The sequence below is a fragment of the Trifolium pratense genome, linkage group LG2 (genome assembly GCF_020283565.1).
Source record: "Trifolium pratense cultivar HEN17-A07 linkage group LG2, ARS_RC_1.1, whole genome shotgun sequence".
NCBI lineage: Eukaryota > Viridiplantae > Streptophyta > Magnoliopsida > Fabales > Fabaceae > Trifolium > Trifolium pratense.
Window position 1 is genome coordinate 50377651 of NC_060060.1, and position 62941 is coordinate 50440591.

Below are 62941 nucleotides of genomic sequence, written 5' to 3' on the forward strand. Positions count from 1 at the left end.
ATAGCATTAGATGTGTTAGGAATGGTGTTCAATACAAATAAACCATCAGCTAGATATCCCTTCCCCACAAAGTTCCCATTTTTAGTTATAACTACTTTATCAGCTTCAAAAACCAATTTTAATCCAGCTCTATTTAGACAACTACCAGAAATTAAGTTCCTACGCAAAGAGGGAACATACAAAACATCACTCAAAGATAATGTTTTTCCAGAAGTAAGTTTAAGGAGAATCTTTCCTTTACCAAGCACTCCAGCTGTAGCTGAATTTCCCATGAAAACACATTCTCCATCAACCGCATCCTCAAACTGGTGAAAATGCTCTTTGTTGGCGCATAAGTGTTTAGAAGCACCGGTATCTAGAATCCAGTCCACCTTGTTGTCCACCAGGTTTGCCTCCACTACCACAGAAGCTATCACTTCTTCATTTTCTGCTAGATGTGCTTGAGGGGCAGATGGAGCAGCAGGCTTCGAGTTATTATATTGTTGTCCCTTCCTCAGTTGGCACTGATAAGCTTTATGACCTGTTCTGCCACAAACATAGCAATCAACCTTTCTTTTCTGAATCTTGTTGTCAGCTTTGTTGATATTAGTGTGTGTTTTCTGTTGTCCATTTTTATGTTGCCCATTTTTCTGGAACCTTTTTTCTTTTCCTTTTGACCTGTTTTGATCAGCAAACTCAACAACATTAACATTAACTGAATTTACAGAATGTAAAACATGCTTATCTTTAAGTCGGTTGGCCTCCTCTGTCTTCATATGGTTTATTAATTCTTGAAGTGACAAGTCTCTCTTCTTGTGTTTCAGTTGGTTGCGGTAGTCACTCCACGAAGGTGGAAATTTTTCTAAGAGCACATTTGCTTGTAATATCTCACACATCTTCATTCCTTCATTTAGTATGTCACCAACTAGATTCTCATACTCATGAATTTGCTCCATGATTGGTTTGTCATCTGACATTTGAAAACGCATCTAGTTTCCTACAACATATTTCTTTCTTCCAGCATCGTCATCGTCGTAACGTTTCAGCAGAGTGTCCCATATTGCCTTTGCAGACTTTTGATTAATGAAAAGATCAAACAGATTATCTGCCATATGAGCAAGCAAATGACCTCTTGCAGTTTTGTTGTCCTTTTCATATTTCTTCTTAGCTTCTTCGTTAGCTTTCTTGGTTTCTGCAGGAAGCGGTGTGACGACAGGGGTAGCAGGAGTAGACGATTCAACAACGTTGACCGCAGCGTTGACATTAGCAGGAGGATCTTCAAATAACACATAATCAACCTCTAAGGCTTCAAACAAAATCAACAATTTTTGAGACCATCTCCTATAATTTGAGCCGTCTAGAGGTTCCATTTTCGACATATCCGGAATGATTCTTGATAGACTTCCAGCCATTTTTGTTTAATACTTAATAAAAAGGAAAATTTTGCTTTCAAATTGTTGGAAAATTTAGAAGTCAGAAGTACAAAACAGAAATGGAAAACACTGATTAGATATTTGTTGTGCCGTGAAAAAAAAACACTTCCTTGAAAGCAAAATTCGGCTAGACCTTGATGCAATCTAGATTGCCGACTGCTCCCCAAGGTTAACACAACGAGCCTATGAACACGTGCACTTGTGGCCTTAGGCTATGGAAATCACAGAACAATTGCCCAGAGTTTAGCAGTAGAATAATTAGAAAAATAAGTGGAATAAAGAGATAGTTTTCTCTGTGTTCTGTCACAAGACCGTGACAGTCTTTTCTAATTGTAAAACAATGAAAAACCGTTTTTCTTTTCTAATTTAAATCAATTGACAGTTAGAAAATTCTAATAAAATGGAGTTATGCAAGCCAATCAAGAGCATTAAAAGGACAAATTTGTTAAAAGAAAAACAATTAGAATTGATTAAAAATCAATTAAGGAAATTGGTCAATAAAAGAAAAGGAATATTTTTACCAATGTGGGACATCACAATGCAACAATATGAAAAACTTCAGTTTGCCATTGTCCAACAATATACACTAACAATGAATTGATTTAAATAATCAGAGTTTTAAGCCATTTAAGCTGGCTCCTATGTATGTAAAAAATCTAGTTGAGAGAAAAATGTCTACCATATTACATCGTAAGTTTTTTGACAGATTAATCATCAATAACAATGGTGAAAACTTTATATTTATATCATGACATTGAAAAATCTCCATTAACTAAAAAAAATTGACTAAATTATCTTATATATCAGAAGACCGAATGAAGTACTACTTAGAAAGTACCAATAACACTTAACTAAAAAAAATCTACACTAACTTTTTCGTTAGATGAAATCTATAGATTTTGATATTTTGAGATTAAGTTCCATGTAAAATGGTGGAATTTACGTGAATTTTACCAAATAGAAAAGTGAATATTTTAAAAAAAGTTTGGTTTAATTCTTTTAATAGAAGATAACTTCTTTTTAAAAAAAAAAAAATTAATCAAGATATTATTGTTGTCTTAAATTATAAAAGAAAATACTAATTAAATAAACTTAACTTTAGGATATTATTGTTGTCTAGAATTTTACCAAATTAACTTATTTTTAGTATATTAGTTTTTTTTTCTTCTTTTGACACAAAGTATATTAGTTAAATAAACAAATATACAAATATTATGTTGGGAAAAGTGTATTAAAAAACTTTTTAGACATTTAAAAATTGTTATTTATGATATAAAATTTCTATTTTATTAAAGAGTATTTTACAACACTTTTTTTTTTACTAAAAATAATGGTATTCAATTATATAGATTCAACATTGCTGCAAATAAAAAGATGAATCTGCAAATAAACTCACAAAATCTAAGTTAATAGCATACAACAGTGATAAGTGATAAAATGCCTATAATAATATGATAAAACCAAATTGACCGAAATGCTCATATTTCTAGATATGCAATATTGGCCTAATTGGCAGTTTATTGAAGCCAATAATATTTTAATATGAATCAATCGAACACCGCAACAAGATGAGAAATCAAATAGCGCCAGAAAAAAAAAATCTTTATAAAAACTATTTATTTAGATTAAAAGAGAGAGAGAAATAAAATATAGATGAATCATTTCAAACCCAAAATTGACCCAAACCTTCACCTTTTCCGGAAGAAAGAAATCTTAAGAGAAAAGGAAGATTTTCTCTCAAAAAAAAGCTAGAGCCCGCTTTTTTATTACGTATGGATAATGTTGATGTAGATAAGATAAACACTATCTCATTCTAAGATATATAATATGGCTGATCTTACAGTTATAAATGTATTTTTTCACAAATGGTACCGAAAAATGGAAATAAAGAATATGAGTTGGATTATGGACCCCATATAAAGGCTCGTGGTGGTGGTGGGGGACATGATCATAAAAGGAATTTTCTGTAGGTCCAATTTGCTTACAAGCAGAAAATAAAGATATAAAGAATGATAGAGTGGTATTGAGTGAGTGATGAACTCTATAAATGATGTATATAGCAAATACATGAATGAATGAATAACTTAATGGTTATGTGACTCATATATAAGCTGCTTTTTATGCCAAAGTTCATCAACAAAGTGTTATAAGCAAATGTGTGGATGTGGAGGAACTAAAACCGCATATTCTCCAATTTTATGGCAATTTTACTTTCAATCATGCGGGGCAAGAAATATCCAAATGTGGCCATGACTGTCTTGTCTCTTGTGTGTAGAATTTCAACTCAATCATATTATTTTTTTTAGAAACTCATCATAATCAGAGCTAAGAATGTATATAGTTTTGTGAACATAACTCGGTAGAGATTTTATATATAATATGTAGAAATGTGTGTTCGAACTTTGGTACAATCACTTATTCACATTAAAATATAAAATTCTAATCGCTAAACTTGAAAGAAGAAGAAAAAAAAGAGTGAAAGGTGTATAAAAATCGGTCCAGTCCATTATAGGCACCAATCCATCCGTCCCACAAATTTTGAACCAGGTTTGGCTCTAACAAAAAAATTAGGTTTTTGGTACACCATCCCTTGATAATTTGGAAGTATTTACTAACAACTAATGAGAACAATCCATATGCTTGTGAAGTAAAAGTTAAAAGTTAGTTGTAGCTACTACATGTGAATCTACTTATATGGCTTATTCACATTGTTTGTTGGATGAATAACTCTGAATTATCGAAGGATAGTGTAGATCTCACAAAAAATTAAGGATAAATAGTTGTCCAAAATTTTGATCCATTAGAGGGGGAAGTCGAGATCGTATTGAACTTCACATCACCTATCATGTTCTATTAGAGTGGATAAGAGAGTTTTTGAGCTTATGAATCATAGCTATGCAAATAAATATGTTTTTTTTTTCAACCATACACTTGAACCTCGTCAATGTGCTCAACGGGACACACTAACACTGCCTAACCATCTTTGTCATTATGACTTTCGACTCATCCACATTGGATCAAGTGCAACAATACAAGTGGACATTTCTAATTCGTGGTTTAATTTGAAAATATTTTGCTTCGAACATGACAGTTGCAAAGAGTAAAATCTGGGAAAAAGAACCGATTAATCGTATGGGAAATACTTCAAGAAGTTATGCGTTGATACCACATATTTATCCAAAGTCTTAAGACATTAGATTTACGAGTCTTTTCACTTATAAAGTATTCAACCTCTATTTTTTCAGATAAGATGAGACTTTACTCAGCTCGCCGTCATAGTTGCCGAAATAAGATACATAATGATATAATATAACACAGTCCCCTTATTTTAATATCAAAATTACATGTATGTATGTATGTGAAACGTATGTGTATTGTTATACAATTAGAGAATATAAAACATATTAAGCAACTTTTTAGTCAGTTAATTATTTTGTAAGCAACTTTTTAGTCAGTTAATTATTTTGTATTGTGGAATATAAAAGAAAGTAATAATGAAACAATGGTACATGCATGTTAACAGTTCCTTTCAATTGCAACGCAATATGGGACCAACTATAACTATAACATTAATTGGTAAATATATCACGTATATGCTATTTTTGCCCATACCATATCTATTAAATCACCGGTCTCATTTTATTATCATTTTTTTCTGTGACTATCATTTTACGAAATAAACAATTATATGGTCCTGATTGACCAATATTAAAAATATAATGAGATCAGATAGGCATACATCATAAAAATACCAAATGACCAAATCAAAAAAAAAAAAAAAAGAGAAAAATATTGAATGGGACTGCTTTAATTTTATATATGCAATTATTTTGAGCACATGTAGTGTAGTTGCATCTAATCTTCATCATTCACTTCTAAACTATGAAGATATATGCCATTATTCCTCTTGCCTTTATTTTTTTCTTTCTTTATTGTCTGAGCAAATTATGTAAATATAGTAATATACATTGCATCTTGCTTCTTTTTGATAATTCCTATATATTGGCAAGCTCTCAAACAGCGACATATTATATTTGTCGTCATGCAATGAAGGCTTCACCACCAAAAATAGTAGTATTAATTTCTATTTGATTTGATAAAATATATCCTAATAATAACTACACTCCATCCTTAGAGTGTATTTGAAAGTTACCGCAAATATTCTTAAGAAATTTGGCTGAGAATACAAGTAGAGTAGGAGACGTTTACTTTTCATACTTCATATTTTATAGACGAAGTAATAAATATCACTGAAACACAAACTGCAAGAGCCCGTTAGTGTTTAACATAACACAAACATAGTATTAAAAAGTTATTAATTATATAAAATTTTAATACAAAATAGCATATTTGACACAAAGACAAAATAGTACTTCCTATTTGTTAAATGTTCGGTTGCTCGGCAAAATATAAACACTACACATAATAGTACATGATAGTTTAAAGTGTTGTACAAAATTTGTTTGGTGGATAAAAAATTATTTTGTTATTTTAGACAATTTGTGCTAATGATGAAAAGTTGTTTCATGGTTCAGTGGGAGACATAAAATTCAGTTTTTGTCCAGTCCCTTAACCCCGGTCTTTCCCGTTCACGGACAATTTTAAAATCAAGCACTACAACTGAAGTTGTCCTCTAGTCCTTATTTGTTAGCAGATGAAAGACGCACCTAAGACTAAAATATTGTATACTCTCGTTACCTCGCCTTATAGTTGCAATTACTCTTATATACGTGCATGCATGTCTTATAACCCTACAATTGTTTTAATAAACAAGGATGACATTGAAAAAAGTAATAAATCGATTTTTGATATTCTAATATGACACGTTGGGTACAAAATTCCATGCATTACAAAAATGAAGAGTTCAACCAACTAAAAATCTAAGTTGAAGATTATGATTGAGAATTCAATCAGAAGATAAATTAAGTTAGATTAAGAGCCGTAAGCTAATGAAATAGGATGTTGATCACATGCATTGCTAAACTTTAAAGGGATGGAATGCAAGGAAGCTTTTAGGATAGTCCTAGAGCTTTTGCTTTTGATTAGCAATAGTCCATATATACAAGGAAATAATCAATTTGTTAATTGAGTAGAATGCAAACCAAATTGCATAAATAGAATATCCAACAAAACACCCAAAGTTTTGTTTAATTTGTAACACTCCTATATTGTGTAAGTGCCTAATCTATCTAAATTATTAATGAAGCCGAACATTGCATGTATAATTATTAACCATTCCACTCGTAATTAACCTATTTTTTTTGGATATCTATAGTCTTTCCCAATCTAAGAATATTAGGTTAAAATGCTTAGACAAAAAACACTCGTGTAACCTTTTACTAGTTTCTTCGAGGGGATGCTTTATAATTCGGGTAAAAAAAATTGTTATTTTAACACAAAAATCTGACATCGTATATCGGACATTGTATGCAATCAAAACCGTATGTTTATGTTTATATATACTATGTTAGAAAGTACGTCCAAAAAATATTTTCGTTTGGGAAATGCGAGGCTCCTTCTTAAACATCATTTTCAAATACGTTTAAAGAATGTAAAAATAAAATAGAAACCAATAGAGGTTGCGGCAGCCTTTGAGGTTGAATTTGGTCAAATGTTCAAGAGGAAAAACTAGCCATCAAGTGGGTCCAAACTATGCCAAGTGTTTATTATGACAAATCAACCAAAAGAACCCAAAATAAACACAAGCTCTGATTAAGACTATTAATAATAAACAAAGAAAATTAAGCTGAACAAATCAGACTATTAAAATATATATTCAATTAGATTTAAAATAATAATAAGTTGTGTATTTGGTCTTTGATGTAAAAAGGTCTATAAATACCACCTTATAGAGAACTCTAACATGCATCATAAACCAAGCAACTTACAATAAACTTGGAGAAAGAAAAGCATACACAAAGAGTTTTGTACTTTGAGAGATTATGGAGAACTTTCCAATTATCAACTTAGAAAAAATCAATGGTGAGGAGAGAAAAGCTACTATGGAGAAAATCAAAGATGCTTGTGAAAACTGGGGATTCTTCGAGGTACCTAATGAACTCGATAAATAAAACTTTTTTTTTTTCGTTTCATATAAATTTCTACATTGGTCTCTAAATCCGTATTCATGTTTGTGTTTTTTTTTTGTAGCTGGTGAATCATGGTATACCTCATGACTTAATGGACACTGTTGAGAGGTTGACAAAAGAACACTACAGAATATGCATGGAACAAAGATTCAAGGAATTGGTGGCCAACAAAGGACTAGAAGCTGTTCAAACTGAGGTCAAAGATATGGACTGGGAGAGTACCTTCCACTTGCGTCACCTACCTGAGTCAAACATTTCAGAGGTCCCTGATCTCAGTGATGAATACAGGTTACACATATCAAATATTTACATTACCTAACATATAAGTTATCACTCTTATCATACACAAATAATTGGCTGAATTTGCAAAACAAAAAGGTCACATATTAATTTCATGTTAATTTTAAACACTGTTTCATGCATTTTTGTTTGTTTCTCCCTTTAACTTCTTTAAGAGTATTATCTACATAATACTAAATGATGATTTTAATACCAACATTACATTACTCCGAGTGAAATTGTACTCAGATCTCTTAAGTAAAGTCTCTGGTTTGAGTCTTATGATAGAAAAACGTGGTTGGAAAAAGAGACTCCACTAAAAGTGGCTAACCGGATCAGGTTCTCCATAGAAATTAGTCATTGGAGAAACCAAGTATTTCGCATCTATGACATACTAACAAAACAAATTATTTCAAAAATAGGAGATGAAACAAAGTATTAATATTTCACAAGCTATAAATTTCAGTTTCATATGAGATTCTAAATTATTCAAGAAATGATGCAGGAAAGCAATGAAGGAATTTGCTTTGAAGCTAGAGAAACTAGCAGAGGAGTTGTTAGACTTATTATGTGAGAATCTTGGACTAGAAAAGGGGTACCTCAAAAAAGCCTTATATGGATCAAAGGGACCAACTTTTGGCACCAAGGTTGCAAACTACCCTCCATGCCCAAAACCAGACCTTGTTAAAGGTCTCCGTGCACACACCGATGCCGGTGGAATCATCCTCCTTTTCCAAGATGACAAAGTCAGTGGCCTTCAGCTTCTCAAAGATGGTAAATGGGTAGATGTTCCTCCCATGCATCATTCCATTGTCATCAACCTTGGTGACCAACTTGAGGTAAAAAAAAAAAAAAACATTTTTTCTTCTAAAAATTCATATTGACATTTTCACAAACATGTAAAATGCAAAAACACATGATTCATGAAAAACATTAATTTTGTTTAACAGGTAATAACAAATGGCAAGTACAAAAGTGTAGAACACCGTGTGATAGCACAAAGTGATGGAACAAGAATGTCCATAGCTTCATTCTACAACCCTGGTAGTGATGCTGTTATTTATCCAGCACCAACATTGATTGAAGAGAATAATGAAGTTTACCCAAAATTTGTTTTTGAAGATTACATGAATCTTTATGCTGGATTAAAGTTTCAAGCCAAAGAACCAAGATTTGAAGCATTTAAGGAATCATCAAATGTTAATCTTGGTCCAATTGCAACAGTTTAATTATGTGTTACTATAAATAAATATCCAATTGCAACAGTTTAATTGTTGTTACTATAAATAAATAAATATAAAAATATGTTAACATGTTTGTTTAAGTGGAAGCAAGCATAGTTAAAAAAGCTTAAAGTCAAGTGCATAAGTTTCTCAAATTAGTATGTAGTTGTTTACTTACTATATAGTGAGTGATGTGATGTGATGTGATTTCTTGTATTATTGTGAAATAGAGGAAAAAGTAATATAAATGTTCAATATAATAATAAATTATATTATTATTCAAGTATAAGAAATAAATATTTATGGGTCATGTCTTTATCTATCTCCTTTCCTTTAATTATTGTGTTGTGGCTGTACATGAATGATGAAGCACAAGTTGGGTTTTGGACCAATAATGTTCATAAGAATAAGTGGCCAATCTTTGAAAGAATGTATGTAGGCCTGAACTTATCAACAGCATAACCAACAAATGGAAAATAAATTTATGCAGGACCACTTTTTTTAGTTGCTGGTCCTATATATAAGAGAAGAGAAATTTATTTGAGCACAAGCTTTAGGCACATAATACATATAGAAATAAAAAAAAAAAAATTGTCATATCAATTCCACTTTAACCATTTTATCTTTATTTTTTAAAAAAACAATTGTGAGTGTGCTTAACACATATAATTTATGCTTGTGCCTATAGTAGACTTTCTCATAATAGAAATTTCATTTTTTAGATTTATTAAGAATCTAATGTATATAGACCATATTATGGATAAAATACATTAAATTCTTAATGAATCTATAAAGTGAACCTTCTCTTATATATAGGACCGGAGAGAGTAAAATGTAAGTTATTGTTTTGGACAAACGTATTTATTGTTAGAGACTAATTAATCGAGTTACAAAATTTTATTTAAGATCGTTATCTCTTAACTCGTGTTTATTCATATGTATTGATCAGAGATCGAATTTACGATATCTAGGCAATTGTGCTAGCTGCATTATGTCGGTAGTATAGTAGCTTAGTACTATACTAGTCTTAAAGAGTATCTTGTCTGAGGTTTGTTAACATGTCAGCACATCGGTTTGCCTCGCGATAAACTACAAACAATTGTTCTCCATTTAGGAAGGTGGGGAAGAGAGCACCTCTTAGAGGAGAGGTTGGAGGAATGCATTTGGTGTAGATCCCAAAGTATAACCATATTAACAACTACCAAAGAATCCATCTCAAAGATGATATTTTTAATATTTATTGTGAAGTCACATACAAACTTAACCATAAACATCTCTAGTCGAACCTCTACAACTATAAGTCGAAATCCTTAAAAAAATGTGATCCATTAACTATTATTTTATATTAATGATCATGAGGTGGAGGTACCTAAGAGACCTCAATACTATGTGTTGTGCACAACTACTAACAAAAAACAAAAACAAAAAAACAAACGATGATGAACACAAAGAAGTTTGATAATGGAGTTTTCCGTAGATACGTCTCCGACTGTCAAATTCGCTACATATCATTCTATTAGATATGAATTAAGATTTCAATGTTACAAACAATATTTATAATAATAATAATATTACGCTCATAATTATGTCTATTTGAAAGATAATGAGAATCTACTTTTGTGTTTATATTCAATATCAGATGAAATATATAAAAGAGGGTGAAAAGAAACTTGACATTAAGAAAGTTAGACCAAGATAGGACCACAACTTATGCTAAAAAAAATCCAAAGTTTCAAGAAATTTTATCATTTTTTTCCTCTTTTTTGTCTTGTTAATTATTTGTGTACTCTACCTCTCTATAATTTGGGATTATTTATTCATCGACCAATAAGAACAAGTCACATGAGTGGATTTGCATGTGGTACTCACAACTAACTTGTAACAAAATTTTATTTCACATGCATATGACTTGTTTTCATTTGTTGACGGGTAAATATTCAAAATTATGAAGGGGTAATTTAGAAATTTTCTTTTTCTAGTAATCTAATGACTAGAAATACTCTAAAATAAGGAGACTATTTCCGGAGAAAGAATAAGAGAAAGAAGGTTTTTGGTCTAGTAACATTTTTTTTGTCTAGTAATCTAATGGCTAAAATAAAATACTCTAAAATAAGAAGAGAAAGAATTAAGGTATTTTTAAAATCGATTTTAGGGTATTTCTAGCCATTAGATTACTAGACCAAAAATATTTTTCTAAATAATAGAAGAACATATAAAGTTCAATTTTAAAATAAAGAGACTATTTCCGCGAGTTTAATAAAATACGAGGACAAAAAATGCAATTATTTTAAAGAAAGTAAATTGGAAGGGAGAAGGAATGAGAACATCAAAAATAAGAAAAACGTTATATCTCATGCTAAAAGTTTCACAAAAGAATCACGATAAATAAATGTAAAGGTATTAGCTTTTCATTTTTACTTTAACCCACACCCATGTTTTTGCGATGAGTTCGTGATAATAGTATTCACTATAAGAGCAATGCTTGGATTGACACAAACTCAAATACAAGATATTTAGGCACACAGACAGAGAAAAAATAAAAATAAAATAAAATAGTCACACAATTATTATTAATTATTCTTTTTATTTTTTAATTTTTTAAAGTTATGTAAGTGTGCCTAAATCAAAATGATTTATAGTTATGCCTATAGAAGTATTTCTCTCACTATAAATAACACAATTCTAAAAATTATTGGAATAAAGGATCCTAAAAACACTAAATTTTAAATTTTATGTATTGTAAAAAAGAAAATTGATGGGTTAAACCCTCTAAAAATAACTAACACATTGTTTTTTTGCAGAGGTTGCCCCTGGATAATTGTTTCCCTACAAGTTTAAGCGTGTGTTTTCTGTAGTGTATTTCCTCCGATCTTAATTATAAAGTGAAAGTGAGAAAAAAAAATGGGACTGAATACATTGATCTTCTTTGATCCAGCTTATAATTAAACTCAAAGTATATTGTAGTTAAGCAACACATGTAAAAATACTCATCCGCAATGCCAATGACTAATATCAACTGAGAAACTAATTAACAGACTGCTTTTAGTAGAATCTCACCTTTTAATCACGTTATTTAATTTCATCCACAAAACCCAAATCCAATAGATTTTTTACACTATCTAAATTCACTTTCACTACCACCAATCGTTAGTTGGTTCAGTGGTGATTGACGCTGAATTTGGTGGGGAGGACCACGGTTCGATCCCCGCAACTGCGATCGGGAGGAGGTTGTAACCACTTGATGCTAGAACTGACTCCCGAACCAGATTAAACTGGTGGTGAAAGCCAAAAAAAAGTAAAAAATTCACTTTCACTCAACCAAGTTATTGGACTCAAGTGGTTAATAAGCTTCACCAAAAAGGACGGATTTCGGGAGGACTCAGATTCGATTCCTGGGTGGAAGAATTTTTTGACCATACTTTACTTACCTCGCGGCCGAACTCTAGACTATTATGATTTTTTTCCTAAGAATTACAGGGTTATAAAAAAAATATAATTCACTTTCACTAAGACAATTTTAATGTATGGCTATGCTATGACAAAATATAAAATATTTTAGTGGATCCTGCAACTTTTTTCCATAAGAAAAATTTAGGGCGAAAGAATGGTGATCCAGTTCAAGGCAGGGTAGATCTTACGGCTCATAGCCGCTTGTTTAATTTAGGCCAAAAATGCATCCTGCAATTCTTGAAGTTTAACATTGTAATACAATATATTGGTAATTTATGTTTTTTTTTTTTTTCAAATTGATTTTTTTAGTTTTTTTATAACCTAATGGTCTTAAAGAGAATTTAAACTTGAGACTTTAAAAGAAAACACACTCCCAAGTCTCAAGTAAATACCATCAGATCAACCGAAGTGGGTTTCAATGAATAAGGTTCGAGAGACCAGCAAAAAGCACAAGTTATAACTAAGATTCCGTAGAAAATTGTATATCACAGAATTGTACACAATTCATATATTAATTATACATACGTAAATAGGTCTTGTACATAAAAAATCTAGTCTACATGCAATTTAGACTCTTGCCTCTTTATTTTATTGTTTTCATGTAGTATCATTCATAGATTCATATGTACCTTATTTCATACAATTTTAGAGTACATGCATTTTTTCTTTAACATTTTAACAGTTTTTCTTAAACTGGTTTAAAACTCACAACTAAAAACAATATTGTCCTTTATTATGAGTTTGGTTATTTTGGTCGTTTGTTGGCAAAGTTTGTGCGCAGCATATTGAGACTACTCTTACCCTTAGCTTTTTCTAAATAAGTTTTTAGTTTTTACATTAAAATCTTGATGTTCTTATCAGTTTGGTTGTATTATTTGTAGTCATATATTTTTTGTTGTTTATATATATATATATATATATATATATATATTTGGAAGAAGAATTTGAGAAATGTTACTTAATATTAGTTAAGGGGAAAATGAGTACGTAATTGAACAAAGGAAAGGGTTGATTATATATTATTCATTCAAGATAGATAATCAATCTCTATGATTGAGTGTTAATTACAATAGTTGCACGACATAGAGAGAAATGAATTTGATAATAAATAAATAAAAAACAACACTCTTAAGTGTATTTGGGTGCAGGCTTGGGCATATCCTTGACGATACCGCAGACAAGTTGGGTCTGAGGAAGGTTGTATTCATCCCTCAAAGAACCTTCCGGTGATAGAACACTAATGTAGAGTTGTTGTCCCAAATAACGGCTCTCAGCATGCTCAGACCTCAAGTTCCACATACCAGCATTGTCGAATGTCAACATTATTGCAGCCCATGATTTAGGGAACACCTGAATTGTGTGTCTGCTGATCGCATCCAAAAGGTTATAGTTCTTTCTTTTCTCTGGGCTCCACTTTCCTGGCTCACCAGCGACAGCGAAGAAAGAGTAACCTCCCAAATTGTAAGACTGGACAACCTTTCCGGGGTTCTCGAAGATGATCTCAATGAAGTTACGGAAAGTCACATTGATGACATTAGGTGCAATGGTGATGGCCCTAAGATCAACTGGGGGTTCATCGGTGGAGATGATGTTGTACTTGAACACCTTATCTTCAACACCGTAGTACTCAGCTAGCTTAAAAGGTGTTTCGCCATCAACGTGGGAAACACCGTTAATAGCATAACGGAGTTTACCGTCAACTTTGCTAGCAGAGTTAACCAACTTAATGGTGCGGGTAATGTTGATCTGACCATAATGGTAAGATCCCTGAGGGTTAGGCCTAGCAGCAGAAGCAGTTAAGTTCCATCGGAAAGAACGGAACTGGTTGAGAGACCAAGCCCAACCCACAGGTGCAGGTGGAAGCACAGGTGAAGCAGGACCCTTACCGTTGGTGTAACGAACAATACCCTTTCCAATCAAACTGTACTTGGTGAAACGAGTGGAGGCAACCATGTAATAGTCCTTTGGCTCTTTATCGGCGGTCACAAGAACAGTGTAGCACTGTCCAACGTGAACGTCGAGGGAGTCATAGTTGTTTTGAACAACATGTGAGCCTTCAGTTTCAACCAACTTCATTGTATGTCCTTGGAACCTGAAGTTAAGTGCGTCCTTAAGACCAACATTACAGATTCTGTATTTATAGGTTTTTCCTGGCTTCATTGTGTACAGTGGCTCATCGCTTCCATCACCCTTAGCGTTTTTACCGTTCATGAGAACAGCGTTGGGCCTTCCAATTGAACGACCACTGTCCAACAACATCTTAAGAGTCTTGTGACTCTTGCCATACCAGTCACCAATGATAACCCAATACTCATCCTCAGGATCAGCATAAGGAACAGGGATCAACAGACGACTGAAGATTCTAAGACCACCGAAACCACCCGCGGCTCTTTGAAGACCGGTGGTAGGATAGTAAAAGTAACTTCCAATTTGATCCTTCACTTGGAAGTGATAGGTATAGTTAGTTCCAGGAAGGATGGGGCATGAAGTACCCGGAGTACCTTCTTGCCATGAATTCTTACGTTGTTGAATACCGTGCCATGTGAAAAGCAATGGCTCATCAATGTTGTTGAACACATTAATGACAATGTTGTTGTTGCTAGTGCTGTTAATTTCAGGTCCTGGGAATTGATTGTTTATAAGAATAACCTGTTGCGGAGACCCAAGAGGAGAAATTGTACCATAGGTAACCTTCCATGTATAGTAAATATAAGGGTCTTCACCATAAACGTTAGTGACGCCCAAGAGGCATAGCATCAAAGCTAACACCATCCCACGACCCATTTTATTTTTTCTTTATTTTATTTATTATTGAAATAAAAAATACTAATAAAGAAAGAGTGTTGTTATCAACCCTATCCTATCTCCTTCTCTTATTGGAAGAAGATAGTTGTTGTTTTTTTTGGGACTCCTTTGCGTCCCTTTTATACTATTGCTTCAACATTTTTTCACCATTGAAACATTTTTGTTTTTTTTTTTCCCCCGAAATTTTCTCCTGTCCATTTCTAATTAATAACATGACCTTTTCTTTCTTGACTTTCTATAATTTACTTTCTATAAATTTCCTTTTCTATTTTTAGATATTTTTGTTCTGGCCATACATTGTTTATGGTCTCTAACGATTTTCAAATGCGCAAAAGAGACAAGTTGTATTGATTTTCTATTGTACACAATTCATTAATGTCACTGCTCCAGTTAGATTACATTTAAAGAGGAGTGCTAGCAACACACTCTTTAACAAACACACTCTAACACACTCTTTTCTATTAGTCAAAATTTATATGGGTCCCATAAAAGTTATATGGGTCCACATTTTTTTATGGGACCCATGTGAATTTCAACCAATAAAAGAGAGTGTGTTGGAGTGTGTTTGTTAAGAGAGTGTGTTGCTAGCATTATTCTACATTTAAATATGTCAATATCGATGACTTCATTTGCTCAAAAGAATGCTAATTAATTAATGCCATTTAAATACACATGTATATACTCTTTTTAGTAAGACTATATTTATTTTTTTACAATAATAAAATCATATTATTTCATTAATCAAAATTGTAGTAATACATGAAGGTATCAAATCGAAAGATTGAGAGCTAGCATAAGATTTTGACGCCATGTCAAGTGAGTGAGCAACAAAATTTGATTGCCACTTTACAAAATTTATCTTAAATTTTATATCATTTCCTATCAATTTGTTACACTCTTTTATTTATTATATGACTCAACTCGAAAAAATCTTCGGAGTTATCATTCATGGCGCTTACCACTAGTAAACAATATAGTTCAATGACCACTCTAGGTAGCTCCAAGTTAAGTACGCAACCAAGTGATGCCCTCTTTCAAAGCCCACGCTTCAGCCTCTGAAGGGGTGGTGTTCCATTAATTAAACTACATAGTTCTTGCTTCCATGAATATACATTGGTCGTTACACTTCATTTCCTCGATGAAGGAGGCTACCAACACTTTGTTACATTGTTGTTACCGTGGCTTGCTACAACAAAAGAAAAAAGTGCCACTAATTTTCATAAGTGGTTTCGCAATGAGGACATAAATTCGTGCACTTCACTCCTTTTCTTTAAAGGTGATCTCTTGTGGGTAATCACTTCCACGCAATTCTCCATAGAAAATTTTTCACCCTTTGTGGTATCTTCAAATTCCAAATTAGCATTCAATTCCCGATATTTTACACTCCTCATTGTTGATTAAAGTATCCATTGCGAACATATGAGCCAACTTGACCGTATAGGTACCTTTTCTATTTCACCTTGTTAAGTGATAATTGTGAATCAAATATCAAAGATAAACACAAAGTGTAAACTAAGTAATTGTAACTAACTTGTAGGCCAAGCTATTGTAAAGTTAGTGTAGCATGGCTTAAGATAAATCCTACATTGTATATATAAGGATCATTACTTGTACTTTAGATTCAATTTTTTCCAATAATGAAGAATCATAATCTTCAATTCTCTCTTTCCCTTTAGATTGTAACATGGTATCAACCGCCTTACCGATCCACCGGAACCGTTTTCTCTCACCATCGTAACCGTTTTTCTTCCGCCGTAACTAACTCTTTTCTTCATCATCTTCTCTGATACAATGGTTCGTCCTCCACCAAATCCCGTTCTTGATAATTCTTCTCCTTACTTTGTTCATCCCGACGATGGCCCTACCTCCGTCGTCGTTACTCCACTTCTCACCGGTTCTAACTAGCACCTAACATTAAACCTATTGGTATTAAGTGGGTTTATAAAATTAAGCATAAGTCTGATGGTACTATTGAGAGATATAAGGCCAGGTTACACACAATCAACATCTGATTACTCCTTATTCACAGTCAGTCAACAAAATAATTTCACTGTTTTGCTTATATATGTTGATGATGTGATATTGGCCGGTACTGATATGCAAGAAATTGATAGAATCAAAGCTATTCTAGATCACAACTTCAAAATCAAAGATTTAGGTGTTGTGAAATCTATATATTATATGTTTAGGAGTTTCTCTCTCTTGATCACTTTTCACATGTGACATCCTCTCATTTATCATAATCTATGTGGCAACCCTTGAGAAGATCTTCAATAGAAATTATGTGTGGTACTCATATAAGGAATGTTCTTTTCTTTGGTGTCATTTTCAATCAAAATTTAATGCTAATTCAAAAATAATCATTCAAAAGGAAACAATTGAATATATACATTTCAATTTTTTTAATGACAATATCAATTTTTATTTCTAATAATTTGATTATTTGATATTTTATTCATTATTATTATTATTACATTATTATTATTATTATTGTTATATTATAATATTTTGGAAACAAGGTCATTTTGTCTCATAATTTGTCAATTAGATAATTGCTATTAAATGACATTTGTAATTTCGATCTTCATTCTACTAATATAAATAGCTGTGATTTGCAACCGATTTCACACACTATATATTGCAATTCAAAATTATACTCTTTGCAATCTTTTATCTCTATTATTTTTTTAGGTGATTTCACTCTCATTTCCTTCAACTTTTTCGTTGTTCTATTTTCTTCTTTCCATGTTTTTTTTTTCAAGTTTAATATTATATAGTATATTTTTGTATTTTGATGCTATCATTTTTTGTGCCTACAAGGAGATAATCTTCTTTTTTTATTTTACCGCAGTAGCCCGTCTTTTTTGTGCCTACAAGGAGATGATCTTCAACTTTTTCGTTGTTCTATTTTCTTATTTTTGAAGATGTTATATGCATTTATATATATATATATATATATATATATATATATATATAAGCTTTGTATTTAAACGATGTTTATGATTAATCATAATTGTACTAATTTTGAGCTAGAATTTTTTATTAGGATTAGGTATTATCAACTGATGTTAGAGTTTTAAATATTTATTTATATTTTATTGTCATTTTTTTAATCATGTTTACTTATTAAAAAACACTTTTTATTCATATTATTTTTTATTGGTGTAAATCATTCTTATAAATGTTTTTTTTTTACTATTATTTATAAATGTTGTACTCTTTTTTTTACTCATTATTTTTTTGTTTGTCTAATTTTTCATGTGATATTTAATAAATATACTGATAAAATAATAGAAACTCCTCGAAGGACTATACTATAGAACGAATATATAAAAAAAAAATAGTAATTTAATTGTTCACAAAAAAAGTTATTCTAAAACTTCATACTTGTCGAGCAGAGAAAATGGTGTGATTGTCTGAAATATAAAAGGAATGAAGTAATTGACTTCATAGATTATTTTTCTATTTTATTTTATTATTTTATTAATTATGGTTTACCTTAAGGTGATTTTTCTAAAAAAAAAAGTTACATAGTGATTTATACCAAACAAAATATTACAATACGGGGGTATTGATTAAAAAAATAATCTACATGGATGTATTAAGCAAAAAATAACTTACACGGAGTGGGACATACATTTGTAAATTTTATTATATAAAAAATATGATAAATATCAATCGAAAGCAAGAAAAGTAACAATGATTTTATATATAAAAAAAGAAACAATTAAAAGTAATAATATCATGTATTACTTTGTTTTTATTTTCCATACATCACTGTAAGATAAACAAATAAAAACAAATAGATAAATTTTTTAAAATTTGCACCATTAACAAATGAGATATGCATAAAAAAAAATTATATAAATTTTTTTTGTGTCAAGCAAATGACAAATAATTCTACCGTTCATTACTCTTAAATAAATAATATTAACATTAAAATCGCCTCATTTTGATTCTCAAATGTGAAATTTTTTCACACGGGGACATGGGATAAAATACTCCAGAAGAAAACAAATGTTTAAAGGAGAAAGATGACGATTAAGAACAAATATATATTAACCGTTAGATTGTTTTTGCTTAATGACCTTTTTTTTATGAAAATAAAAGAACAAATATACGAACATGTGGGTTGGGAACGGGGAGTGGAGTATCACTCTTCGTTCTACCATTTCTCCTTAAAATCTCTAAAATTTGGATCATTTATCATATTTAAATAAATTATTACGTTAAATATAAAATTAATTTTACAAATAATTAAAAAAACCACAAAATATTGAAATTTTAATAATCCATATTTTTCATGTGTTAAAAAAAGATCTATATTTTTCATTGAACATTAACTCGTGCATTTGCACGGGTAAGTTATACTAGTACTTTCTTGGTTTGGAAGTTGCACATACTAAAGAAGGTGTTAGTATATTGCTTAGACTTACTCAATGACTCAGGCTTACTTGGATCCAAACTAGCTTCTACACCTCTGGATCCTTCTATTAAGCTTCATCAGGACAATGGGAAACCATTTGAAGATATCAACTTATATATAAGACTTGTGGGGAAACTGTTATATCTCACTATTAATACTAGACCTGATATAACATATGCAACTCATGAGTTCAAGAAAACATGCATTTACTGGCGGCCAAAAGCCCTCAGTAATGCACAATTTTCGTAAAAAATACATGCATTACTGACGGCCAAGGACCCTCAGCATTTGTCTCGCCGGTAATGGTTACTGACGGCCCAGGACCGTCAATAACGTTACTGACGGCCTGGAGCCCTCAGTAATGCACAACAGTCTGCTCAACATTTATGACGGCCTGCAGCCGCCAATAACGGAATTCGAGGGTGAATTCCTGGCGGCCTGCAGCCGTCGGTAATGCACAATTATTTTCAAAAAAATAATTTAATAATTTAATTATTTAAAAATCAATATTAATAATATTGATTTTTAAATAATTAAATTGTTAAATTATTTTTAAAAAATTCTAGTTTTAATAATTTAATTTTTTTAAAAAAATATACTGCATAATAAATAATTAAAAAATATTAAATATAATTTTATTTTTACAAAAAAATATTAAAATTTAATTAAAAGCATAATATAAATACTTAACATAAGCATAATATAAATACATTTAAATAACAAAGCAAAAATTTTAACTTTAAAAACACTTACCACTTTTTGGATGGAGATATGAAAATGACATTACTTTTTTAAAAATACACAAACTGTTAAAAATTTTCTTTATTAAAAATAATTTTTTAAATATTTCGTTTTTAAAAATAAGAATATAAATATACTGTTTTTTTGAAAAAAAAAATACTTATTTTAAAAAAAATATTACTGTTTTCGAAATAAACAAAATTAAATATATTTTTTTAATTTTTTTTTTACAAAAACAATAATTTTTATACTTAGTGATAAGAAAATATTAGTAACAAATTACAAAGTATTAATTAATAACTATTACTAAGTATACGGTAAAAAAAAACTATCACTAAGTATTATAAATTAAAATTACGTTACTTACTTGGGTGCCGAGTAGATTCTTACTTGGCGCGCTCCTAACCCACGACCACGAGAATAAGACTTGCTAATAAAAATGGTAAACAACAAATATTAGAACGTATACATTTAAATAACAAAGCAAAAATTTTAATTTTGTCAAAATAAAACACAAACACTTACCACTTTTTGGATGAAAATATGAGAGTTAAAAGTATGAAATTTAAGAGAGAAGTTAGAGAAAATTTAGAGAGAGAATGAAAATGTAAAAATGAAGGGAAGTAAAATGAATTTGTGGAAGAGTAATATATAGGAGAAGTGACCGTTGGTGAATTTAAATTTTGAAAAGCATTACTGGCGGCCTGAAGCCGTCAGTAATTCACAACGGTAAGTACATTATTGACGGCCCACCCTCGTCAATACGCATCATTAAATACTGGCGGCCCACCCTCGTCATTAATGTTCAACGGTCTCCTTTAATTACTGACGGCCTGTAGCCGTCGTAATTTCCAAGACCTTTTCTTACATTACTGACGGCCCCTAGCCGTCACTAATGCCCAATCTGACGTTTTTCGTTTTTCAAGGAGGGATAATGCATTACTGACGGATTGTAGCCTTCAGTAACTTAAAAATACATTACTGAGGGCTTTTAGCCCTCAATAAGTTTGGTAAATAATATCATGTTTTCTTGTAGTGTCAACAACTGAGTCAATTCTTGCATAATCCCACTATGACACATTATAAAGCAGCTTGTACAGTCATTAGATACCTCAAACACATCCCTGGTATAGGTCTTGTTTTTCACAGAAATGCAGATATAGAACTACTTGGTTACTTAGATGCAAATTGGGCAGGATGCCTAGACACTAGAAAATCAACAACTGGATATTGTTTCTTCTTAGGCACATCATTAATTTCATGGAAAGCAAAGAAACAGACAACCATATCCAAATCATCATCTGAAGCAGAATATAGAGCATTATCCTCAGCAACATGTGAATTAACTTGGCTCTTGTACTTGTTGAAGGATTTATACATTGAAAGTAACAACCAGTGATATTCTGTGACAATCAAAGTACTTTGCACATAGCCTCTAATCCAGTTTTTCATGAAAGGACTAAACATATTGAAATAGACTATCACATTGTGAGAGAAAAGGTACAAGAAGGGTTAATGAGGCTGCTTCCTATTTCAACACAGGATCAGCTAGCAGATTTCTTGACAAAGGCACTACCTGATCCAAAGTTCAACAATTTCATATCCAAGCTTGGATTGCTTGATATATACCAAGCATCAGCTTGTGGGAGGCTGTTAAGTGATAATTGTGAATCAAATATTAAAGATAACACAAAGTGTAAACTAAGTAATTGTAACTAACTTGTAGGCCAAGCTATTATAAAGTTAGTGTAACATAACTTAAGATAGATCCTACATTGTGTATATAAGGATCATTACTTGTACTTTAGATTCATTCTTTTCCAATAATGAAGAATCATAATCTTCGATTCTCTCTTTCCCTTTAAATTGTAACAAGACTCCTAAATGTCTTCCCCTACTTTCTCATAGTGCCCATTTTCCTTAATTCCTCTTTGTCTCTTACATTCAGTAAGTTGTTAGTTATATTCCAATGCCAATTCATTGCTCTTGCATCATATATGTCCGAAACCAACATATTTCGTACATGGGACCATTTAAATACTCCCTCTATGACAAATATAAGCAAAATTCATATTTTTAGGTTCATTGAATAATTAATATATTTGATCTATAATATAAATCATATACATTAATTATGTAATGTCTCAAAAGGTGAAGTTTGTTTATATTTTGTCATGAAAAAAGTATTAATTATTCTCATTTTTTAGTCATGGTTCCTGGAAAATGTTAATTTTGTTTCCATCCCCAATGCACCATCTAAGTCCCCTCTGACTATTATATGTAGGGATGACAATGGGTGCGGGTTTGATACTACCCAAATACACACCCATATATTTGGGTGCCACCCAAACTCAAATATTGTTCGGGTGGGAAAATGAAACTCACACCCGCACCCGCTGGGTTCGGGGTTTTTTCAATTGTTCTTTGAAGTCAGCATTCTACTTCACAGGTGCTATTGTTCTCTATTTGAATTTTTTTGTTTGTTTTTATCTGAAGCTTAGAAAATGTTGCCTAAGAAATATTTATCTGGTAATGAAAAACAAAAAAAAAATGAAAGGAAGATCTAATAAAATCAAAACAAAACGAAAGGAAGAAACCGCTTCTTATAAATTTTTGAGTAATTTTTTTTTTATATTTTGTACAACTATTATTATGTATTAATACTATTATTATATTAATTGAAAGATTTTTTTTATGTTTGGCCTAAAGCTCGTGAAATATCAGGAATAACATTGGCGACAATTAAAATATGAAAATCTAAAACATTGTGGTTGCATCAAAATAAAGGCAATAAATTTAGAAATTATAAATTTCGAAGACAATCTAACCATAAACATACATAAAAAACTGAAACAAATATTTAAACAGACTATTATTGTACAAAATCACAAAGGGTGAAATTATTCGGGAGAATCCGAACTCAAATCTTAAATAGGACAACTTTTAGTTGGACTTTCCTCTAAGAATAGAAAAATGAACTAACTTGGATTTGGTCATTTCAGCAAAAGAAAAAGAAACTTCTCTCATCTTCTTTTTTCTCCTAAGTTTTTTTTTCCTTTTAATCCGTCTCTTGCTTCTCTTTTTAAAAACAAAGAGACTAATTAACTTTTTTTCTTTTCTGACAAAAACAAGAGACTAACTTATCCCTTGTATTTTTACAATTTGACCGTGTGATTTAACGGTTCACATTGTTATTTAAGAGACGGCTCAACGATGAATATTAGTTCTTGAACTAAATTATTTTAATTTTTGAAAGCCACTAGGTTTATCTAATAGTGAGAGGTTTGGGTAGTATGCTTATAGGCAATGTTTTAAAACCCGGACCGGTGATCGACCCGGTCATGGCACTGGGTCACTGGTTCACTGGTCAGACCGCATGACTATTGACCCGGCTTATATAAAAAATTTAAATATATTAACTTGAATTTCGTAACAATAAAATTTAATAAAAAAAAAATTTCTTCAAACTTTTTTCAATAAAATTTCATATATTTAAAAGAAAAAACTCAAAAGCTTTTCATTTCATCATTATTTATATTTTGATTCACATATCTAACCGTATAATATTATAATTTAGTCAATAAAAATATTATTATATCATAATTTTTAAGTAGAACAACATAATTTATAAGTCCAAAAAAAATAATGCATAATTCAATATATTATATTAAAATAAACAGTGAATATATATTAAATTAAAAATAATAAGGAAAAAAATATCAATGTATTTATTAATACATGTCATGGTGTTTTATAACTAATATACTAGTATTAAATATATTTCAGTTATTTAGAATAACACATAAATGTGAGTGGCCTAGTGGTAGTAGTGATGTTGTTGTATCCAAGTGACCTGAGTTCAACTCCCATATGCAACATATTTAGAATTTTTTTCAAATAATTGATTTCCTCTTCAAACTGGTTCGGTTCATGAGTGCGGGTTAACCCGGTTCCCGGTTCAACCATCAACTCGGCCGGGTCACAGCGGTTTTCGACGGTTTCAAAGCAGAACCGGTTCTGCATGCTAACCGAGCCGGCCACCCCACCGGTTCCCGGTCCGACCGGTCCGGTCCGGTTTTTAAAACTATGCTTATAGGTCTTAGGTTCAATTCCTAATTTATTGTAAACCAAAAATAAAAAATAAATTATCCTGATTTTTTTCGCAATAATTAAAAGATGCATTTTTTTTCTTATAGACTATTTTTTTTTACAATATCTTAGAGACTATTGTTAAACATGAAAGTTAGGAAACGATTTAGCTAAAAGATCTCAACAATGATTTCATTTTTCTTCAAACAATTATGCCAACAAAATAAAAACTCTGTCTCTCGATTATGAGTTCATTAACTCCTTTAAAGAGTGTTAATAGACATTTATTTTTTTTTAGAATTACTAATCTATAAAAAGCATAAGTAAAGACCAAAACATAAAGGTACACATAATATGCAAGTAAATAAGTTGGTTTGATTGATTGAGTGTTTAAAATGAAATATAAAAGTGGTATTTATAGGCATAACACAAAATCATATTGACAAAAAATGCTTCATAGTGGTATCTAATCATGTCTTTTATATTCTAGTTGTGTTGGTTGTCTTTAATTATAATTCGGGAAACAAAACCTTGTGGCTGAATTATTCGTAACACAAAATCATATTAACTACTAATGTTAGCATAAATTCGCGGGAAATGCGTACAAATACAACAATTGTCATATGCAAGTGGCGTCCCATCGCATGAAATGCATACCAAGGCGACAATTGTCGTGTGCAAGTGGCGTTCCCCGTTTCGCCTTACTCCCCATGTTTCATGACCTTTTTATCAATACTTCATACCACATATCTAATCATGTCTCATATATTCTAGTTGTCTTTAATTATAAATCGGAAAATAAAACCTTGTGGCTGAATTATTCGTAACACAAAATCATATTAACTACGAACGCTAGCATAAACTCGCGGGAAATGCGTACGAATACAACAAATGTCATATGCAAGTGGGGCCTCATGTTTCGCATTATCCCCAATTCTCATGTGTTCATAACCTTTTTATGATACTTTATATCACACATCTCTCTGATCATGTCTCATATATTCTAGTCGTGTTAGTTATCTTTAACCATAAATCAGAAAAACAAACCCTTGAAGTCGAATTATTCTTTCCACGTGACCTTAACGAAACTTTGTCATTTCCTGTACCTTTATGAACCTCATTAGAATTAATAAAAATTCAATAAACTTATTTTCTTCAACTTTTAATCCCATCAATAGACCATTTTATTCTAATCTCTAAAAACTTATTTTTAAGTTTTTTTTATTACAATTAATTGAACCCAAAAACAAATGCATATTATTTTAATCTCCCACCACTAAGACCAAATTTAGGGATTTAATTTGAATTTGGTAACATAATTTGAGTTTAATTTGTATACAATGTGTGTAAAAAATTTCTGCACATGCATCCAATGATGTGTTACCACATCATTTAATAAATATGACACATTATATATTTTTAAATATCATACATAATATATTGGTATATTATTAAATACATGTGTAAAATATCTTTACCTTGAAAATGCATATAAATTAAATTCAAATAATGTTTTCGAACTAGACTTGCCTTTTAAAAATGAAATGTAACTTTTTACTATTTGAAAATAGTAAAAATATAATAATAAGAAGAAAAGAAAACAGGGAAATACGCGGTTAGGATTGGACGATCGTTAGGATCAAAAATTGTGACACTTTTCCCCAAATTCCATTTTCTTGTTCTTCATCATCTTTCCGTTACGCTCAACAAACCCTTCCACCATCACCAATTCATGAACTCCACAACGCTTCTTCGTTAATCTTCCTTGGTAAGTTTTCAATTTTCATTCATTCTCTATAATTCACAATTTCTACGTTACATTACAACAATATTATTATTTTTTCTTCTATTTATTTAATAATAATAATTCTTTCTCTTTGCGTGTCAAATTCGATCATCTTGTTTACTACGCGCTTGAATTTTCCTCCGATCTAATTTTTCGGCGCGTGACGTGATTGCGTTTTATCAACTATAATCAACGCTTCTAGATCCTTCTTTTTCATTTTTTTTTTTATAAACCGATTCGCGTTATTTTAATTTTTTGGTGTTCGTCGTGTTTCTTAAACCCTTTGCTGAACAAATTGTTGTTGCTATTTCGATCTTCGTTTATTAAAGGTGATGATTATTGCTTGTTTTTTTATTTATTTTTCATGAATTCCTTTGATATTCTTTCTGATGATTTGATCTATGGTGGTTTTAGGTTTTTAGGTTTTTTTGGGGGTTTTGGGTTTTTAGGTTTTTGGTTTTCTCTCTCTTTGATGATTTGTGATATTATTTCTTAAATGTCTGGAATGGATGTTGGAAGATTGATTATTATACTTGTTAATAGCGAATTAATTAAATTAGTTTTTTTGCTCTCTTGTTAATATGATTGTTAAAGCAATGAAATCATGTTTGTTTTGGGTAATGGTGTGATATTTGATCATTTCTGGATGAATTAGGTATTATTGGTTTGGTGATTAGAAATTTTCAATTCATGGTTTGGGAATTTTTTTGTCGTAGTTTTTGCCTGAACAATGAAGATTTTGGGGTTTAAACCATATAGTTTTAATTGTGTAAATCCTTAATATTCTGTGTTTTCGATTTTGATTTGATGTTGTATTGGCTTGATGTTTCAGGAATCTAGGAGTAAATAAAGTATCTGTGATCTTTGGAGGACGCATTCTAAAGCGAACATTATGGATGAAACAATGGCAGCAAGATATTGGTGTCATGCTTGTTCTCAAATAGTTAGTCCCATAATGGGAATGGAGATGAAATGCCCAGTTTGTCAAGGTGGATTTGTTGAAGAAATGAGCAGTGCCACTGGTATTAGTGACTTGCCAAATATACCAGAACCTGATTTTGGACCGGATCGTTCTCCTTCCCTTTGGGCACCTATCTTGCTAGGCATGATGGGTAATCCGCGGCTTCGTAGAAGAATGAGACGTATAGAGCTTGAAGAAGACTATGATAGTGGTAATCGTGATGATGAAAATAGTGGTGTTGGACATTATGATCGAGAGCTTGAGTCCATCCTTCGAAGGAGGAGAAGAAGCTCAGCTACCATTCAACAATTGCTCCAAGGCATAAGAGCTGGATTGACATCTGAACCACAAGAGAATACTACTGACAGTGATGACCATGTTAGGGAAAGAGAAAGAGAGCATGTAATCTTGATTAACCCTTTTAATCAGACTATTATAGTTCAAGGTTCCTATGATTCAAACCGGGATCAAAATGATAATCCGAACCCCATTGGGTCTCTAGGTGACTATTTTGTAGGGCCTGGTTTGGATCTATTGTTGCAACATTTGTCAGAGAATGACCCTAATAGATATGGAACTCCACCTGCACCGAAGGAAGCCGTTGAAGCTCTACCTACTGTGAAGATCAATGAGAATTTGCAATGTTCTGTCTGTTTGGATGATTTTGAAGTTGGTTCTGAAGCTAAAGAGATGCCATGTAAACATAGGTTTCATAGTGCTTGTATCCTGCCCTGGCTGGAGCTTCATAGTTCTTGTCCAGTTTGCAGGTCTCAATTGCGAGTGGATGAACCTAAGCAAGATTCTGATGTGTCAAGGAATCGCAGAAATCAAAGGGACGATGCAAATATCGGACATGCCAATGCCGATGCTGAAGGAGATAGTGAAGGGAGAAGTCCAAATGGGGGTAGAAGATTCTCGTTTCCGTGGCCTTTCAATGGATTATTTTCTTCATCAGCTTCTAGTTCCAGTTCAAATGGAAATGGTACTCAATCAGAAAGAAACTGAGTATTCTTGCATATCCATTGTACTATTCACGTGCTGCCTTGCTTTTGTACAGAGAAAACTACCGATTAAAAGACGCAACGTTGACATTATCGGTTATGATTTTTTTACCTGACTTTGTTTTTGCTAAATTTCATGCACCAGTGTTGTTATATTTCCTTCAACTTTTACCACCCAACTTGGTTTGTGTATATATATCGTTGGTTGTTTTATTTTCCCGTCTTATGAATTTCTACACTGGTATATATATATTAAGCATTGTTTTCAAATTCTCTACTTGTAAAAGTAATTTTCTTGGTCATGATTCATGACTTCTGAATTATATTGGTGTGCATGAAACTTTGTATTAACTAGTATGAGTAGAAACAGATGGAGTATTAACACGCATAGCCAAAATGTTCTTAACATAATGGAATCCATCTGACCAAATAATCTCTCCAAAATCAAACCTCCCTTGGGATTCCTTTTTCTGCTTAAAGGTCACATAATGAATTTTCTTGTTTAAACCGTGTGAATATATCAAAATCTTGGGCCATACCACAACCTCAGTTCCACTCAGTTCAGATTCTAACAAAATATTATATCACATTTGTTGTTTTGATCAATTAACAGTCCTTTTGATGATTACTGTGTGGAGTTGAGGTTTGAGAGTGTGATTGATGGGTGATTAAGAATGTCATTGGTTATTGTAGTTGCTAAGTGATTGCAGCTTGCTTCTTGAGAGGGAAGATTAACAGTCCTTTTTACATGTTTTGTGAAGCCTAGTTTGCATAGGAAAATAGTGTAATCAATTGGTTTAATGTGGCCAGCACCCATGTCAAAGGGGTCAGTTACTTTCATTGATCTACCAGCAAATGCAATAATACTCTCTATGATTGTGCTCATAGACGTACTTGCTGTTTGTAAAAGAACATATCAAAATTAAAATACTATACTATGTGCCTACAAAAGCTGAGCAGCAGTTAGAATTGTATTATTCATGATTGCACATATATATAATTATATATGTGTGTGGGGTCTCACAAGGACCTACTTTTTTCCTATTTGGTTCAATTGTTCAGATGTTCATTGAGTGTGCACACAACATTATGCAGCATATATACTACTATTAAAGATTACATTCAATCAAGGTTTGATTACTTAGTAAGAAATATTTAGTTAGATTTATGTACAACAACAACAATGGCCAAGCGGGATTGGTTATACGGATCGAATAGTTTTATACTAATGTTCTTTTTTTTTTTTGGTTGAATTTTATACTAATGTTCTATTTGTTATGAATATTATTAGTGGATGTCCTGGCCCATGTAATTGGCCCAATATGTTTACCTATATATAGATACTATGTATCACTATATTGTAACCCTAATCCTAGTGGTGAATAACATACACTATTCTTTCTCTCTTTTCTCTTCTTCTATCCTCTATACTTATATATTATTACTATTACTTATATTTCATAACACGTTATCAGCACGAGCTTACCAACTGAGGTACGCAATTCTTATTCTATTTTTATGAAATCACAAGTAGTTTTTATTTTTGATTATTATATGATTATGAATCGTTTGAACCTTGTATACTTATAAAGATCAAATAATAATAATTAAAATTAAATAAATAAATAAATAAGCATCATTCCTTTATGTATTTAATTGATTCAATGTTGTTTACGCTTCGTGATATCCGACATTTGTATGGTGAAGCATAACACTTTGATCATTAATATTACATAAAATGTTGATCAATTATTTATTTATTTATAATATGTATCTTGGATGTTTGATATTGTTTGAGTTTCGTGACCGACAATAGTCTGGTGAAGCATCATTATGCTTCGTGACCGACACTTGTATGGTGAAACATCGACACTTCGATCATCCAAAAGAACATAAACATATTTAAGAATTCATAATCTTGGTTCCTGAAGAACCTAGAAAGTTAATACATGAATTCCCGAAGAATTCATAATCTTGGTTCCTAAAGAACCTATTCTTAGTTCCTGAAGAACTTAGACATTTAATACATGAATTCCCGAAGAATTCATAATCTTAGTTCCCGAAGAACTTAGAAAAAAATTAATTTTGTTCCTGGAGAACTTACGAAATATCACCATTTATCACCATGCATCCCTAATGGATTGCACATCAAAAAATATTTTTATGTGTTATATAGTTCCTGAAGAACTAATAAAACAACTTCTTTTTCTCTTCAATGAATTCTAGATGAATTCAATATTCATACATCCTTGAAGGATTGTAAATTGATAGTGATTTATTATATAGTTCCTGAAGAACTCAATTGATAAAATTGTAAAATTCAATTGCTAAGTAAATTTCACAAAAGCATGTAGCATGAATCGCACCGTTTTTACGGCCTTACAGATTTAATTTATGAATTCCCGAAGAATTCAAAAGCATAGTTCTTGAAGAACTCAACATTATTCTATGTCAATTCCTGAAGAATTCAAAAGCATAGTTCCTGAAGAACTCATATTATTCTCTATGAATTCCTAAGAATTCAAAAGGGTAGTTCATGAAGAACTCAAGATTATTCCGTGTGAATTCCAAAAGAATTCAATAATTTAGTACACTACTAATACATTCATATGTCATTCATATGTACCGTCAAAAAAAAAAAAATGTCATTCATATGTTAATTTGGTCAATCAATCTCATTGAAAACAATTGAATGTCTTTTATTTCTTTCTTTTATTGTTTTCAATTTATTACATTATCGGTTAATGAAGTATTATGATTGATTCATTTGAAATTAAATGATTTGTTTTGAAAATAAAACTAGTTGATTTGACAAATTTTCAAATATCAATTGAAATATCATATCGTTTAATTTCTTTTGTGATTTCTATTAGCCAAATTTTTGTAATTGTGATACTACCTATTAATATTAACCTTTTTAAATCATGAATTAATGGATTATTTATTTACATTATATTTGACAATTATGATGTTTCCTGTTACTTTCTTATACTAAGTTTGAAAGTTACTAAAATAAAAGGTGTGCATGACTTAATACTTTATTCATTTTATTTTATACGATAACTTTGTACTATGTGTTATTATGAATTAATTCAGCTACTACAATGCTTAAGGTATGAATTGTGTCTTATTAAGAAAATATTTTTCTTCCATAATAAATCAATTTAATTGATATTTTTTTCTTTTGGAAATAAAATTATAATTCATACCTTAATCATATCTTTTTTCTTTTGGAAATAAATTTAATTATAATTTATACCCGGAATATTTTTTATATATATATTCAATTCAAGAATATTTGTTTAATATTAATATCATATCCTTGGTTTATGGGATTTGAATTTATTTTGTGAAATTTTTAAATATTTGGTGTTGATTGAATGTGAGAATTGAGAATCATATATAATTTTAAACTATATAATCTCACGATTTGAGCCTAAAATATTATATGATAAACTCTCTTTTACTTTAAAAGTTGTACCACTAATGTTAATTATTTTGTTAAAGTGTTCTATTTGGAAATTTATTTTAGGCTCAATTTTGTTAATAATTACACCAAATGTTTTTTTACGATAATTATTACACCAAATGTTATTTATATGAATATTTGTAAATATTTTGTAAATTTTATATTGTCTTGTTGTTATTAGAATGCTCACTTGCAAACTGTTATTGAAATTATTATTTTGAGGAACTATTAAGACAATTGAATATTAAATTATCCTTGCATTGATTTATTATTAGAGGTTTTTTTTTATTATTATATATTGGTTTGCCGTTGATTTGTGGCTATTTGAGATGACTTGTAAAGTCATCAAAGTTTATTGGCTCCATTTGCAAGGAAGAATTCGAGTGGCAACCTGAAGTTTGCCTGGAGCTCATTTATATAAATGTACCAATGATTGGTAAGGGCACTCACTTGCTAATATATGATGAAACGTTTTTAAACGGACATAAATGACAATAGTAACAATTCAGCCCAGTAATAAGGGAGATGTTGATTTGCAGAATAATTGATTGCATAAGTATAATCTTCTTGTCATTAATATATGAATATCAATATGGAAACAAGAAATGAAGAGATGTTGGATATCTCTATATATTACTATACATATTTTGGATAAATTAAGTGTAATGAAAAAGTTATAAACCAGAAGTTTATACTACACTTTTATATATAATAATGCAATTGAAGCACAAATTATTGTAAACCAGAAGTTTACAAATCATATTAAATTTATTGTTGGCAATACCGGTTGGGTCATCCCGAATTTATTATGATGCGAAAATAAAAAATCTATAGATATGTATTGAAGGGCCTGAAGTTCCTTCATTCCAATAATTTTTATGTGTTACTAGCTCCCAAAAGAAATTGATAATTTGAGAATATGGATCATTTAGACACTTTGTGACTTGAATTGATGCATCAACTAAATTGGTCACATGCATGTTTACTCACAACCAGAAGTTTGTGAGTTTATTTTCTCAAATAGTTTTGTTAAGATCTCATTTTCTAAATTCTTAGAAAATATTTGATAAGTATCGTATGTCAATTGAAATTACTATGAAACATCCGGTAGTATGTTTATACAAGAAAAAAATGGACTTGAAGATCCATTCTTTAGACGTCTAAAGTTAATTACATGACCGATACTTATGAGATCATAACTTCTAATTTATATTTTGGGAACATTCAAACATGTACGTGAGATATTGATTCGCATCAAACCAACAAGTTATTATAAGTTCTCCCCTAATTTACAATTTGAACTTTGTTTATAAACATGATTCCCATATAAGCATTTTTGAATGTGTTGTGTATGTGCAATTGCTCCAATAGAATGCATTTAAACGGTTTTTAAAGAATATTGGGAAAATGTATTTGATATGAATCTCCATCTATTATAAATCATCTTGAGGCAAAAATTGGAGAATTATTTACAGCCCTGTAGGCTGATTTTCAAGTGATGAATTAATTTTCCCAATATTAGGGGGGAGAATAAGCAGCTGAAAAATATGAACCAGAAGTTCAAATGAATCACTTGAAATAAATTAATGTTACTATCTCACATTGATCCTCATATAAAATAGTTTGAACAAGAAGTTCAAAAGATAAATCATTTGCAAAGTTTATGAAATCAACTATCAGCTGCTAATGCTCCGATCAAAATGGATGTCCCTGATGGACAGTCTTATATTGCAAATGAATTTTAACCACCCTGAAGCGTGGTAGATCAATCGGTTCCAATGAAAAAAAATCCTCAAATAAGAAAATGAGCTAAAAAGAAAGATGACCCAAGTAAGGATATGAAACTGTCAAAAGAGTATTTGACATAATTGAGTTATAAGTTCCAGAAGAACTTCTCAGGTACCTGAAATTTATGATAATAAAGAGATCTCGACGAATTATGTCATGAATGAAAATTATGTCACGAATGGAATATGATGGAACCGAAAGGAAGTCAACGTTGACGATATTTTATATATAATATGGCGCTATTTGTGAAAGGAGTTAATGAGGATCATGAAATAAATTCTATTGAGAATTATAGACAATGATTGTCTAAATGAAAACGCAATTGCTATGTAATTAAAGTCACTTTGCAAAGTGAAGATTTTTGGACCAGCAGTCCATACACCTGAAGATGTAAAACATGATGAGATACGAATTAATTTTCTTGTGAATAGAAAATGTTGCAATACAAACATTAAAAGCTTGATTTTTTTATTCAAGCATATTGGTAAACGTTTGCTATTGATTGTGAAGAGAAATATTCACCTGAACTGAAATCAAAATTCTTCTCTTACTTGATTAAGGTTGTTAACACATGGAAGATTCAATTTATTTGAAAAATGTGTTACGCTATGTTTATATGTCACTTGTTAGCGTGGATTATATAAAACTCCATGAAGAATTTAATTTCCACGAGACATACATTTCAAATTATCGAAGAGATGACTTAATGAAATGAATAAGTCACTTTGGAAATGAATTTGTTATATGATGACATAAACTCTCGAAGAGTTCTTGAAATCTATTGATTAAAGAAAAGTTTGAAATGAAATATATTTGATATTAACAAATATAATTTATTGTCACTTGATGTGAACAAAGATCATTTCATGTCTCAAGAAAATGATCACTTACTTGAATTGGTCTTGAAGGACCATATTTTAGTTCAATTGAGAACACTATTGCATTTTGCTAATTATGTATGTGATGATATCAATAAACTCAAAGATATTGGAGCAAAGTCAAGTATATAATTTGTATCTTAGAGATACAACAATATCATCCGATTATGTGGAAGTTTTAACACTACATTCAGAAAGTTCAGAGTGTGGTTTTGTTGAAGTTTGTGATTCTACACATACAAGAAATTTGAAGAAGATAATACTGCATCAACAGCTAATTCGGAGAAGATTATATTAAAGAAGAAGAATCAAGTCTTTCTACAAAGTCATCATCAAGTAAAGCTTCTGATCAACTATATTGAAGATTAATTGCTCTTATTCGTCTCATATATAATTGTCTTCATGAGGAGGAGATATAATTGTGTTCTGCACTCTTTTTCCCTTAACCATGGTTTTGTCCCATTGGGTTTTCCTGGTAAGGTTTTTAATGAGGCAGTTCAAACACAAAGGATGTTGTACTCTTTTTCCTTCACTAGAATTTTTTTTCCCACCGGGTTTTTTCTAGTAAAGGTTTTAATGAGGCATATCCTCGATGGACATCCAAGGGGGAGTGTTATGAATATTATTAGTGGATGTCCTGGCCCATGTAATTGGCCCAATATATTTACCTATATATAGATACTATGTATCACTATATTGTAACCCTAATCCTAGTGGTGAATAACATACACTATTCTTTCTCTCTTTTCTCTTCTTCTATCCTCTATACTTATATATTATTACTATTACTTATATTTCATAACACTATTATATTTTTATCTAACTCATTAATTTTTACATCTTTTTTAATAGATTTTCTTATAGTTTTTCTACATCTTTCTTTATCTCCAGTGATTGACTACCCACAAACAATGTGATATACTCTCCTTACTAAAGAATATGTCGGTCTTTTAACTACATGTTCAAACCACCTAAATCTAGTTTCCGCTATCTTCTCTACAATAGGTGTTATCTCAACTCTCTCATACATATCCTTGGTTCGAATGTAGACAATCCTAACCCCTTTCTTCTATAGGGCTATCCACAAAATTTCTCTAGACACTTTATCATATGCCTTCTCCAAATCAATGAAAACTAAGTGCAAGTCTCGTTAATATGTCTGATATTGCTTCATCACATGTCATAGTAAGTAGATCGCTTTTATGGTTGACCTCCGAGGCATAAAACCAAATTGGTTATCGATGATTTGAATCTTTTTTCTTAGTCTAAGTTCAATCCACTCTTATATACGATAAGATCTTCTTCTCCTTTTCTAAAGCACATATTAGCTATAGTAAGATCAAAAGCCGGTGAAAAATTTAGAATAGATGTACCCTCCGCATTTACTGCCTTGAGTCCATATCCCTATGAGAGCCCCCAAAACCTCTCAACACACTCCATATATGCCTATTTACATCCCTTCCTAGAAAAAGCTTTTCTCCTATAGTGATATATTCCAAATTCCAAAATGAATCATACTCTCATGAACTAACTTTACACACACCCGTTCACGAAAATGTGGGACTACTTAACACGCTCTTCAGTTTTAAGACCTAATTGCAAATTACTAATAAATTCTAAGATCTAATTACAAACTATTTTATTTCATAGAACTATTTAAAAATTTACAAACAAATCAGGACCTACAGAATAATGAATACTCTTAGGTGTGTGGTGTAGTTTCATGGCTTAATAATGTATAAATATTTGCATGTGATTTTGTTTTTTGCCTAATAACAGCAGGGGACCAATTTGGATTAGCTGATTTGATAAGAGCTGCAACATTTGCCACATGAGGGCATGTCATTGATGTTCCTGGCTGAAAATTCCAGCTCACAGAACATTGATCAATGGATGATGATGAAGGAGGAGTTACGTGAGGCCATGCTGCTAAATTTTTTACTCCTGGAGCACTAATATATGCTGTTTAATATCCAAAACTAAAGTATAAGTAAGTTGATATTTTTTTTTTTGTTTTCACCATCAGGATCCGGCCCACTGAACAGCCTAATCTGGTTCGGGGGGTTAGTTCTGGCATCAAGTGGTTTCAGCCCCCTCCAGATCGTAGTTGTTGGGGATCGAACTGTGGTCCTCCCAACAAAGTTCAGCGTCAATCACCACTAGACCAACTAACGATGAGTAGTAAGTTGATATTTTTGTAAAATGATAATTAAAATATCAAATGTTTTCTTTTATAGAAATTAATTAGGCCTTACATGCATTTTATTGCAACATAAAGAAAGTGTTGTTAAACAAATTGAGGATTTATAGCTTGAGAATGTCTGGTGTAATTGAGCTTGGTATATGATTGTAAATAAATACCTTGGAAATTCATAAAGATAATTCTTAATTAATTCGAGTCCCTTGTTCCAAATTGACAAGGACTGTAGGAATGACATCAACATATCAGGTAAATTGTCTTGTCATAAGTTCCACAAACATCAACCCTGTTGCATTCACTGCTCTTGCTGCTTCCATATTTGATTTTTGTCCTATTTTAGAGAAACATAACACAATCTTCCATGTACCTTTTGATGGCTTGATAATTGATATAGTCCAAATCACATATCCTATACAAATAATTAGAGTCAAAAACTCAAACTAACTAACTATATATATATGGTACAACTTACAAGGATAAATAAGGATCCATCATACCTACAAATTTCTCCTGAAATTGACACCACTTCCTGCATAACTACAAATTGAAATTGTAGACTATATATAATGTTAGCCAAAGTTATTTTAACATTAAACAAACTCAATTATAGACTCAATGCAGTTGAAATTGTAGTTATGATGCGAGACTTCAAAATCTTTTATATTGCGACCACAATTATAACTGTCAATCGTGATTAAACAGTGATACTCTGAAGTATGAACGATTGAATATGTTATGAACCATATAAAAAGAAGTGACTTAAAAGTCGGTTTGGCCAAATTGGAACATCTCTTTCTATTTTCTCTACATCTTTCTCCTTACCCTCTATCTCTCTTAATTTCACTCTCTCTTGGTTTATTTATTACTGTATTTTCTAATGAAGAGAGAGAAATAGAGAGAGAGAGAGAGAGAGAGAGAGAGAGAGAGAGAGAGGGGAAGGAGAGAGAAATGTAAAGAAAATGGGAAGGAGAGGATGTCAAATTGGCCTAGTTTTTGTTTAGTTTTTGACAGAATAAGATTGTTCATAATTTATTTTGGCAACTCGAAAATAAGACGTGATTTTTATTCTTTAGGCTGCATAGCTATTATTAGTGACTTCAAAAACAAGTTATCGTTTACTATTAAAAACAGACTCAATCAGTTGAGTGTAGAATTTCCTTTTACTTTCCGTAAATTTGATGTCCTTCACGCCAATTGTACAGACAAATTCTTCAAATTGAATAAGACTACCGTGGACAGCAAAACCCTTCCTCAAAAAATGCTAACAGTGTTGCATTCTTAGAGCTGAATTTAAACTTAATATCTCGTTAAACCGAAAGAGATTCAAATTATCTCATCTAAACAACACTTAAAAAAATTAATATGCTTTCACTTCTTGATTAAGGTGGGGGCTTGATTATTAATTGTCATTTTAGCGTAGTGTTCAATTAAAAAAAGGCATTCCATCCAAAAAAAATCAAGGCTGATACCAAAGACTGCTGTCATGATTGAAAATTTCTCATCACACTACCCACTTTCTCACCACACCCCTGGAAATTCCATTTTTGCCCTTGATCAAAAAATTCGGAACGCGTTTTCCGAATTTTTTTAGTTCAAATTTGGAAAAAATTCGGAAAACACATTCCGAAATTGTTTTTGAAGGCAACAAAAAATTCGGAAAACGCGTTCCGAATTTTTTGACCAAGGGCAAAAATGGAATTTCCAGGGGTGTGGTGAGAAAGTGGGATGAGAAATTTTCGTCATGATTGGTATGCTCAAATATAGTGTATTCATAGTTCTAATGTTAAGAGCTTTATTCTTCACTTTGCAATACATATCCAATTTCAATGTATCGGCCCTGGGATCGATATTGCCAACCAGGTAAACAAGGTTCGTATGTAGATAATAGATTAGACTTGACGGGTATTATATTATACTGATATTCCTATGTCATTAAAATAACAGCTTAATAACTAGAGAAAACTGAAACCACTTAATATCAGAACTGAACCCCCGAATCAGATTAAATTGATGGTGAAAACAAAAAAAAAAATTAACGGCATAATATATGATGAAATATAATTGAAATAATTTGTTTTTAAAAAATAATTTTTAATGTTTTGATCATGTTTGTGTAAGCTATTTTTAAAATAACACTTTACTGAAAAATCTCTAGAAAAGTACTTCCTAAATTATTTATATCAAAATGGTTTTATAAATAAATTTACACACAAATATAACTAAAACATCATTAAAAAATAAAAATAAAAAACAATAAGAAAAATAAAAACCGTAAACAAAACTGGCCCTAAACATAGCCAAGTTTCATGTTGGAGACTGGGAAAAGCCCAGATCAAATATCTACCATGGGAAGAAGGCAAAGATGAACTAGTTTACTAGTGTCATGCTTAAAACAAGTAAAACTCTGATCAGATTGCATAGCACTACAGAGCATGAGGAATATTTCAAAAACACGAACGGCTAAAAATGGGGTGATCGTTTCATATTTTTAACATTCAGCACAAGATTTAAACATGACCAGAAAACCAAAATTAAGCATAACAATAGATATTGGCACATTATTGCCTTACAAAATATAATTACAAGGATAATGAAATTTTGGATGCCCTAATGCTATAGAGAATATGGGACACTCTATTGTACAATCAACAGCTTCTATCAATTATGCTAATCTTTGGTTAAAGTTGGCTGTTCTAGAAAGCTCATTTACACTCTCTCTTAACTCAACTATAACTAATTCTATTTCTTCCATAAACACATCAGCGGGATTTACATTTAATTTACAAAGTCACAGCGGATCTGGTATGATACAGTCTCTACTCAGCTCAGTCTAGCTCAAACCAATGAGGTAAAAGGATAACGCCACCATCATTGTATATAAATAAATTTAAATCAAGATTTCTCTGACTGTTTGGAGAGCTCTTTATCGGCAAAGTGAAGAAGTCTCCTTAGTCTTAGAACCATGTCACAATGGAACGGAAGTGCTGTTCGTCGTTCTAGGTATGAGGGGCTGACTGTCATCCATGACAAGGCATGAAGCTCTGCTGCAAGGGACTCTAGAATCAAGTGTGACTCCGTTTCAAAATCTTTAGCTTCCCAGCTCAAACCTCTACCACCTTGCTTGTTAATTCCTCGAACAATCTTCTCTTGGGGGATGTTAGAACCTCCATAATAATCTATGAGGCTCACTGAAAGTACTGAAGGCCATTCTTCTTTCAGGTTGCTCCTATAGTCCTTCCTCATGGAAGGAACTGCTTTTGAAACCACAAATCCTGTGGAGAGCGGAAGAGCCGAACCCTTGCTGTGAAGCAAATGAGCTAGAGGCGGAGAATCGGCAGTGAGGCATGTGGGGAGTTGAAGAGATGTTGGAGGAAGGAACCGCATGCTGGGAGAAGGAATTAAAATATATGCAGAAGATGTAGAACCGAGAGACTTCACTGGAGTGAAACCTTCTACATAACCTACAATAGACACCCCACAAACACTTTCAGTTCCTCACAAAAGTTTTTTGTCACCAATACTTGAAAGATTTACTTTGTAACGAATATCACTTTTTCAATAAATCTAAAAAGTTAATTTTTGCTTATATATGAGACCGGAGGGAGTATACATCAAAACTGAATTTTGGCACCTTGGTGCAATATATACGTCAAAACTTGAACTTGTTTTTAGGTTGAGTTAGGAATAGTTCAAAATTCTAAAAACTCACAACACACAAATGTAATTTAATGAAATAAGGAGAGAAAAATTGTGGTGAAGATCACTCACCAGGAGATGATGAATCGGCTGGGATAACTGGTTGTAGCGTATGGTCCATAGAAATTGCAACAAAACTAATGCTTTGTGCCCAATGAAGCAAACCCCTTGAACTGTCAACCATAGAATGTCCACCCATTATCTGCTTTCTGGAAGCAGATTGCCCTAAACCGCCTTTTATAAAACCAGTTGGTTTGGGATGAGGGCTGTACAAAGGACTAGGGGAGGAAGGAAGAGTTCTCTCTGGCATCAAACTCATATCTGATTGTTGCAAAGAAGAACCATTACTAGTTGATGACACTCCATCCGACAGAGACTTACGGAGTTGAAGGGGCCATCTCTTCATCTCAGATCCACCAGCTGAATAAATGGCTTTCTGCCACTCTGTTTGAATAAAATATCAGTAAATATACATATATTAAGGCAGACATAAGATATGATCAAATCAGCTGCATTAGCATCGGTTGACTACTATATCAAGAATAAGAAAAATACAAATTTACATCTGAATGCAAACAGATCAAACATGGTATAAAAGCAGAGATCAAAATATGACTGGAACAATAGAGCTGAACAGAGATCTAAATATTAACCGCCTCCCTATAACCTAGCAGCTTGGTCTAACTGACAAGCCAATTCAGCTGCCTAACTTATCTTCTCCTACAGATTTTTCGCACTTACTGAGCATATAGAGACCTTCCAGATCATGGATTCTAGGGGATTCAATTCCAATATCCGGTCCGTGCTCTGTTCAGCCTCGCTGCTTTATATCAGGTCCAAAATCTAGTGATCTATTGAGCAACATCTGAATGAGCAAAATCTAGTGCTCTCTCTCTCTCTCTCTCTCTCTCTCTCTCTCTCTCTTGCAGCATAGATGTGCGACAACTCAAGCCTACAACATTGTGTGACTACAGCCCATTCACTTGAGGACGGTAGAAATGTTTTTTAATTAACTTCTACACAAAGTTAATTGACTTTAAGTAATCTAAGAAAATGTCTTCCATGTTCCAAACCCATGTATGTACCTCAAAAATAAAGCAGAGATGCAGAGACAGCAATCTTACCAAGGTACTCGAGCTCATAGAAACCTCCAATGCGTGCTATCACAAAATCTCGAGGCTTTGCAAGGCTGGGATCACAAGATTGAAGTATTACACAACCTTGCTGAAGAACTTGAACAAAAAGGCACTGTAGACCTTTTGTATCCTGCCTACTGCTTATTCCACCAAAGGGGAAAATATTAGAGTCAAGCAATTCTCCCTTTGAATCTGTCCAGATGCATACAAGCCAACGCCAGTCCTCTGTCCATCCATAGCAACAATGTAAGCTTGGATGAGTCTTTTGATCAGACCCAGATCCATCGATGCTTGAAGCAGAATCCACACTCCCAGCTGTACTTGCACTCTGCACATGGTTACCACTACTATCATCTGCCAGTGCCTTGGAAGCTTCTGAACTGGGGCTACCAATAACTGAAATACCATGTTCTGGAGAACCTGGTTCAGCAAGAATAAAAAGGGGTTCAAACATGTAGCGAATTTCATCATGAGGAAAGATATCCCCAGTTCTACTTGGATCACAGTTCAGAACCCCAGACCTTGTCGGTTGCCAAGAATTATCCCAAGTACCAGGTCTCAAGCTAGTATCAATGTCACTCTCTCTTGGAAGAGAATGTCCTGCCATCCGAGGACCAACACAGTCTTTCCACATCCCAGAGATGGGAGAAGGCATTTGTGGCAAAACAGACTGAGATCTACTAGAAAATGCCAATTGAGATGAATCACTAGAGATGCCACGTGAAACGCGGCGAGCCTTGCTGTACACAGTAAAGGCGGTCTCTTTTAAAATGACAAGCTCACTCACTGATGGACTTGTGACTCTGAAAATGGCATCAACTGTAACTATCTGCAAGACCAATTTAGGAATACTAAACCCAGAAAGCACAGGAATATTAGATGCTGAAGCTTCATCAACAGCTGCCAAACCACTCAATGCCTTTACAACCTGATTATGCAAGCTAGATCTCCTCTCTCTATCTGACTGTTGGATAACTGATCCAATGGCAACAGATGATTCAGTAACAGTTTGCAAAATTGCCGACGGATCAGGAAACGGGCAGACCACATAGATTACCTAAATGTAAATAAATTAATTAATTAAATAAAATAAAAATGAGATAAAAAAAAAATCTAAGCATGTAGAGCTGCCAAAATACTATTGTGAAAAATATACAATTTTCTTGTATGAACAGAACATGTGTTATCATGATGTTATTTCATTAGTAGTTAAAATACATAATAGCCATTAATCTACAGGGTCAAACCAATAGACAAGACACTTACCAAACATGAACTGTTACTTCCTTCAGCGGGGTTCGCAGAAAAACAAGAGCTCAGGTTTAAAGCTCTCAGCGCCTTCGAAAGAGACTTGAGATAACTAGTCAGGTCCCAACCATTCGATAAAGATAAAAAATAATCACTTACTGACCCAACCAGAGATGCATTGCTGCTCTCAATCTTCATTGATTGGGGACAGTCAAGTAAAACAAAACCACAAGATGATGACTTCGCAGACTCTATCTCCATCTGATTCCCCAAGATCAGAGGTGAATGAGTACCTAGCTTGCACATCTCATAGACTGAAAAAGAGTGAAATAAAAAGAAAACTTAGAACTCGATGCAAAAAAGCAGTGAAGGAACTTAAATCAACAATGGTAGTGTATAAATTTCTGGAAGCAGTAGCTCCTATTATTACACTTAATTGGTGCGACGCATAGAAAATTCTAGCCACATAAACAGCTCTAAGCACTTCAAATAGAAACTATCTCCATCAAAAGAAATATTTTTTCTTTTCCAAGATAAAAGATCCTGATATAGTTTCTTCACATTTTCTTCTATCCTTTTTACTGTCTATAAAACATCCATCTTAAATCAAAAATGGTAGTGTATAAATTTCTAGAAGCAAGCTGCTGATATTGTTACACTTAAATGGTGCGACACAAAGAAATTCAAGCAACATAAACAGCTCTAAGCACTTCAAATAGAAACTATCTCCATTAAAAGAAATATTTTTTCTTTTCCAAGATAAAAGATCCTGATATGGTTTCTCCACATTTTCTTCTATCCTTTTACTGTCTATAAAACATCCATTTTAAATAATTGTACATGTATACAAAATTTTCTATAGCCAGAATGCAACGATAATAGATACCAAATATACAACCTCAAAAACGCCATAAAAAAGACCTTATAGATCAATTGAAGCATAATTATCATTACTCACCTGTTCCTAGTTGTTGAAAAAAATCAGCAGCAGCAGAAGTAAGGGGATCAATGTCAGGACATACAACATGATATGTAATCTGTAACCAACAATATATACAATTACATAAATTAAAGCAATTTGTTAAACTCATTTTCCAGCAGGCAATTAAGTCAGACTATATGGGAGATAACAGAGTTTAACTAGCAACGGCATCAACTGGTAATTATACGTACAGGTTTCTGCAGAGCATAAGGTTCTAGAGGAGCCTTTTCCCAGTGCTGCAGACAGTTTGCCGATGCCTTGAGCCAATCATCCTGATACCTATTGCATAAGTTACATTGGCATGAGTGGTTAGCTAAATGCAGAATTTTACAGTACCAGGTGGCAGCTTAGTTAACTAATCAAGATGATGATGCCGAATTTTTTGCAACTAACTAACAGATGTTCATAGCTTAAATATCTGGAAAAAAAAAAGTCTTTCGCCAGATGTACAGATATACCCATGCGCAAACATATACACTCACATCCCATAATTGATTACAGCCCGATTAACTAACTGAATTAAAAACAAATATTTGATGTGTGGTGTCTAATTTCTGAAAACCAGTGATATTAAACAATAGTCAACATAGCTCAGGCTCATTAGTCAATAAAGCTCATCTATGTTTATTTTTCACTAAACAAACAAAAGGCTATACAAAAGGGGGGAAAACTAGAATATAGCAATCCCGTGTTATATATAGTGTTTCAGATTTTTTTATGAAAAATCACTTTAAAAGAAATTAGGATTTTCTATCTGTTTGGTTTAGTCTTTGGAAGTAAATCAGAATCTGAAGAAATTGGATTATAATTCAAAGTTATTCTTAGTAGCTTTTGGGAGATAGTCTAATTTTAATAAGTGTGGTAAATGAAAGAGAATGTTAAGAAATGTATTCAAACACAAAATTAGCATCTTCTTCACATAAAATTCTCTAAGTATATTCCCTCATCATGTTCAAGCTCTTCCTCATCATTGTCTTTTTTGAACAGGTAAAAAAAAATTGAACAGGCTCTTCCTCATCATTATCATGTGCAATTTGTTCTGTGTTGGTTGAGACAGAGATAATGACATGACAGAGGGGGACTGTTGGCACAAAGTTGCATAGAACAGGGGAGCAGCAGAAAGGGTGAAGGAGAAAGCTCGAACGAATTTGCTGAGAATGAGAAGTCATGCAGATTTGCAGAGGAGAATGGTCGCATGGAGTTGCAGAGAAGGAGAAAGGTCCTTCTTTTATAAAATAACAGGGCACAGTTAAAACAGAGGATAGCTGTAGAAGAAAGGTCACGAGGGTGATGGACGGTCACCCACTTAAAGCACTGTTGCGGCGGCTTCTCTGCGATTATTCCCACTATTGCACCACGAAGAAAAGCACAACAAGCACAACCCTAACCTGCACTGCTTTGTCGTATTGCGCAGTGCTGAACAGCCACAATGTACCGCCGTGATTGTGGCCGCAACAGCCAATTGAGTACAGGGGCAACACTAATCTGAATCATCAAATGCACTGAAATACTATCAAAATCCTTGTGTCCTAAGTAATTATGTAATCAAACATGCTTGTCTTTAAACATAAAAATGATTGCAAGTGCACATACCCTACAAGTATCGAAGGAAATGGAACCGCAATGAGTGTAGGTTTGAGCCGGGAACACGGTTGCTGCTCTGATTCTGAATTGCACATATCTTGAGCAGATCTCCTTTGGGAATCATCCGCCTTGGCACTATCCATCATGCTAGAAACTGCAGTAACATTCAAATTTTATTAGTAGACCAAAACAAGGCTTCCATCACTTATGTAAAAGCAGACTTCTACCTTTAAAACTGGATGATCCACAAACAGATGATTGGGATGGACTCAATGGTTCTGAAGAATCCCTACATTCACTAATGCTGGATTCTGCAGAAACTCCATCAACTATGCTCCCAGTATCACCTAATTGGTTGCGTCCTTTGCACCAATCAGTCACAGATAAGGGTCCTTCTAAATTGGAGAACGCCGACTTTAAAGCTGTTTTTATGTCAGATTGCAACAAACTGATCACAGTAGATGCATGAAGCTGAAAATTCAGAATACTGCCAAGATAAGTATAAAATGAAAAATAAATCAATAAACACCACCATTGGTGCTGTCATGAACAAAGCATCCTAAAAGCTTAAGCTTTTGGATAAAGACACACAAATGGATATATATTATATTTCTAATAACACCCCCTCATACAAAAGCTTTATGGGCTTGGAGCATGAGCAATACCATTGCCCACCTACATTGTCCTAAAATTCAATTTATGATTAGAATTTAGATGAAAAGAGGCAGCAGTGATCATATTCTAGACCACTTGGCCATAAAGGCTAGATACCATGTCATGAACCAACTATCCCAAAAGCTTAATCTGTTAGATGAAGACGCGTGAATGGTTTATATTGTATTCCTAACAGGTTCAAGTATCATATGCTTGAAATTGGTAACCCAAAAAGACTACCAAAAGTAACAACATCCACAAAGGGATGTGAGTTGTTTGTTCGCTAAACAACTCAGAAAAACATGAACGCTAAGAAGATTACACAAAAGTGTCACTGTAAAGTATAGAACAGAAAATTGTTAGAGAAGACATCCTAAATAAGAGAGGATCGACATGTTATGTTAATTAATATGAAGGTAATCTAACAAAAAAATCTGAACATGTGGCATTCATGTTGTGAGTCATAGCCTAGGCCAACTAGAATAGCAACGCATAAAGAAAATTCATGCAATATTTCTCAAGATACACAAATTTACTTCTACTTGGTTTCATATCATATATATATATATGCAACATTTACTACTAAATTCAGTGTGTATGTGATGGTAATAAATAACAATTTACCACCCTTAAGAATGCTATGAAACCCAACGGCGAATATCATCATGTCATGGAATCTTTACAACAATTTAACACCACTAAAACACACAACAAATAAAAAGTCCAAATCCATAGCTCTTCGCACCAAAATATTTCTACAAACACCACAAATATAACTTCCAAGACATACAGCCTATTTTATCATTATCTATTTAGTTCTATAACCAAAGACCAAATCCTAAAACCATGCCCCTGACAAGAGAGACATCAATGGTTTCAGGAATTTACAAATTAACATGGATTAGTAGAAGGAAAATTTTAGAAAAGTATATGCAATAAAAGCTTACATCAGAAGAAAGTGGATCCACCAACTCCAAGCCAGCAATATCCAGTGAATGAGAAGAGGCAAGAGTTCCCCCACAACCAGCATGGACCATTGAAGGCCCACAACAAAACCCACGCCTCCACTGTTCTTGCAAAGCAAGCAGACCATAAGGACCATCACCACAATCAGCATCCAAGGCCAGATCCACAAAGGAAGTAGCTTGTTGGACAAGCAATGCAATACCATCAAGAAGCTCCTGAAGGGGTTTTCTTTGAACATAAGAAAGGATGCCTTCTTCATTGAATGAATTATGGGAAAAGGAAGGACCAACTTCCACGTTTGGTGAATTGGAAGGTTTTACGACTTTTGAAGCTCCTACAGAGCGCCAAACACCAACAGGTGCAGGTGCATTGAGATGCCCATCAAGCACTCCATCAATATCACCTGCAATCCGAACCGGTATATTTTCTTTCTTTTTCACCTCGTACTTGCCAGATATGTTGTCTGTGGTGGTACTCGGGTCAGTAGGAAGCTGATTAGAAAATGTAACCCCGGTGGATCTATTCAAACCAACAGGAATGAGGTTGTTACCAGAAGATAAGAGAGTGTGTCGTGACCTGCACATGGAAGCTTGCAACATAGCACAGGTAACATCAGTTGCCAATAAAGTTTTTGCAGATAGAGTGAAATGCTCTGCGTCCTTTGTGCCTTCAGTCATCTTCCTTAAACCGGACTTGACAGAGGCATTAGAACCAATATTCGAGAACGGAGGTTGTACTGTCCCCTCAGATTTAGCAATGCTGTTAACAATACATGCAACTGGTTTTTTGTCATTTATGTCTTTCCTACTCTCCACAAAAGTATAGTAATTTTTTGAGTGGAGAGTCATACTTGTATCATGTTTTCCAGAACATGTGTTTGTATTAATAACCAGTCCATTCTTCCCATCTGATCCTTCAATATAGGGAGAAGAAGGTGGCTCTGCGCCATACAAGTAATTGTTTGAACAAGAATTTGAACTCTCTGCTTTTCGAGAACTTGGAAAATATGGGCTTCTGAATAATGTTGTGGATAACCCACTAGTAGGGGCCTCAACAGCTCCAAATTCAGGAGCAAATGTCATAATTGCTTCAGCTTTAATTATATGATCAAACTCCCCTGTATACAACATTTGAGTTTCGTTAGTTGGATCCATTGACATGGAGTTATTCAAGTTATCTTGATCTTTGTTAAGACATTCCTCCATGAGTGCTGGAGGAGTTGGATTAAAGCTCTCAAAGGAAGAAAACCCAACAGGCAAAAGAATTTGATCTGAAACATCCATCACATTGGTACCAACTGGACTGCTGTTAAAATCTCCACAATCCGGGGCAGACAACACAAGTGCCTGAGATTCAGCAGTTCCTGGGGGCTATGCCAGAAAATTGATTGTACAATTAGAAACCAATATATTAGAGACCAAGAAGCAGAGAGAAAGAATTATGAAAAGAAGCTTATAAATATCGAGATATAATCATCATTTAAGGAACAAGATTCAGAGTAAACTTTGAAAATAGCACAACTCATTTATTCAGAGTAAACTTTGAAAATAGCACAACTCATTTAATCAAACCAAAGGACCAACCTTAAATCTAAATTTTCATTTAAAAATAGGATATCACAAAGAAATAAAGTTAAATACGGTTCATTACTATACACGTATGCTTAATTCAGAAAGAAAGACAAGGCATAATAAATTAAGAAACTAAACAATGAGCTTCAAGCTCTCTTCGTATTAAACAGGAGACTCAAATTTATAAAGGCCTAAAATAGAAAAATACATCTATACTTCAAATTATATTTGATTATGAAAAGAAACTGAACAAGGTTAAAAGTTAACTTTTAAATATTTCTTCTGCTCAAGGAAAAATGTGTGCTAACAGATGTTAAAACGAAACTGCAGTCTATAAATATTTAAACCATGGACAATTTAAGACTTCAAATGTGTTGCGCAACAGTTTAAACAGGGTAGCAAAATTTAATAGCCCTCTTTATTATAGAGAGAAAAAAGTGGAAATCAAAAGAAGGAATCCTGTAAATAACAGTACTATAAATATTCAGGTACCTCTCCAAAAGGCAATTTTTCACTTTCAAAGAAGTCACCAAAACCACCAAACTCGGATAAAAGAGCTCCAATATCCATTACCAAGCCTTTATTCTCCTCATCACCCCAGTCCCAGTAAGACCCAATTGGCTCATCAAAACTTGTAATGACAGAATTGTTAACTTCCATGGAACCAAAATCAGACATGTATGCATCTTGCCCAGGAATATTTGTAGCCGTACTTAATAACTGTGTAACTCCTGTTCGAGACCGTTTAGAGCCCTGCACAGCAATAACAGTCGCTATTAATTCCCAATTGTACAAAAGTCAATATTGGCCAAATAGAAAACAAACTAATCATGTTTTCAAGGAAAAAAAACTACAATAATCATTTTTCTCAATTTATTTTATAAACGCAGTAAGTTAGCCATCTTCATGTGCATACAGCAAAATAAGCGGGCAACTTATGACGTAGCAAGCATGTATTCTACTGTGTTGTAATACTGCTAAAACTATAGGTACCTGTATAGTAATTCCAAAACTTATGGAGACCATGTGCTCAACCTGAATATATTATTACTACTCTCACCCATATCAGAGTAAACATATGCATTCAAACATTGAACTTGAGAAAAATGCTACACCATTATTATGCTTCCTTTTGATCCAAAGAAAAGCCATCCCTGACAATAGCCTCAAGAATAGGGAAATTTTTGGTGACTAGCTTTTGCAGTTTTGGAATTAGTGATTAGTAGAGGGGCAAAATTTTATGGCAATGTGCAGTGTTAAGTTGTTAAATTTTTCATTTGGTCAAAGGGTAACATTTGTATGTTTGCTCACGAAAGGCATGAGCTTAGGTAATTGGCTTCTATTTGGTGTAAAAAGCAGATGGCTTTTTGAAGGGGTCCCTAGCAGATATGCAGAGTGATTTGGTGGCTTTGTTCAATTAATGTTTGTTTTCTCTTCCTTTCTTGCTTTATTATTCCTTTTCTTCTTTATAGATAATCAATTATCATCCAAGTTCTTTGTCATTTTCTTTTACTCATCTTGATAAATTTTCTTGTTGGAAAAATAGAAAATACATTTTCAGAAATAGATAACAACATACCAATTTGGGGCCATCACTTCCCAACCGATCGGCGGAAGACATCATAGATTGTCTACACGCTAAAGAATCAGCATCTGCCTCTAGTTCATTTGGTCCTTTAATCTTGTAATCACTATCACTAGAGCTGGCACTTAAGCTACTGATACTGCTATTGTTGCTATTGCTACTACTATCATAACTATTTTGAGTTCGGGATCCATTGTATTCATTCCAAGGATCGTCAGTAGATTCCACATTACCAGCACTGCAGAAGGCAGAAGAAAATTTAAGACACCAAGATATGAAAATTTAAGCTTTAACCAAAACAAGAGCAAATTGAGCATCTTTTTATGTGTTCAAAAAATTAACAAAAAAAAAATTGTAGGGGTAATATTTGCTAAAGGAATATATGTGAGAGAAAGATCCATCAATAAACTTAATCTACATACATACATGTCAAGTCAACGATGTTTTTTTAAAAGACGGAAAGAAGAAAAAAACTGAGAGAATAAGATATGCACAAACACAAAATTCTAGATAAAGAAATGTGAGGAAAAATGCAACAAGGCCACCTACTTTCTCTGTATACCTATACCACATATAGGAACTCCCATGAATAGCCATGAGCTCACATAAAGGGCTCACAACTAACCTCAAAAATCAAAGATGTAATAATGCAAGGAAAAAAGACAAAGATAGAGAACAACAAACCAGTGAATAAAGGATGAGGAACCAGTCAGGGATGGACCCATCCAATTCTGCAGCCAAAACCTGTATGTTCACATTAATAGTGTAAGAATCAAAGTTCTTTTAGGAATTGACATGCACTGGTTCATATACCAGGGCATTCACATTGCACATGTAGGTATGTAACATATCTGTATAATCTAATGAAAAAATTAAAGTTGCTGCAGTCCAACTAGCATCAATAACCGTAGCTAAAGATAGAAGTAGCAGCAATTAAGAGGATGAATTTGCATCCCAGAAAAGTAAAAATTAAAGGAAGTAAACATGCATGTACTGCATGTGAAACAGAGTAAGCCTTTGGAAACATAAAATTCTCTAAAAAAGAGATGACAGCGGCTTAGGGTCTGTTTGGTTCAACAGAGGGGAAGGGGAGGGGAGGGGAGATTTTTAATTACACATATGTTTGGTTCAAACGAGAGAAGGAGAGGGGAGATGAGGGATTTTAATAATATATGTGTTTGGTTCACGAGGGGAGGGGAGGTATTTTAAAACTAATTTACTTTTTTATCCTTATAATCTCTCAATTTTTATGATCCATCTAACCAGAAAAAAAAATTACAGGTTAAATTATCAATAAATATAAAATAAGAATGGATTGATATTTTATTAACATATAACTATATAAAATCACTTCTGTAAAAAAAACCATATAAGGTCACAATGTAATAATAAGTAATGTTTAAGAAAGAAAAACAAAACAACGTAATAATACAAAAATAATAAAAAGCAACGACGTAAACAAAAACAATAATAGATAAATTTTGTAACAATAGAAAAACAAAATAAATGAAAATAAATAAAAAGTAAAACAACAAATTATTGAGACAAACATTATAAAAAAAATTATTGAGACAACGTAATAAAAAAAAAAAAAAAAAATCCAGGTGAAGCAAAATATGTAAGATGAATAAAAAATAATGATATAGAATAAACAGTAAATAATGATGTAGTATAAACAGTAAAGAAAGATGATTAAATGGATAGTTTTGGAATTTAACATAAAATTAGGGATAATATTGTCAATTTAATTAAAATTGTAGTACTCTACCTCCCCTCCCCTCCAAATCCCCCCAAAATTGAGTTTAGGAGGGATTTTACTCCCCTCCCCTCAAATACCCTCCTAAAAATTGAACCAAACACACAAATATTAAAATATTTCCTCCCCTCCCCTCCAAAACCCCCGAACCAAACACACCCTTATGGACTTAAAGCCTAGCTATTAGACTTTGGGTTCTGGTCAGTGGATGATGAGTTCTCCAGCTAGTGAGTGGACCGTATACAACAAAACTTCTCACCATCCCACTACAACATTTTTTATATCTTTATCTCTCTAAATTTCTGTCTCTTAATCTTTTCTCATATTTTTTCACTTTCCTCCCACTCTCATTTATCCTTGTTTGAGAGGATCCAAATCCCTCCGACTAGGGTCCACGAAGAAAATAATATCAGCACCAGATGGAGGATATGGGTTCTGAGCAGCTGCAATCAGAACTGTAATAATGGTCGCATGGCTACCAAGCACTATTGCCAAACTCTACCACAGTGGGGAAATGCTTCATACATGCTTTTGGAAGCAAGGAGGCTGTGCACTACTCCACTGCACTACCATTAACTACTCTTGAGCGATTCATGCTTCTATTTGGTGCACTTTGATTGGAGCTTACGCTAGTATTTTTAAGGAGATTAACTTAGCTAAGGAGCTGATTCAAATAATACTAGGTCACTGGATTCTATTTGGAGTAACATGGATTTTTTAAGAAGGGTTTATAAGTAGATTGAGCATCTTTCCTCCAGTGACATTTTCTCTATTCCTTTGTTGCTTTGTTTTCCATTTTCTTTATGTACAACCCCTTATTCTCTAATTCCCGTGTTATTTTTGTCTTAATGACTATTAAAAAACATTACATTGCATCAAAAAAGAATCAAACAGGAAAACAAGCTTGACCAGATTGTCTTAAAAGCCACATAAAACTCTTCATTGAAGAAAAGGAAAAACTGTAAGACTTGGAAAAAAAAAGTACCTTCTCAAAGAAGACCTAGCTAACGATGTTTGAAAAACTGGTACAAGAACTGACTCAGCTGGATAGAGAAATGTTTTCTCATTATCTGACAAATGATCTGGTGATCCCTTGTGGTCACTGTGTCCCGTGACAGGAGATTTGGGTAAATTCCTAACAAGATTTTTGTTTGACTGCAATGCCTTGTCAGTTTCAGATCTAGGGAAGCCAAGGCTCACTTCAACAAAACAATTCTGCCCCCTCAGCTGGCAACCAACACCCTGGGAAATGTGATATGGGAGGCCTATAATTCCATTTGACACCCTAAATTTGGAAGAACTGCTATAGAATTAAAAACATGGAATTCAGTCAGTGGTGATATCTTCATACACCAATTATACACATAAAGGGTTATAAAAAAGGACCTGAAATAACTTTGCTTGACAAGATCACTTGATGAACAGCCAGTCAGGCTGCCACGTATTCCATGAGGAGAAACAATCACTGCCACATAATAATGTAAAATAATTTCAAATATGGTGCCAACAAAAGCCATGTGGAGAACTAAAATGAAGTTGGTAACCCTTTGGATATTTGTAAGTAGTAATTACTAAGCACGGATACACATAAATTAACATATGAATCATGATATGACACCTAAAGACAGAGAAAGTCAATGACAGATATATTGACAATAACTCAACATAAAGGTGGATGGAGAAAGAAAAGATTAACTCCTCTTGTGCAATAGAAAAGAAATTGATTAATTTGGAAGAAAATAACAAAGATAAACAAGTGGGGGATGCATGTCCCATTGAATCATCTATATCAGTAACAAATTCTCTAACAAACAAAACTCAGTACAACAAAGCTCTCCAAATCCATCCCTCTGAACTTCTAAAATAAACCAACAATACCTTGAACACATAAGAAAAAGCATTTAAAAGCAAAGTTATATTCAAAGGAAAGGTGTCCCCATAAACCACTCCTTGAAAATCCCACCATTGCTCATATCATTGCACACCAAACAAAAGCAAGAATAACCCAAATATTTTATGCCACCAAGGACAGATGAATAGCATATCAAAGAATAGTAATTCTAAGAGAGCAAACAAAAAACTCATGAACAAAGATCCCGCCAACCTGGAAGTCTATATGTTGTCTCCGTAGAATGTTTCAATAGTTTTTCTAGATCACCGGTGGAAAGCATCCGGATATTCCTGATAAAAAAGAAGGGAAAAGAATGGTAAATATTTCATTGCAAGCTAAACTATAGGCCATCTAAAAAATCTAGCACCATCATACTTTGAGGACACTATAACATGTACAAAGATTGCCTCCTCTGTTGCAGCAAAGACAAACTCAAATGCAGGGTGTCCTCTCCTGTAAATATAAAAAAAATAATAAATATGTTACAGTCAAAAGCAGTACAGAGGCAAAACAACACAGAATGCAGATAATGGTCCAGGCAATCAAATATGGTGGGATTTGGATTTGGCAATTTTGTTTGCGGTCAATGCAAACAACCTAAATCTACAAATTTATAGCCTGCAGGGAAAGAAGCCTGTTGTGGTGAAGTTTACAGTTGTGAAAGTTGTTCTAACATAAAATATGTTCCGGTAGTTAGTTAGGTTTAGATAGTTATGTTATGCTAACTCGCACTATACAGTTGAATCATGCTACTATTAAACTGAAGGCTGCTAGCAGCTTATTCTTACTGTAAAAACAGAAGGATAAGACAAAACTAACAATCACACGCATTCAAACCTATGAAAACACGGGTACTCCAAAATTAAAGCTGTATGCATATCAGATGCGTACCAGTTTAAACTGTTACATATATATATATATATATATATATATATATATATATATATATATATATATATATGTGTGTGTGTGTGTGTGTGTGTGTGTGTGTGTGTGTGTGTGTGTGTGTGTGTATATATCTGTGTGTGTATCTTGCTAAAATATAATATGTGACTAGATGATCAAAATCTGATTAAACGACTCAATTATGTTTATTAAAGAAAATCACTCAATTTAATTCCCATCTTTAAGGATTACTGTATATCTAGTGACCTAATAGCTTAAAATCCCCATTGTTGTATAGAAGATGAGAAAGAAAAAAAAATGATTACAGCCTACCAGTTTTTCTTTTATTAAATCGAAATTGATGATAAAAGAAAATTAATCAAAATACATTTTACTTACTCCGGTCATCAGTGATTAAAGGATATGAATAAAAAAAACTCATCCATATTGATTCTTGCTTCAATAACAAAATTTTGCAAATTTTTTTTTATTATAGGGAGGGCAAAAGCCCAAGCAATTTTTAAATTGCTAATCATGACATTCTTCTATATTTGAAATTAGTATTCCCATGAGTGTGAGAGATAGGCAATCTGAAGGGCCTATTGCATGAGACTTTTATTTATTTAGCAATTGCAATGAAAAAAAGATGCAGCAATGGACATTATTAAGAAGAAAAAAAAGACGCAGCAATGGAGCTTTCAATAATAGGCTATTAGGTCACTATATATAATAGCAACAATAACCCTAAAAGATGGTAATAGGTATTTGAACAATTGAGTGAGTGCTTTTACTTTTTTTGGAAAAAATTTATTGAAATATGGTCATTGAACAATTGAGTGATTTAATCCTATATAAATGTAATCTAATGGTTAAGATTAATTGTTCTTATTTCTCATAATAACCGAGTGTTCTCACCGGAGACGTCCCCTATGTATATATACATTATACACACACAAACACACATATATTAAAAAAAAAAAAAAGGCAATCAGTTTGGGTACACATGGATGTGTTTACCAACCCATACCCACATTAATAAAAAAAAAACTAGGTATTCCTCATTCTTTTTGTTTAGAATGTTGAAACTACTACGACCATGAAGGTCTTTTCATATTTCTGGCTATGTAAATGTAAATATTCTTTCACGATTTTCCGCTGCGTAAATACCATCTTTCCTAATTTTATTGTATATTTTTTTAATTCATTATGATTTGTAATCAAGTAAAATAAGAAAAGATTCTAGACAGTAATTAGATAAGCAATCCCTATAATCAATGTAAGTAAAATCAAGATCCTACCTAAGATTGGGAGATGGAGTGAAGATTGTAAATCATGGGATCGGATCGTAAGATCCTACAGAGTTCATAATTACTAACATATTTGTGCACATATATATATACATAGGGATGATAGAGTTCATTGGATTGTAAAACCGGTTTGGCTCAGCTTTTCAATGATAGAGGAGGCTGCTGTGTTGAACTCTGAGAACGGGGAGAGCAAAAAACAACAAGGGTGTGAATCAGGAACAAGAGTGGCACATGATTGGTTAAGTGAATCTATACTAGCCGTTAGATTAAATTAAATCAATGGATATCATTTGGTGTCAGCTAAACTTTGACAACTTGGTGTCTATATATATATAGACACAACGATTAGTAAATTTTATTAGCCGTTAGTAAATCAACAACAAAATAAAAGGAGATTAAAAAACAGGTGTGCATGCCCCCAACTCCCAAACCAGAATAGGGGAGAGAGAGAGAGAGAGAGAGAGAGAGAGAGAGAGAGAGGGAGGGCAAGAGAAATCAAAGTACACCTCTGGCAGCCGACAGTGAACCAGCCCCAAAGAACTTGGTCGCAAGACAGGAAGAGGGGTTTGTAGAAAAAAATAGGACTCAGCAGTTTTAATAAATAGGTTGCATGCTTTTAAAATCAGAATCCTGTGTTTTAAGTAAACAGACAGGCTGCGAAGCTGACCTGGAAACTAAGCACGCTAAAAATCGCAGATTTTGACCGATTTCACGATTTTGAGCCTTGACCCTACCAATCTTGGCAAAAAGTGAGTTTGCGCAAGAACAGGATGGCAAAGAGCTGAAAAATCATAAATCGTAAAATCACATGATTTCAAAATAGCCGCTATTTACTATAGCATTTTTAGGGTTGATCCCTATCAGGGATTTTAAATTTATAATAACAGTCAGGAACAATTGGAGCAACAATTTGAAAAACAACTTCATCTACCGATTCGTTCAATTTTTGTTTTACCTATAACTCCGTCTATTGGCTCAGGGGAACTGTAGCCAGCCTTGTAATTATGGGCTTTGGAACATACTTATCGCCAAAGATCATTTTTATGTGGTTACGCATGACTATTTATAAAAAATTTTACATTTTTAACTGACACGCGTCATTTTTTGGTCTATCGCATGTTAATATATTCTATAGTGTTGATTGCAATCAGACATTTTTTTATAAAAAAAAAAAAAAGGCGGACTTTGTTATTATTAGCTTTCATAGTTCCCTTAGGAATAATTGATTTGATCCTAAAGTTATAGAATCATGTTTCCTTTTCAGATTATATTTCACTTGTACGTGTATGGGTGTATAACCCTATAAACATTAGTGCAATATTCAGATTCAATTTAGCCAAAAGTGCTAAATCTAAATATATTGAAAACATACCTGAGCAGTTCTTCACTTTGAAATTGATGGACCTTTGAAAATACATCTCCAAATCTCATGTAATAAAGCCCAAGCAGTGCTCTGCCAAATTCAATAATATAAAATGGCAAAAAAATGACCAAAATTAACATCACTTCAAAGAATGGGACTCTGCTGTTCAAAAAAAAAAACTTTGAAGAATGGCAGGGGATAAAACCTTTCTATGCAATTCCTTAAAGCCTGAGAGAGAGCAGCAGCAACCTCTTCTGAATCCCCAGGAGCAACCCAGAGCCCAGACGCAACAACTTCATCAAAAAAGTTTCCCACGTAAGAGTATTTTCAGAAAATGCAAAAGCATAAAAGCTCCAAACCCGATCTTTGAAGAAAACAAAATGTATATACATCCTGATTAATATAAATGGGAATATTATATGAACAGGGTGTTGCATATATGCCCAATACAACAGTTATGTTAAGCCTGATACCTCTTAATCCGGATAATGCTGGCTGAGCAGTTTCAGAAACTGATGAATGACGCCCTGGAAGAAAAAGCCACAGCTTAATCTTTTCATCTGCATGTTAAGTACAGAAAGCAGAAATTTAGGTAACTAGAAAATGGATAACCAAATCTGTTCTTTCCTTCTAGTAAAAAGACAACAAAAATTGCAATTAACACAAATGGCAAAGCCACTGAGTCAGCAATCTCTACCAGGATTATGTAAACCCTGAGATGGATCCCAGGGTCCAACAAAGGAATTGGTCCATGCGCTGAGAAAACCTTCCTTCTGTAGTTGCAGATGTGATGAAAGCACCAGCAACATTGCAGCATCCTTCTGGTCCGCTTTTACACTGTTTGAACAGAAGGTTGCCAGTAACATTAAAATAGTGACCCAGAAAGAAAGGGAAAAGTAAGAAATATATAGCCCAACCTTTTGTCAGGTAGAGGGTTCAGATCAGGTTCGTGGGGGAGAAATTGAAACCATGATATCTGATGTAGACTACCCTGTAGAATTTCAAACAATGTATACATAGTTATATACATATAAAGACAACCAAGCAAATTCTAAACAAAAATAGAGCAGCTGGAGATGTACATTGATTACATTAATTTATGGTAAAATCTAACAAAAAATGCAGCATTGAGGTTTAACAAACCTAAGAATGATGTTGCTCTTGGAAAAGGGACATTCGACCTTGAGATCTCTCATTAGACTAACAGGCCGTTTTTCTTTTATTTGATACTCCCTCTATTCTTAAGCAAATAATCACTTTTTAAGTTCATTGAATAACTTAATATAGACCAGATACATCAGTTATTCAATGAACCTAAAAAGTGATTTTTTGCTTATAATAAGGAATGGAAGGAGTATATCCTAGTGTTGTCAACTGTGGATTGTGGAAAATAGTGGCTTGTTCAAAATCTGTTATGCTATAGCTGCTATTTGAGAGGACGTTGTATTAAATCACGTATGGCGCACTAATAATAGTTTGTTAAAACTCCGCTATGCTACAGCGCCGCTATTTGACAACACTGTTATCTCCCACAATAGCAACAAATTTTAAGTATTTCTGCTTTCTGTTTGGGAAAGAGAAAAAAAAGGCGAGCCAAGACTGAAGTTGGCATCAATCCACGCCATTAATTGACATGATTGAGCAATTAAAAAAAAAATCTATGAACATTCAAAAGAACCTCTATTTTATTGTTCTGCTAATCTATTTACTACTTATTTTTAATAATAAAAAGAATGGTTGGATAGGACACATGTAACCTCCTAGCAATTTCGTCACCCGTCCAACACCTTTCTTTGCATATCCGCATTATTACACGGGTTTTCGTTGCTACTAGAACAGATCAAAAAGAAAAGGAAACATCTTATACATAAGCCGAGTTTAGATCAGGCTCAAATACCAACTAGGGCCAGATACATAAAGTGATGCAGTTTCACTTAAACATAATCCAATAGAACCAATACCTAACATAATTATAAACACGGCCAGATACCGAAACTATTCTTCCACTTAGGACGGAGACTGAAAGTCAAAAATGTATTACTATTACTATCATCAGTGTTTCATCCCATATCACCCAAATGCCCAACAACAAAGTTACTTAGCAAAGAAGTATTCGCCGGTAAACCTTATAAATGCTTGACTTGAAAAAAACACAATTTCAGTATATGATCAAATAGGGCAAATTTAAACATCCACAGACCAAATCTAACTAAAACAAAACAAACAACTTTTATCAAATAAAGGTAGATAATTTATAGTTCTTAAACACGTTCGCCTACTTATTATGAAATTAATCACAATACAGACAAAAATAATTAATAAATCAAAAGTGTGTAAACAAAATTCAACCCTAAATTAACAATAATCCAGCTCATCACACAAAGTTATTATATAACAAAGAGTATTAATTAACATGTAGAAGAAGGAAAAAAACCTACAATTTTGAAAACGTTCGTCCACATAGCTGATGAACGTGAACCCTTGGATTGAATAGGGTTTTGGGAACTCGCTCGATCTGGTGAGACTTATGAAGCGGTTACGTGCTTGTTGAAAACGAGAAATGCAAAATTGGGAATCTGATTGAAAATGCAACGACACTGAGTTTGATTTGATCTTTGCCGCAACCACCGAAAAGCAATTACGGAATCAGCACCGCCTATATATGAATGATGAAAATCGGTGCATTCAGCATTCCCGCAAAAATCACTCGAGTAGGGTTTTTTTTTTTTTTTTTTGTTTCTACCGATGGAGTTGAATTTTGAGACCGCTTAACTCAGTTCCAATTCCAAATTTTGCGGGGATGCCTGATGTAAAGTTTAGCTTGTTCACTTATATATATTTATAGCATCAAATTTTACTCAATCTTGGATGTATTTGGACAAGCTTAGATAACTTTTTTATCATTAATAAAAAAAAATACTTTTGTTGTCTATTTTGTCGAAATTAAATTTTTAAAGTTGATTTTTTTGACTGCAATGCAAGTTAAATTTTGAAAGTTAAAAAAAAAAAATTATATATATAGTTTTTTTTTAAAAAAAAACTATATATATTAGCTCATCCAAATTGGTACCATAGAGATTATACTCTTTTTTTTACTAAGGTTATTAAATTATACTTGTGTTTTATATTTAAATTTATTATTCCATTGTTAAAATTTAGATTGTTTATGGATTATTAAGATGTAAATAATTGATAATATTTTGTAATATTTTATGTAAAATTTATTAATTTTGAGTATTGTGTTTGAATAAGATGATCATGTGATTTTGAGTACCATACATCCTTTTGGTTATGTTCTCCATTTAAAATTCGACACATCAAAAATATTATATCCAAAAAATAAATCACAACCAATTTGTTAAAAGCTAACCTGAAAAAATTGTTGATGTGTCAAATTTTAAGTGGGGGACATGACCAAAATGATGTATGATATTTTACTAAGTTTTCTCCTTTGAGTTATTAGTTGAGTTCAATATGAGATGGAAGGTAAAATTATGTGTTGAGTAATAAGATAAACGAAAAACGTATGACATAATTTATCATATGTTATCATGTTATTTGATAGGATACTGTGAAGACAATAGACAAAATGTATATTTTTTAATAAGTTTCTAAATATGCGTAAAAAAAATATTCTAAATACGAGTTATCATTATATGATTCTTAAAAACACTAATTATTTGTGATGCATCACAAATGAGGAAAGAACACCACAATGAATAGTATAATCATACACCCGGTCGTGTGTTGACAATTAAAATAAGATAATTGACTTTCGTGTATTTTTTGCGCAAAATCTTTCATAACTTTTAGCTTTTTTTAAAAAAAAAAAAGAAAAAAGAAAACAACAGATGAAAATTAACTAAAATGGTGTAACGGATCGGCGATTAGAGGACTTCATAGTTCGGTGATGTATGATTAGTTAATTAATAAATGACTATGTATACGGAAGAAGTCGTATGTGTCATTAAAAAAACAAATCAGTGATATATGTGTTAAATAACCAGTAACACTATGATGCTATAGTGGATTTTTCACTTACCACGAATAATGGGAGGATCCAATGTGTAATGAGGGTGTGCACACCTGGACTTTGAAAAATTACACCAATAATCCTATATTTTGACACTTTAACCACCCTAAATTTTTTGTTTTGCACGTTAGACCCAAATATTTTGCAAAAAGACCCTGAAATCTCTTATGTAACTGATGCAACACTGATTTTTACAAAGAACTGACGTGACCCATGCTTTGTGCAGAGTTCGGACGTTGACTCAACTACATAATTACTATTCCATTTTAATTATGTCACCCAAATTAAAAAATGCACAAATTCAAAATCGTACACATCACATGATGTCAACTTCTAAATAAAGAAAAATATTTCACCACAACTATCTAATGGGTAATTGGGTATATGATGTTATTTGGATACAAATTTAAATACTCTATGTATCACCCGATAATATTTTATGGGGTTAAAGATTTTTAATATTTTTTATATAGATTTTTAATTTTTAAGTAAACAAGTAAATCAGTCCATGCTTTTGTAGAATATTTTTAAATATGTCTTTTATTTTATAAATATTTTAAAAATATCATTAACTCTGACAAATTTTACTTATATTAATTCTTCGAAAAATATATTATGAATTAAATTAGTAAAACAGTTTCTGAACTAAGTGCTGAAAAAATAATGTTGTGATGGTGAGAATGAATCCGTTAGATCTGTGAAAGATGATTGGTCTGATTTATTGGTATTTGGAGTGAAATGTATATGCAACAATGTTAGCACTCCAACGCTTAAGTATATGAATGATGTGAGAAAATATGCTAAATTGAGGTACAAGTAGGCATGCCTTTGGAGCAAGTGCATGAATGCTTATATAGAGAAATATTAGGGTTTATCCATATAGTGAGATCCTCCACGTGCATGAGATCAGCCACAAATATTTCTCGGAGTGTCATTTATCCAGCTTGCTTTAGTGGGTATGTGAAGTTGTTGACCTTCAATTTGTGCTCGCCTAGTAGCTTTGTGGTCATATAGTACCACGTGTCACTCTCATGCATTGGATCTTCTAGTATATTGTGTTTTAGCTAGCCCATAACACTTTCTAACCAACGCTTCCGAAAACCAATTTATAACTTAACTGGTAAAGAAAATTAAATTTATTGTTGGTATCGATTTCTTCATGAGACGTGAGCCCAGTTAGTAAGAGTTTGATAAATATATATACGGAGCATAAAAAAAACGTACATGCGGGTATAAGTACATGATATTAAATAAATGTTTTTAATATATATAAATATGTAATTATTAGATTAACTGTCAAATTAAATAAATGGGCCTTAATGCCTAATCTACCATTTATCTAACTCTTATCTAACCCTACCGAAACTATGTACTAAAGAAGAAGTCATAATCTACCATTTCTTTCCGAAACAACAATCAAAGAGAATGAAATTCAGTTTAACCTATAAAAAAAAGCTTTAAAGAGAGAATGCAAAATCAAAATCATACTTTCGGAGGAATTCTTTTTCGCATTTTGCTTTATTAGATCCACTTCACCGTCTTCTGGAGTATCTTCTTCTTATTTTTCTTCATCAAGAAAGCTTTTTTATTTACTCTATTTTTCCCTTTTTTCTTTATGAGATCCACTTTTTTTCTAGTTTGTTTCTTCTTCATCATCAATCTTTTTTCTTTTACGTTGCCTTTGGTT

The 62941-nt window shown here is 32.6% G+C and overlaps 4 protein-coding genes across 6 annotated transcripts; 2 read left to right on the top strand and 2 right to left on the bottom strand.

The window, feature by feature from the left end:
* The first annotated feature begins 7216 nt into the window (after nucleotides 1-7216).
* Nucleotides 7217-9313, top strand: LOC123908132 (1-aminocyclopropane-1-carboxylate oxidase). Its single transcript, XM_045958671.1, has 4 exons — nucleotides 7217-7459; nucleotides 7563-7789; nucleotides 8286-8619; nucleotides 8731-9313. Exons 1-4 carry the CDS (start codon nucleotides 7355-7357, stop codon nucleotides 9007-9009), a joined length of 945 nt encoding a protein of 314 aa, XP_045814627.1. The 5' UTR covers nucleotides 7217-7354; the 3' UTR covers nucleotides 9010-9313.
* A 4065-nt stretch (nucleotides 9314-13378) lies between these two features.
* LOC123908347 (L-ascorbate oxidase homolog) lies at nucleotides 13379-15349 on the bottom strand. The gene has a single exon (XM_045958977.1). The coding sequence runs from the start codon at nucleotides 15235-15237 to the stop codon at nucleotides 13582-13584; it is 1656 nt and encodes a 551-aa protein (XP_045814933.1). The 5' UTR covers nucleotides 15238-15349; the 3' UTR covers nucleotides 13379-13581.
* A 10748-nt stretch (nucleotides 15350-26097) lies between these two features.
* LOC123909539 (E3 ubiquitin-protein ligase SIRP1-like) lies at nucleotides 26098-28582 on the top strand. Of its 2 annotated transcripts, none has more exons than XM_045960385.1 (2): nucleotides 26098-26282; nucleotides 27133-28582. In XM_045960385.1, the coding sequence occupies exon 2, from the start codon at nucleotides 27193-27195 to the stop codon at nucleotides 28264-28266; it is 1074 nt and encodes a 357-aa protein (XP_045816341.1). In that variant the 5' UTR covers nucleotides 26098-26282; nucleotides 27133-27192; the 3' UTR covers nucleotides 28267-28582. The 2 variants fall into 2 exon arrangements, with proteins under 2 accessions (XP_045816341.1, XP_045816342.1); XM_045960386.1 differs by lacking the exon at nucleotides 26098-26282 and adding an exon at nucleotides 26457-26629.
* A 10474-nt stretch (nucleotides 28583-39056) lies between these two features.
* On the bottom strand, nucleotides 39057-60126 carry LOC123909753 (mediator of RNA polymerase II transcription subunit 13). Of its 2 annotated transcripts, none has more exons than XM_045960637.1 (22): nucleotides 59660-60126; nucleotides 58139-58212; nucleotides 57919-58058; nucleotides 57695-57781; nucleotides 57427-57514; nucleotides 57231-57311; nucleotides 54042-54119; nucleotides 53880-53956; nucleotides 53162-53240; nucleotides 52761-53078; nucleotides 50704-50763; nucleotides 50014-50257; nucleotides 48927-49187; nucleotides 46845-48233; nucleotides 45471-45714; nucleotides 45253-45397; nucleotides 43851-43938; nucleotides 43636-43714; nucleotides 42696-42991; nucleotides 41418-42486; nucleotides 40366-40737; nucleotides 39057-40058 (listed from the first exon to the last, which is right to left on the bottom strand). In XM_045960637.1, exons 1-22 carry the CDS (start codon nucleotides 59681-59683, stop codon nucleotides 39490-39492), a joined length of 5862 nt encoding a protein of 1953 aa, XP_045816593.1. In that variant the 5' UTR covers nucleotides 59684-60126; the 3' UTR covers nucleotides 39057-39489. The 2 variants fall into 2 exon arrangements, with proteins under 2 accessions (XP_045816593.1, XP_045816594.1); XM_045960638.1 differs by having other exon boundaries at nucleotides 52761-53075; nucleotides 59660-60101.
* Between the last annotated feature and the right edge of the window lie 2815 nt (nucleotides 60127-62941).

Excerpts from the sequence above, each read along its gene's own strand:
- LOC123908132 (XM_045958671.1), top strand. The coding sequence starts at position 7,355 with ATGGAGAACTTTCCAATTATCAACTTAGAAAAAATCAATGGTGAGGAG. Across the intron at positions 7,460-7,562 it reads AAAACTGGGGATTCTTCGAG|CTGGTGAATCATGGTATACC; the intron begins GTACCTAATGAA and ends TTTTTTTTGTAG. Across the intron at positions 7,790-8,285 it reads GATCTCAGTGATGAATACAG|GAAAGCAATGAAGGAATTTG; the intron begins GTTACACATATC and ends GAAATGATGCAG.
- LOC123908347 (XM_045958977.1), bottom strand. The coding sequence starts at position 15,237 with ATGGGTCGTGGGATGGTGTTAGCTTTGATGCTATGCCTCTTGGGCGTC.
- LOC123909539 (XM_045960385.1), top strand. The coding sequence starts at position 27,193 with ATGGATGAAACAATGGCAGCAAGATATTGGTGTCATGCTTGTTCTCAA.
- LOC123909753 (XM_045960637.1), bottom strand. The coding sequence starts at position 59,683 with ATGTGGACGAACGTTTTCAAAATT. Across the intron at positions 53,957-54,041 it reads CATGTTATAGTGTCCTCAAA|GAATATCCGGATGCTTTCCA; the intron begins GTATGATGGTGC and ends CTTTTTTATCAG. Across the intron at positions 53,241-53,879 it reads GACAACATATAGACTTCCAG|TGATTGTTTCTCCTCATGGA; the intron begins GTTGGCGGGATC and ends ATTATGTGGCAG.